General features: G+C 41.8%; 2 protein-coding genes across 2 annotated transcripts; both read right to left on the bottom strand.

Annotated features, from left to right (window-relative positions):
* Nucleotides 1-21348: 21348 nt before the first annotated feature.
* On the bottom strand, nucleotides 21349-26400 carry LOC122019979 (beta-fructofuranosidase, insoluble isoenzyme 3-like). Its single transcript, XM_042577649.1, has 5 exons — nucleotides 23457-26400; nucleotides 23323-23331; nucleotides 22336-23216; nucleotides 21857-22257; nucleotides 21349-21765 (listed from the first exon to the last, which is right to left on the bottom strand). The coding sequence occupies exons 1-5, from the start codon at nucleotides 23641-23643 to the stop codon at nucleotides 21480-21482; spliced, it is 1764 nt and encodes a 587-aa protein (XP_042433583.1). The 5' UTR covers nucleotides 23644-26400; the 3' UTR covers nucleotides 21349-21479.
* A 668-nt stretch (nucleotides 26401-27068) lies between these two features.
* LOC122020268 (zinc finger transcription factor YY1-like) lies at nucleotides 27069-31010 on the bottom strand. Its single transcript, XM_042578129.1, has 6 exons — nucleotides 30731-31010; nucleotides 30502-30560; nucleotides 28981-29180; nucleotides 28609-28698; nucleotides 28258-28401; nucleotides 27069-27807 (listed from the first exon to the last, which is right to left on the bottom strand). The coding sequence occupies exons 1-6, from the start codon at nucleotides 30817-30819 to the stop codon at nucleotides 27274-27276; spliced, it is 1116 nt and encodes a 371-aa protein (XP_042434063.1). The 5' UTR covers nucleotides 30820-31010; the 3' UTR covers nucleotides 27069-27273.
* Between the last annotated feature and the right edge of the window lie 41079 nt (nucleotides 31011-72089).

Here is a 72089-nt window from a genome sequence, read left to right on the forward strand (position 1 = left end):
TAAACCTTAAGATATAAGATGACGAGATAACTTTCCAGCAACCATCTTTTTGCTGTAAAATCGAGAGCTATATATCAACCTCTAAACAATTTGATTTAACACAATTAGAGATTTAGAACCATCTAATGAGGAAAAGTCTTAGGGAATTTGAGATTTTAGAAGAAAGATTTTGACCTAGTGCCATGAACCCTGCCTCATCGCTGCTAAGAAATTATTGTAATCTTAAGATTTAGATCTATAATAGCTATGAAAATTAACGGTCAAAAATGATCGCTTAAAAAAACTAAGGTGTTTTTTTTTTTAAAATAACAACTCCTTTCTTAATGTCTTGCCTGATCCATTCCCTGCGCTACCTCATTGACAGTGCCTCATGTATCATCATTGTTGGCAACTAAGGTCGCAAGCCCTGCTGACATCTGGCAATAATAAAAATACATCTATATCCAAGTGTTTGATATATATGTAATAATGGTGGAAAAATTTTCATTCAAGATTTATTTATATCATTGTTTAAGGTTTACCCAAAAAAAAATATATGAACAGAATTGAGAGCATTTTTAATTAATAAAGATGAAATAATATGATCAAGATCGTATCCGAAAGCGAAGAAATAATTGATTAGAGAGGGCCTCTCAGTACTTGATGACTCTAGTTCAGAAAAAAGTCATTCTAAGTATTTCTATGTATTAAAAAGGGTGTTAGCAATTAAGTTAAGAAAAATATCCCGATATTTCACTCAGCTAATTTGTCTGGCCAAAGAGATCGGTTAGACTGGGCCTCCAATTTGTCTGATCGAATAGTAATCCCGATTGGCTAGGTTGCCTAATCAAAACCATTAAACCATGTTATCTTTGAATGGCAAAGATGTCCTGACTCTGGTAAATATTGATTTGTTTTTAATTATTAATCAGTATTTAGTAGATTGGTGTTCGACTAGCCCATCAATCAGATCAGACGAACTCTTGACCGTAACAATCAACTGTGCTACCTCTGAGGATTAGTTTCCGTTGACCTTTAATTGCCACGTCAATCGACCTTCTTTAACTTTAACCTAACTATGAGGCTCTACATCATCTACTGTATCTGATGTGGATATACGTTGAGGGTATAGAAGAAGTTAGGGGAAAGAATGAGGGCATTTTGGTCTTTTCACTTGGGTGGAGTTTTGGGGTTTATGGGTGGCACTGTAGCATGAGAAGAGGGGGAGAGGGGTTTCGTGGTTGGAGGGAGAGCGCCGCCAGGGAGAATCTGCTCCCCTCTCATGCTGCTCGCCGGAGACGACGCCAACGCCGGCCATCACCCCTTTTCCTCTCCATCTTCTCCTTGACGCCAGCCATAGCTTTCCTTTCTTCTCCCGCTGGACACCGCGCCGCCAACAAGAAATAGGCATCTTATTCCTCCTTCTCCTGCTCCTCGCCGGCGCCGACGCCGACGTCGACCTTCGTCTCGGCTTCTCTCCCTTCTCCTCGCAGCGCCAACCATAGCATCTTCTTCTCCTTCTTCCTCTCCTTGCTTCTGCCATCGCCGATCAGACCGACGCTAAAGCCAGCGAGCTGTGAGAGACGCCGCCGCCGCCTCCCTCATTCGGCGCTGCCTTGCCGGAGAGTTTCGCTGCCACCATGTCCTTCCCGACTTGCCGCCACTCCTCTTCTCCTCTTCCTCTCGCCGGAGTCATGTCGGAGCCACCTTTACCCTTCCCCATTGCCGCCTACAGCACTTAACAGCGCGAGGCGCCCTCTCCTGCTGAGACGGATGGCGTCTCCTCTGTTCAGCGCTATCTCCGGTGTCCACTACCTACTGTCGCGTGCGGTCGACCCTCATCGAGGAGGTCAGCTTCCCATTCATCCCGTGATGCGCATCCTGAGTCAATCCGACATTCGATATACGCCATCGTACCAGTTCAATCTCGGTCGGATATCTAATTGGTTACTTTCACATGATTCCGATGTGGATCGGGCCTTCGAGCTCGCGTCGTTATTATAGTTTGCCATGATATGTATGATATTCTTCATGTCCCGGCCTGCGTGCTGGTCTCGTTTCCCGGCCTGCGTGCCGGTCTCGTGTCCCTGCCTGCGTGCCGGTCTCGTTTCCCGGCCTGCGTACCGGTCTCGTTTCCCGACCTGCGTGCCGGTCTCGTTTCCCGGCCTGCAGCTCGTCTTCCAAGCCCGTGCCACGTTCAGCTCCTCGTCGTCAGATCCAGCTATACAGCCTGATCGAAGTCATCCACTCTTCCGGGTCGCGATAACTCGAGCCGCGTCCCATCTGAGGGTGCCCCTCTGGGCCAGGGTACGTTCCTCGTTCATATTTCATATGCATTTTATTATTTCACGGCTTAGTCTTGTACTCATATATTCGTTGGATCTGCCTCGAGCATCGGGGTACAGGGGGCCGGGTCAACCCGGTCGCTGGCTGCAGGTAGCGTTGACCAGAGGACTTTGAAGACTTGGTCAACATGGGAGCCATCTCAGCACACCCCCCCCCCTCCGAGAAGTCGCGACTCAGTCAACATTCTCGCCACCTCACCCGACGGTCCGTCCGACTCAGCTTCCGGACGGGATCAAATTTGGCGCCGTATGTGGGAAACACAACAGCCTGATCCGAAGCGTGAAGATGGAGGACTCTGGTCGAAGCTCTAGCAGGAGGATCAACGTGACCATGACCGCGGGGGAGTACGAGCTCTTCAAGGAGGTCAGAAAGCAGGCCGCCTCTGAAAAGCAAGGAACAGTCTCACGACCTCGCCTGGCGCCCGAAGCGTCTAAAGAACCAGCTCCTGCCTCTGACAGGGGCTCAAAGAGGAAGCAGCAGGAAGAACTCCCTCGTACCTCTTTCCGAGAGCCTCGCCGCAACTATCATCGAGCCGGACCTCGTGAGCATAGTCCGAAGAAAGAGGAGTCACCGGCGTCGGTGGCGGAAAGCTCTCTACATCCACCTCGGGATTCAGGAAAGGGAAAAGCTATAATCCCTGCCAGAGATCTGCCTGAAGACCCGGATGACAAGGTACCCTTCTCGGCTCAGATCCTGAGGGAAAGCCTGCCCAAGGGGTATCGAGCCCCGAACATTGGAGAATACGATGGGAGCAAGGACCCGGAAGAGCACCTGAGGAAGTTCAAGAACGCGGCTATCTTGTATCAATACAATGATGCTGTCAAATGCCGAGTGTTTCTACACACCCTGTCCGGGTCGGCGCAGAAGTGGTTCGATGGATTGCCCCCATAGTCCATCAATCACTTCATGGATTTCAAAACGGCCTTCCTGCGCCGTTTCGCCAGTAGTCGTAAGTATCAAAAAACCGACCACTGTCTTTTTGCTCTCAAGCAGGATCCGATCGAGCCCTTGCGAAGCTACATCAACCGGTTCAGTCAGGTGGCCAATGACGTCCGCCACCTCAGAAATATTGATGAGCGCCTTCTCCCACGGATTGCGAGAAGGGGAATTCTTCAGGGACCTCATCAAAAACCCTGCCCGAAGCTTTGACGATATGGTGGAGAAAGCTTCTTGCTACATCAAGGTGGAAGAAGCGCAGGCCGCTAGGCGGAAGGCCGAAAGGACGGTGACTCCTGGCAACCGACCTGAAAGGAGAGCACCCCAACCAGCTCAGCCCTTCCAGCGCGGTCAACCCAGGCCTGCCCCTCAGCCCGCTCAGGGAGTCAGACCAGCTCCGCGAGTTGCCACATCATCGGTCCAGACGGTGAAGTAATGGTTCACACCTCCGATGGTAAGGTAGAGTCGTCAAGGTGCCCCACCCGGAGTTAGCGCCCCAAATACAGAGGTTGGAGGAGGAACGGGCCGCAGCAGGACGTGCTCGTCAGACCCGGCCCCGACCTAGCCGGCCCATCTAACCAAGCTGGCCTCGGGGAAGACCGAAGAGATGCCGGAGAACTGGAGAACCGGGGCAACGCTGTTGTGCGAGAGATCGGCATGATTTCAGGAGGGCCCACTGACGGGGACCCAGGCCGAGCCCGTAAGTCACACGTTCGACGGTTGTATGTGGGAGCCGTGGGATGCAGCCACGAGCAGGCCTCCGACCCTGTCATTAGCTTTGGGCCACAAGATTTGGAGGGTCTGGAATTGCCCCACGACGACGCCCTCATAATCAAGGCTGTTATCGCTAACAGCCGAGTGGCTGGGGTCTTTGTGGATACCGGGAGCTCGGTCAACATTTTATTCAGAGCTGCGTTCGAGGAGATGCAGATTGACGCCGCTGAGCTCCAACCCGTAACCACTTCTTTGTACGGGTTCACAGGCAATGAAGTCAAGCCCATGGGTCAGATCAAGCTGGCCATCTCCATGGGCACTGAGCCACTGGTGCGCACCCGGAGGAGTACCTTTATAGTGGTGGATTCGCCTTCCTCCTACAATGTCATCCTGGGAAGGTCAGCTCTGCATGAGTTCCGGGCTGCCGTCTCCACTTTTCGCCAAAAGATCAAGTTTCCGGTCGGCAAGCAGGTCGGGGAAGTCAAGGGAGAGCAGAAGGTGTCCCGCAGCTGCTACATTGATATGGTCTGGGTGGAGGCGCGCAAGAGCCGGAGGACCCAAGATGGGGGAGTGCACGCTATCCAAGAGGAGCCTCTGCCTATTGTCGAGGAGCCTATCCCTTGGGAAGAAATTCGGCTGCATGCTGATAGAGCAGAGAGCATCACTCGCATTGCCAGTGACTTACCACAGGAGCTTAAGTCGGAGCTGATACGGTGCCTGATCCGCAATAGGGACGTTTTTGCTTGGTCACCGGAAGAGTTGCCCGGGGTTAAGCCAGAGGTGGCTGAGCATAAGCTGCATATTATACCCGAGGTCAAGCCAGTCAAGCAGAAGAAGAGAAACTTCTCTGCCGACCAGAATAAGATTATCCGAGCTGAAGTGGATCAGCTCAGGAAGGCAGGACATGTTCGAGAGGTACAGTTCCCGTCCTGGCTCTCCAACGTTGTATTGGTGAAAAAGCCTAATAACAAGTGGAGGGTGTGCATAGACTTTCGCGACCTCAACAAAGCCACCCCCAAAGACTGTTATCCTCTCCCGCGGATCGATCAGGTGGTGGATTCAACTGCTGGTTGTGAAAGGATATGCATGATGGACGCTTATCAAGGATATCATCAAATACCCTTGGCTATGGAGGATCAGGAGAAAGTCAGCTTCATAACGACCGACGGTACTTTTTGCTATACGGTCATGCCATTTGGACTCAGAAATGTTGGGGCTACCTACCAAAGGATGATGGACAAAGTCTTTCGGAGTCAGATCGGGCGGAACGTAGAGGTCTATATTGATGACATCCTGATCAAGTCCCCCCTGGCGTCCAGTCTAATAAAAGATGTAGAAGAAACCTGTGGGACTCTGAGGCAATATGGGGTAAGGCTGAATCCCCTGAAATGCTTGTTCGGGGCCAAAGGAGGGAAGTTTTTGGGATATCTGGTGACTGAACGAGAGATAGAAGCCAACCCTGAGAAGGTTCAAGCACTTCGGAACATGCAGATCCCTCAGAATCTGAAGGAAACGCAGAAGCTGGTCGACAGGATAACAGCACTGTCCCGATTCATCTCCAGATCTGCAGATCGAGCGGCGCCCTTCTTCAAAGTGCTCAGGAAGGCGGCCAAGTTTTAGTGGACGGAAGAATGCACACAGGCCTTTGAGGAGTTAAAGCAATACCTGGAGTCCTTGCCATCGCTGTTCAAGCCTATTGTGGGAGAGCCCCTTTGGGTCTACTTGTCAGCCACCCCCGAGGCCGTGGGGGCCGTGCTGGTTAAAGAGCAGGACAATGTACAACGACCAGTGTATTTTTTCAGCCATCTATTGAAGGGGGCTGAGTCTCGGTATTCGGCTCTGGAAAAGTTGGTTTACGGACTTGTTCTCATGGCTCGGCGCCTCCGACCGTATTTTTTGGTGCATCCCATCACCGTCCTGACAAATAGTACAATGGGTCGAGCTCTCACCAAGGTGGAGGTAGCAGGTCGGCTTATCAAATGGGCAACCGATCTAGGGGAATATGATATACAGTATCAGCCCCGAACCGCGATCAAAGCACAGGCTCTGGCGGATTTCTTGACAGAAGTTTATCAAACAGACTCGGAGGAGGTCTGGAAAATTTATGTAGACGGATCAGCCACCCACCGGGGAAGTGGTGTAAGTGCACTTCTAATATCTCCGTAGGGAGACATCATGCAGCTGGCTGTACGGCTAAATTTCAGAGCTACCAACAATGAGGCAGAGTATGAAGCTTTATTAGCAGGTTTGCAAGCAGCTCGGCATGTGGGGGCGAGCCGAATTGTAATATACTCGGATTCGCAGTTAGTAACTCAGCAGGTGACCGGACATTTTGAAGCGAACAGCGAAAAGATGCAAGTTTACAAGGAAGCCTATGAGAAGATGAGGAAAGATTTTAAAAAGGTTACAGTCACTAAGATTCTCAGGGCTGAAAATGAAAGAGCGGATGAGTTAGCTAAAATGGCCAGCTCCCTGACTACTTGGGTACTTGACAGATCTATAGCGCAGACCTTCCTTATAGCCCAGATAGACCTACAAAATAACCTGGAAGGAGCAATTGATTGGAGGGCGCCCATAGTAAGTTTCCTCCAGCAAGGAATTGTACCTACCAACTTAGAAGAGGCACGCATGCTCAGGAGACAGGCCCATTCTTATGTTATGATTGGAGATCAGCTGTACAAAAAGTCTTTCTCCAGACCTTTGCTCAAGTGCTTGAATGTGGAAGAAGCGGATCAGGCCTTGCGGGAAATACATTTGGGATGCTGTGGCAACCACGCAGGTGGAAGAACGCTGGCCTGGAAAGTGCTATTGGCCGGGTATTTCTGGCCTACCCTGCAGAAGGACGCACAGAAGCTGGTGAATACTTGTCTGTCATGTCAAAGGTATCAGAACCTGACGCACCGACCTACAGAGCTGCTGAGAACTTCTATAGTGTCTTGCCCGTTTGACCAGTGGGGCATGGATATCGTAGGACCTTTCCCAATGGCTACGGGGCAGAGATGTTTCTTGCTGGTAGCAGTAGATTACTTCTCCAAGTGGGTGGAAGCGGAAGCTCTGGCCAAAATCACTGAAGATGCAGTGATCCAATTCTTATGGAAGAATATCTTTTGCAGATTCGGCCTACCTCACAAATTGGTGTCGGACAATGGCAGACAATTTCAAGGACGTAAAATACAAAATTGGTGCAAGGGGTTCGGCATAACGCAGGCGCATCCTCAGAGCAACGGTCAGACAGAGGTGGTCAATCGGGAAATAGTGCGAGGGCTCAAGGTCAAGCTAGATCATACGGGGGCAGTTGGGTGGACGAACTACCGAGCATTTTGTGGGCTTATCGTACGACACCCCGAGAGAGCACAGGTCTGACACCTTTTCACTTGGTATATGGCAATGAAGCAGTGGTGCCTCTGGAGGTCGGGATACCATCCGTCAGGAGAATGATGTACGACGAGGGGAACACGGAACGACGGCTGGCCGAACTAGATTTCATCAGTGAAATTCGCAAGCAAACAGCTGCCAGGCTAGAAACCTATAGACAGAGGATGAGACAGAACTATAATAGAAGGGTGATCCCTCGTTTCTTCGGAGAAGGTGACCTGGTCTAGAAGCAGGTGAAGCCCTTGGTGGAAGTGACAAAGTTGGCGCCTCAATGGGACGGACCTTACAAAGTTGTCAAGAAGTTGGCGTCGGGGGCCTATTATTTGCAAGACGCTCAAGGAAGGAATCTAGACCGACCTTGGAGTGCTAACTACCTACAGCCCTATCAGGTGTGAGGGATGCCAACCCTGTTGCTGTAAGCCAGGTCGGCCGAGGGTTCCGGAGACGGTAGGATAGTCAAGCAAGAACTCAAAGATACGTATGTATATGTAAAAATTTCATCAGTTTTAAGCAATTTGAACAAATCATTTGAAAGGAGCAAAGATCTCATCCGGAAAGCCTTGAATGATCTGGCCCTGATCTAAGAAGTTTGCGGGAGGGATGGAGCTCAAGAAGTCCTGTGCATGCAATTGTCTGATAACTCCAGCTCCGTGTATGGTACAGTCGCAGCAAAGCGTGCCCCGGCCTGGGATAAAAATTCAGGAGAGCTCAAATAGGACCTTCGACTTCGCAGGCAACGATCATCCTCTCCGTCTTGATAGATCGCCAAGGCCGCGGATACTCCTGTCAAAGCCGCCCGAGACTGGGATAGTTCCGCCCTCAAGGCTTCCAGCTCAGCCCCTTGAGTCTCCAACTGTGCCGCCTGAACCTCCAGTTTATTGTTCTTCTCCTGCAGAAGAATATTCTTGGACTGTATTTCTTGAGCCTGATGAGCTAGCTGTTGCTGATACCCTGCCTCAGATGCAGCTCTCTCCTCCCTCATAGCTCGGAGCTCATCTTTCACCTGTATCAGGGACCGCTTCTGACGGTCGCTCTGATTGGTTAGGGCTTGAATCTCCGCTCGCAAAGCATAGCTGGCTTGGGCAGGGTCGTTCAGTTGCAGCTCTAATTCGGAGACTCTCTCCCGGAGTTCTTTGCTTTCATGATGGAGGGTGTGGAATGATTGGTTCAGCACCAAAGATTCTACATGAGTCTAGATGGAAGAAACAACCTTCAGCTGAGGTAAATTAATGGCAAGTGCGAGGTGAGAAGTACTTACTTTACCCCAGGACTTTGAGAACCTATCCATCTGGGCTAATGGCGACAAACTACCCATTTGACTCATGCTCTCCGCCCACAAGCTGCCAAGAGAACCTTTCATCATCAGAAGGCTCGTGGGAGCGTCATGTCGCCGAGCAAGAGCCGCTTCGGAGGGGATAGTGGTCCTGTAATGATGGAGGGTGGAGGAGGAAGGTTGAGAAGGGCCGGCGTCAGCACCAGGAGGAGCGGGAGGTGGCTCGGGAATGGGTTCAGTTGGCACGGGGTCGTAACGATTGCCTGGGCTATCTTCCTCGGCAAGAGTGGGGGCAGAGCGGAATGCAGCTGGTCTTCCCCTGTAAGGGTTGGGGGAGGCTGCCAGATAGACAAAGCAAGAATGACAAGGGGAATGGTGTCGGAGCTAGCCACGGTGGCAGCGGGGGATAATTGGGTAGTAGAAGAAATAGAATCAAGCGTTTATGAAGTTAGACCTGGTCTTCGGCGACGCCTGTGAAGCAGAGGCTGGTTATCGGAGTCAGAATCCTCAGAGCGAGGCTGACCCTGTGAAGAGGCTGCAACACCCCTGTCTATGGCGCCCCGACCGAATGAGCTTCGACCTGCGCGATGAAGGGTTGCGCGACCACGCCTGGAGGCCCGAGGGGCTCCTCGAAAGACGCGTATGGCCAGACGGCCGGCTAGAGCACTACCCCGATCTCGGCTCGGGGCAGCAGGTGAAGGAGAAGCGTCGTGTGAGGCGGGGTTGGAAGTAGACTGAGGCGCTGCCCCAGACGAGGTGGATCCAAAATGAGGGAGTAGCCTCCTCTCCAAGATCACCCGACCGCGCCGCATTATTTCCAGATCACTGAGGGGCAAAGGCAGAACCTCTGATGCGCGACGCAAAACCTCAGCTGTAGGCGCCAACGCGAATAATCAATCTAGTAAAAAATGAGCGAAAGGGGGAGCTCAGCACAAACTTACCTAAGGAGTGCGGTGTTTCAGGAGAAGGAGGGCTCAGCCTGAAATAAGAAAGTAGGTCGCCAGATAGCAGTCTTGTCAAATTCAGGCGCCAATCCTCCATCTTGCAGCCATATTAAAGTGGAGATCCATATGGAACTCTTCCAATGCCGGAGGTAGAGGCAGAGCAGATTGCCAGCGCATGGGCCAGTCTGTTTCCTCTGGAAACCTGAGAAAAAAGAACTTTTTCCTCCAGTTAGCACTGGGAGGAGGGAGAGGAGAGAAGAAAGCAGTGTGGTTGCGAGCTTGGAAATAAAAAAGACCGTTGGCGTGCCGAGCAAGAGCAAAGAAACAGTGAAAAAGGGGAGCCGACCAGGAAACCTCACAAACTTCGCAAAGTATTACGAAGCCACATAAAACCTTTATGGAATTGGGAGTTAGCTGACCTAGGGGGATCTTGAAGTAGCGGCACACTCCAGACAAAAAAGGATGTGGGGGTAAACGGAGGCCCGATACAAATTGTTCAGTAAAGAAAGTATAATAACCAGGCGGAGGATCGAAGTACAGGTTCACACCAGTAGGGATGATGGGGTGGAAGCTAGTAGGAATTTCATAAGTGTACCGTAGGTCATCCCAATCCAACTTAGCGAAAGTCGAAGCGTCGGGGAAGTGCTCCGCCAACAAGGAGATCCAAGAAGGAGAAGTCATTGCGAAAGAGATTATCTCAGGTGATAGAAAGAACAAACGAAAAGAAGAGGCTTGGAGAAGAAGAAGGATCGCGGCACAGTCTCGGAGGAAGTCAGTCGGCAGCAGCGACGCTTGGGTGCTCCGTGGTGGCGGCGAATCATAAGGGAATGCAAGAAGCAAGAAGATACTTATAGGTATGGCGGATGAAGGACATTTTCGTAAAGTTGACAACGGACGGTTGATGCAGCATCTGAGATAAACAGGAAACGCCCTGTGATGATCCTCGGGAATATACCCAGGGGGCATTATAGGAAAAGCAGGGGTCCGAGATACGAAGCGCCCCCTAAGGAGATTGCCCCAAGCAGATCAAGAATGTACGGAGAGGCCGTTAGAAAGGTGTGCAGATCAGATCAGCGGACTTCATGGGCACGCATCAGGAATAGAGAGCATGAGTCTAGCCCTTGCCGGGCTCGGTATAAAAGCAATTATTGAAGGAAGAGCGATCTAGTAGGGTAAAACGAGCAAGGGCGGGCGGACTGGCAGAGCTCAACCAAAGTCACGGATGGCCTACTAAGAAAAGAAACAAGCTAAGGATACGCGAAGGGAAAGCGATGCGATTATCCGGGTGTAAGAGAAGATAAGTACAGTCATCCAGAGTTCAATACGACCATACGAACAAATACAATCAGGGAAGGTTCAACATCAACACATAAAAGGTAAACACTACAACATGGTCCCGACTACACAACATCTGTAGAAGAGGGGGCAGGGTCACGGGAAGCCAACGGACGGAGCCCGGGGTCGGCTGGCACTATGTCGGAAGACGCAGGATCAGCGGACGCTTCAAAAGCAGCAACAGGAGGGGCCTGGGCAGAAATATCCCCGGGAGCTGGATCGGCCGCAGGATGAGGAGCCTCCAGGAGGAAAAGCCCGTCATCAGCTTCGAAGGAAGGGAAGGTTTCTTGCGGCAATTCCCTGAATAGGCGAGCTGTGTCCAGAAAGGTGGCAGGAGGTGCCAAGCGTAGGAAACGCTCTTGTCGTCGCCGTCGTTGTGTACTTTACCCATTGACCGTCAGCTTTACATCTTTGGAGGAAGAAGGAAGAGCCACAAAAAAACTCACTTCATAGGCCGATCACAATTAAGATTTAACGCTTAAAAATTCTTTGTTTTAAATATAAGATTTTGCTTCTTAATACTGGCGGGCATGCGCCCTCTTCTATTTCCCCACGCGGGCCGAATGTCTTCTAAGGGCCCTGCCTCGTCCCGTACTCCAGCGTGCTCGGGTGTATCGATGACTTCCTTATATAGAGGAAGTTATGCTGAGTCGGCAGGCTTATTTCCACCTCACCGTCCGAGAATTGGAAGACTCACTTGTCTTCAAAGCCGCCTCCAGCTGTTGAAGTTTATCGAAGGCGGCATGGGAAATGGCTCGAGCAGAGGCCGCATATTCCCCGGCGGCACGCAAATAAGCGTCCAGGCTTCCAAAGGAGGGTTCAGGAGGAGCTGAGGAAGCCGCAGGGTGCTCTAGTTCCTGAAAACGTGCCTTGAGCGCCACGTTCTCTCGCTGAAGCTCGGCCGCTCGTTGCACGGCGCTCAGACTCGCGGAGCAGGTCTGCAAGTGGCCGGAAGAAGAGAAAGGGGGTTACAGAAACACACAGATACCAGGAAGAAGAAGAGAAAGAGCTTACCGCTACCAAGGAGCGAGCAATTTGATCAAACTCCTCCAAAGGGGAATTGCTCTCCCAGAACTGCCGATTGGCTGATTGCCAGGAGATGGCCAAGTCCCCACAGAAGTCGACCCTACCAAAGATAGGCGATAGGTCAGCAGCGGGCACGTAGGCCGGGTCGGTCTCTGAAGGGAGCCTCCAGGAAGCTTCAAAGGTCAGGTCTGCAGAAGCCAGGTTCAGAGGCAGCAGGGCCGAGCTCGGAGGCCCAAGAAGAGGAGAGGCGGAGGGAGCCAGCGAGTTCGGGGGATGATCGCCAGAGGACGAAGGCGGGGCAGGCAATACACTCTGGATGAGCATTGGAGAGGTCAGGTCCAATAGCGGGTCTGCCACCTCCAGATCAGAGGCCTTCTCCAGGGCCAAGCTTGTCTCCTGGGTCGAGCTCGTGTCCGAGGACCTGGTGGGGGAAGAGATGCTCACTACGCGTTGACGGCGAGGAGGTGGAGGAGAAGTTGCGGTGACTGGAGCCGTTCTCTTGCCCTTACGCGTAAGGCGCAGCTTCATAGTGTTGGGGTTGTAAGGTTGCAAACATAGTCCCATATTGGAAACACATGGAAAAGATCATAGGTTTATAAGAGAAAAGATATCTCCATTGGCATGAGGCCTTTTGGGGAGAGCCCAAGAGTAAAACCATGAGGGCTTAGGCCCAAAGTGGACAATATCATGCTATTGTGGAGATATCTAAATTCTTTTCGATCCAACAATTGGTATCAGAGCCCGGGCTGCCAGAAGGTTTAACCGCCGACTGTGCACAAGAGCTATGATCTGATTGAGTCATGTGGATACAATATTGACCTCGAACAAAGAAAGTAGGGGTTCCTATGTTCAGATCAAGGGCACCAGACACCAGGCAGAAAGTCCTAGTTGTGGCTAGGCAAGGAAGTCCTAGTAGGTCGGGTGGACCGAGGGGCAGGAAGACCTGGTGGGTCGATGATCGGACGTGGGAAGCCTATGGTCCTTTGTTTGAGGGGGGGATTGTTGGGGTTGTAAGGTTGCAAACATAGTCCCATATTGGAAACACATGGAAAAGATCATAGGTTTATAAGAGAAAAGATATCTCCATTGGCATGAGGCCTTTTGGGGAGAGCCCAAGAGTAAAACCATGAGGGCTTAGGCCCAAAGTGGACAATATCATGCTATTGTGGAGATATCTAAATTCTTTTCGATCCAACACATAGTAGGAGGGAGCGGAGGCACTTGCCCTGCTGGCGACGGCTCCAGTGCGGGTTGATCAGAGCGGCGGGGTATGGCTGAGTCTGCAGGGCTGGGGGCTGGTGGCTCAATAAGCGCCGAGACAGCTACCGTCTCGGAGGTTTGGTGTCCCGAGGGCTGTGGACCGGCGGAAACAGCGGGGTCAGAGGATAGTCCTTGTGTTAGCTCCTCATTCAGAGCTTGCATAACGGCCACCGAGGGTGTCTCCTGACTGGCAAAAGCGCGGAGGAGGGCAGCCACTACAAATATAAGAGGGAAAAGTACCTCAGTTAGCGAAGAGCAGTATACAATAAATAACAACTTACCAAAAGGAGCTCCGATTTCCGTGGAAACAGGGCTAAGACCAAAAGCGTGCAGAATGCCTTCTAGCATCAGCACAGACAGGCGAACAACAACACCTTTCAGCTTGTCCGCAGCTGTGAAGCAGGCAGGCTCATGGGCATGCAAAGGGAAGTCTGAGGCAAGGATGGGATGCCATTGGGAAGGCACGACTAAGGGGACGGGGGGTTTGAGGAAGAAAAAATGAGATCTCCATCCTTTATTGGAAGAAGGCAGGTCATCAAAAAACTTATGGCCCGGCTTGGCCTGAACGTTGAATACCCCCGCCTCGGCTCGCCGGAAGGAATAGAAGTGATGGAATAGTCTAGCAGTCAAGGGAATTTGATAAATGCGGCACAAGATGATGGTTCCGTAGACCACTCGGAATACATTGGGGGCAAACTGAGAGATACCAATACCGCAATACTGGCTCAACTCGGAGAAAAAAGGATGCAAAGGAAAGCGAAGACCGCCTAAGATTTGATCCCTAAAAATAGTGATAAACCCTTCGGGAGGAGAAGAAGGATGTTCATCTGGTGAGGGAAGACGAAACTCATATGCGGCGCCTAGCCTCAAGTTGGATTGCAGTGCAGACAGGTCGTGATGGTCTAAATCAGAGATGTAACGTGAATACCAGAAGAGTTCCTTACCATCCATGACTATGAGGAGCAAGCAGGCAAGGGGGAGGATGACAAGAGAGGTCACAGGTCGGGCGCAAGCAGGAGAACGAAGAGTTGCACTGCCAGAAACGGTCGCGAACGAAAGGAGGAGGATAGCGAAGCGTCGAAGTAAGGAAAGCGGATTGCCTTTAGGGTTTATAAAGCCCATTCAATCCTAGGAAACATCGAGAGTCGAGCCGAGTATCTTTTGGGGTAACACGCCCCAGCGCCGTCTGATGGGAAATAAGCGCCGAAGGGTGCAAAAAAGGGTCAGAGGCTGGCGTCAGGAAGCGTGCGCAGTAAAGGCGTCGGACAGGTGTCATCGCGAGCAGAAACGCATTAAAGATCGACAAGACAAGGTAATCATGAAAGGGCGTGACCTAAAAAAAGAAGCATTCTTCGTGAAAGGCTCAAGGCTAGACGGGAAGTTTCATAAAGCTACAGACGCTAGGCAATTCAAAAGGGTCGTGAATGAGACAAAGCAAGTCAGCAGAAGTGAATGTCAGATCAGAGGAGTATCAAGCGGGCCTGTGGGGTGTTGCTTGCTCGGACCATCCAGGCAAGTAGCCCTGCCTAGACAGCCCCTGATCTGAGCAGCCAACCAGGCGCATCGCAAGAACTGCGGGATCATCATAAGCTGCAAGGGCACTGTGGCCCAAGGGTTGAGTAAGGTTTTTACACTCCCTCCTCTATCCTTAATTCTATATCGCGCATAATGCAATTGCAGGGAGAAACGCGACGCAAATGAGTAAGCCCAAAGCTAGCGATAACGACCAGATCAACCACAGCAATGAGGTTGGTATAAGCGAGATGGATGAAGGCGAAGAAGAGCAATGCGTCTATGCCTTCGCCGGTTGAAGTGTTATTACTGGTCTCGGACCAGCGCCATAACCTCCGGCCTCGGACCGGAATATCATTACTGGTCTCGGACCAGCGCCATTGCCACCGGTCTCGGACCGGAGTATCCAAGACTCTCGCCCCAGTGCGAGTTATAAGTGAGCTCTGTTCTCACGCCCAACGACCTTTCAGGTCGACTCCCATGCGAGAATTAAAAGTGAGCCTTGTGCTCACGCCCAACGACCTTTTAGGTCGGTAGTCCTACACTCTCGCCCCAGTGCGAGTTATAAGTGAGCTCTGTTCTCATGCCCAACGACCTTTCATGTCGGCTCCCATGCGAGAATTAAAAGTGAGCCTTGTGCTCACGCCCAACGACCTTTTAGGTCGGTAGTCCCAGACTCTCGCCCCAGTGCGAGTTATAAGTGAGCCTGCTCACGCCCAACGACCTTCGTGTCGGCTCCCATGCGAGAATTAAAAGTGAGTCTTGTGCTCACGCCCAACGACCTTTAGGTCGGTAGTCCTGACTCTCGCCCCAAGGCGAGTTATAAGTGAGCTCTGCTCACGCCCAACGACATTTCAGGTCGGCCCCATGCGAGAATTAAAAGTGAGCCTGCTCACGCCCAACCACCTTTAGGTCGGTAGTCCCGCTCTCGCCCCAAGGCGAGTTATAAGTGAGCCTGCTCACGCCCAACAACCTTCCGGGTCGGCCCCATGCGAGAATTAAAAGTGAGTCATGTGCTCACGCCCAACCACCTTTTAGGTCGGTAGTCCCACACTCGCCCAGTGCAAGTTATAAGTGAGCTCTATTCTCACGCCCAACGACCTCGTCGGCTCCCATGCGAGAATTAAAAGTGAGCCTTGTGCTCACGCCCAACCACCTTTAGGTCGGTAGTCCCTGACTCTCGCCAAAGGCGAGTTATAAGTGAGGTCTGTCTCACGCCCAATGACCTTCATGTCGGCTCCCATGCGAGAATTAAAAGTGAGCCCAGTGCTCACGCCCAACGACCTTTAGGTGAAGTCCCGACACTCGCCCCAATGCGAGTTATAAGTGAGCTCGTGCTCACGCCCAACGACCTTCGTGTCGGCTCCCATGCGAGAATTAAAAGTGAGCCTTGTGCTCACGCCCAACCACCTTTAGGTCGGTAGTCCGCACTGCCCCAGGCGAAGTTATAAGTGAGCTCTGCTCATGCCCAACGACCTTTCGTGCCGGCTCCCATGCGAGAATTAAAAGTGAGCCTTGCTCACGCCCAACCACCTTTAGGTCGGTAGTCCTGCACTCTCGCCCAGGCGATTATAAGTAAGCCTCGCTCACGCCCAACGACCTTCGTGCCGGCTCCCATGCGAGAATTAAAGTGAGCCTGTGCTCACGCCCAATGACCTTTAGGTCGGTAGTCCCGACTCTCGCCCCAAGGCGAGTTATAAGTGAGCCTGCTCACGCCCAACCACCTTTCAGGTCGGCCCCCATGCGAGAATTAAAAGTGAGCCTGCTCACGCCCAACCACCTTTAGGTCGGTAGTCCCACACTCGCCCCTAGTGCGAGTTATAAGTGAGCCTGCTCACGCCCAATGACCTTCCGTGGCTCCCATGCGAGAATTAAAAGTGAGCCTTGTGCTCACGTCCAACGACCTTTTAGGTCGGTAGTCCCGGACTCTCGCCCCAGTGTGAGTTATAAGTGAGCTCTGTTTTCACGCCCAACGACCTTTCAGGTCGGCTCTCATGCGAGAATTAAAAGTGAGCCTTGTGCTCACGCCCAACGACCTTTTAGGTCGGTAGTCCCGGACTCTCGCCCCAGTGCGAGTTATAAGTGAGCTCACGCCCAACGACCTTTCAGGTCGGCTCCCATGCGAGAATTAAAAGTGAGCCTTGTGCTCACGCCCAACGACCTTTTAGGTCGGTAGTCCCAGACTCTCGCCCCAGTGCGAGTTATAAGTGAGCTCTGTTCTCACGCCCAACGACCTTTCAGGTCGGCTCCCATGCGAGAATTAAAAGTGAGCCTTGAGCACAGTGCGAGTTATAAGTGAGCTCTGTTCTCACGCCCAACAACCTTTCAGGTCGGCTCCCATGCGAGAATTAAAAGTGAGCCTTGTGCTCACGCCCAACGACCTTTTAGGTCGGTAGTCCCGGACTCTCGCCCCAGTGCGAGTTATAAGTGAGCTCTGTTCTCACGCCCAATGACCTTTCAGGTCGGCTCCCATGCGAGAATTAAAAGTGAGCCTTATGCTCAAGCCCAACGACCTTTTAGGTCGGTAGTCCCGGACTCTCGCCCCAATGCGAGTTATAAGTGAGCTCTGTGCTCACGCCCAACGACCTTCGTGTCGGCCCCATGCGAGAATTAAAAGTGAGCCTTGTGCTCACGCCCAACCACCTTTAGGTCGGTAGTCCTGCACTCGCCAAGGCGAGTTATAAGTGAGCCTGCTCACGCCTTCAGGTCGGCTCTCATGCGAGAATTAAAAGTGAGCCTTGTGCTCACGCCCATCGACCTTTAGGTCGGTAGTCCCACTCGCCCCAGTGCAGTTATAAGTGAGCCTGCGCTCACGCCCAACGACCTTTCAGGTCGGCTCCCATGCGAGAATTAAAAGTGAGCCTTGTGCTCAAGCCCAACGACCTTTTAGGTCGGTAGTCCCGGACTCTCGCCCCAATGCGAGTTATAAGTGAGCTCTGTGCTCACGCCCAACGACCTTTCAGGTCGGCTCCCATGCGAGAATTAAAAGTGAGCCTTGTGCTCACGCCCAACGACCTTTTAGGTCGGTAGTCCCAGACTCTCGCCCCAGTGCGAGTTATAAGTGAGCTCTGTTCTCACGCCCAATGACCTTTCAGGTCGGCTCCCATGCGAGAATTAAAAGTGAGCCTTGTGCTCACATCCAACGACCTTTTAGGTCGGTAGTCTCCAGACTCTCGTGCCCCAGTGCGAGTTATAAGTGAGCTCTGTTCTCACGCCCAACGACCTTTCAGGTTGGCTCCCAGTGCAAGTTAGAAGTGAGCTCTGTCCTCACGTCCAACGACCTTTCAGGTCAGCCCCCATGCGGGAATCAAAAATCAACCCCCCTGCGAAAATCATAAGCGAACTCGACGCCCACGCCTAACTACCTCTCAGAGGGATATGCGTCACATTGTGCGGAGCGTTTCCAAATAATCAGGTCTGCTACATCTAGCTTCATTTTAGCTCCTTTATACAAATTGCAAATATGCAGCAAACAAGCAAGGCACGAAGTACGGGAGGCCATCCACCCTACCCCTAAAGCATCGATGTTAACTGCGGCATCAGGTTTTTCACGTTTATTGTAGTTTTAATTTTCAAGCACTATGTTGGTTTTATTATCCAAAATTCATACATAAAGAGGAGTCATGATACAACTCTTAGCTCTTACATACGAGCCAGTTTCTAAAAATGCTTGCTAGATGAAAATTGAGCAGGAAAGACTAGGTCGGAAAAGGATAGATATACAAGTACAGTAGCACAGTTCAATTAGCAGGCGATACAGCTAAGGCCACAGGAGGGAACGCTTGGCGGCAAAGGAGCCACTGAGACAACTATGGCCTGAACTAATTTTAACTCGGGGAAAGGATTGGTCATGGAGAATGAGCACTGCCGAGTGAAGAAATGTCTGGGGACTCAGGAGCCCCTGGGGCGTTCAAAGCTCGAGCCAGCTGCGCATGTAGGGAGTTGATGACTGTTTGTTGCCGGGCGATCTTGTCTTGCTTGTCGTCGAGATACGTACGGAGGAGAGATAGCTCCGTTTCATGCTCTTGTTTCAAGCGTTCCTGAAGGCTGAGTTGGCGCTGCAGGCTAGCCTGGCATTCCTCTTTCCTCGCCTTCTCAGAAAGCACGCAAGACTTCGCGACACGATACTGGGCTTCCATGGAGCGCAGGGCAGCTAGCTGATGAGCTCGATCCTGGGACACGCGTTCCAGTTCACGTTCTTTCTCGGCAAGTTGTAAGGTGAGCTGATCTATTCGCGTTTGGGAAGGTGGTTGATCAACTTCCTCAGAAAAAGGAGAATGCATCGCGGGGAAGAAGGTGGTGTAACGCGGGTTAGCAAAAGAAAGTGGGAAGGCGTGGCAGGAGAAGATAGAATAAAAAAATGATCGTAAGGCTCTTTATAAAGAGGATGGATGGCCAAATCAAAGCAACTGTGTGGACACGGTACCCCAAGCGACTGGCAAAGCAATTAAGGAGGCATGGTATTCCAGGCGACGCGACACAAAGGTAGATGCGTAAGGCAAGAAGCAGAGCGCACAGAGATAAGCTGAGGTCACAGAGATATGCTGGGGTAGAGACATAGAGATAGGCTGAGGTCACAGAGATATGCTGAGATCTCAGAGATATGCTGAGGTCTAGTCAGTCAGACTTTCGTCTTCCTTCGACTAGACTTGTGAGGGAGGCTTGTGATACGGTTGGCCCAAGAGGAAAGGGGAGAAAGGTCACGCCATTTAGCAACAAAGTCAAGAGAACGCGGCGTCAGTCAAGTCGACCAGGCAACAGCTAGCCTATAGAACAGAGGTCAGCGCATCGTTAGCCCAGCAGCGAGGTCGGGAAAACAAAGTCGGCGAGGCAGATCGCAGCCCACGGTCGAGACAGACAAAGGTGGCAGGTAGAGACCGGCAGTTCGCGACAGGCCGTGCAAGCCACAATCAGCGGGGCAGAGACGGCAGGCTGCGAAAGATCCCACAGCACAGGTCACCGATCAGCCGAGGGTCAACACAGGCATCGCGATCGACAGCTCAGGTCAGCCCGACCAACAGGCGAGATCCGGTGAGGCACCACGACAGACGAGCCGCAGAGGATCCGCCGCGGTAATCATTGCATACCGAGGCGAGGCCTGCGAGGACGCTCATAACCAATGGCACCGACAGATGTCCTTCACGACAAAACCCTCAGGCGGTTCCCAAACAAGAAGATGCTTCACGACCAATAGCAGGTTCTGGAAGCAAGGCGGGTGCATAACAAGGAGGAGATTCCTCGACGCGCACGCACTTCTCGCCACTTTTCCACAACTTTCGCTTAGTCTCTCCGCTTTTCTAGGAAAAGGACCAACCGGAGCGCCTGAGGCCGATCCGGATTCTTTTTCTGATCGAGATCGCAACGCCGCCCACGGAGCCGATCACCACGATTTCCGTCAATCACCAGCCTCCGACCGTTCCTCGGGCCACATGATCGCAACCGATCCTGAGCCAGAGGTCGCGGTGGCCCGGTTGTTGACCGAAAGTCGTGGGCGATTCACCCCACGGTGGTCGACGTTGCCGCAGACCGCACACACTCGCACGATCTCCTCCCTCACGCAGAGACCGTAACCTGTGAAAGTCCCTGATCAGCCCTCCGACGCCAAGTCAGTCCTTTTTCCCTACAAAAGCGTAGAGACTAAAACGAAAAGTTGGAAAAGTAACGAGAGAGCGCTGCACCGCACGGGAATCTCCTCCTTTACGCACCCGCCTGCTTAACCGCCAACCCGCCGTAAAACGCGACCGGACTTTGTCGTATATCCCCGACACCTGTCGTGCTGCTATTGGTCGTGAAGGCATCTTTTTGTTTAGGAACCTTCGCCTTTACACAGGGGTTTTGTCTCGTAGTGAAGGACATCTGTCAGACCGCCATTGGTTATGAGAGCATCCTCTCGCTTAGGAACCTCCGCCTCCGCACATCTCCCTGGTATGCAATGATTACCCTTGACGAACAGTTGTGATCCTCCGACTCCTGCACAGCTTAGCTCATCCTATTTATCGTGGTCTGCATCTACCTCACACCCCTCGACCAGATCTCGCCTCTATGCGTTACTTGTTAGTCGGGCTAACCCTGAACAGCCCTGTCGATCACGGTCTATATTCTGTACCCTGTATTTGCCGACCCTCGACTGTAAGCCCGTAGATCGGGCTGTCTTCACACAGCCCTGTCGCTTCCGACCTGTGACTGGTGACTTGCACTTCCGGATCTTCGAGTCGCAGACCTGCATACCGAACCGTCTCTACACAACCCTGCCGCTTCCGACCTTTGATTTGTGGCTTGCACTTCCGGGCCTTCAAGTCGCAGACCTGCGGACCGAGCCGTCTCTGCACAGCCCTGCCGCTTCCGACCTTTGATTTGTGTCCTGTCCCTCGACCATAGGCCTGCATCTTGCGCTGCCTCTGCCCAGCTTTGCCGATCCCAACCTGTACCCCAGGTTCCGCTCGCCGACTTCCTTTGTTTTCCCACGGCCTCGCCTGCTTGAACAACCAGTCTGTCTGACCTCTGCCTGTTCTATAGGCTAGCCTTTTGACTGCCTAGTCAGCTTGACTATTGACCGCCACGTCCTCTTGACTTTTGACCGCTAAATGATCGTGACCTTTCTCCCCCTTTCCTCTTGGGCCCCTCCATTGCTAACCGTATCAGTATCAATAAAAAAAATTAAAAACTTTTTATCATTATATAACAATACAGCTATATCCAAAAGTATATCTGTAATAATAATAATAATAATAATAATAATAATAATAATAATAATAATAATAATACAAGATTTATTTATATCAAATTTCTTTATTCATGAAAGGCGTCCTAATCTCCCATGCATTCAGCTCCGAAACCTTAATATCCACTGCTCCATTGTTGAACACGAACAGATGGGCATCTCTTCCGATCGCCAAGCTGGGATAAACTCTGGACGTGATGCATGTTTTTCCTCCTGCGCCAAAGCTCTCCACCACCGAGTGATCGATCAAGCTTCTAAGAGAGATCGTCTTAGACGAATCGATGTCAACGTCGACAAAGCCAGCAAAAGTCGGCTTATATATGTTTTTCTCCCTTTTAGTTGACCTGATCATTCAGACAAAAAAAACAAGGTCAATCAAACGGTTGACTTAGGACACGGGGTGTTAAAAGAGCAAGCTAAGCTTAGCTCGCTCACCGGGTGGGATCATGGCAGAAGAGAACAACGTGCTTCCTCTTGTGCTTGAAGATCTTGAAGAACACTGCAGTTCTTTCTTCGAGAGCGGAATCGGCGAGAACGTAAAGCCCGAACGGGCCGACTCCTCCCTTCACATCGGCGGCGTGCCTGGCGCAGTAAGCTTGGGCATCTCCGACGTACGAAGGGTCGAAATCCTCTGCTTTTTCCAAACTGCTGATCTCGAATGTAACCTCCACATCCGCCTGAACCGCGTCGATGTTGTTTACTCGGAAGAAGCCACCGGGATTCACGGCCTGATTCGCCAAAGAAACGTGCTGGCTTCTCAGCCGACCGAACTCCTCCACCGGCCACTGCAACAGCTGCCGGCCGTTCTCGTCCAGCCAAAGTTCTCTTGGAATCAACTGAATAAATACAGAACGATGGAGCTTCAGGAGACGTTGAAACAATGAATAAAAAAGGGGGGTAAAGCGAAAACTCACATGAACTCCAGCCCAGCCTTTGATGATGTCATTGCTCGCGTCGTCGTGAGTTACATCCGACTCGTTGGCCCAGCCGCACAAAACCCTCCTCTTCTTCGCCGGATCGAAGAAGGTCTTCGAGGCGTAGAAGTTGCCGTAATCGTACCTCAGCCCTTCGCTGCCGTCCACCGACGCCTGGTCTGGCAGGTACCGATCCAGAGCAGGGTAGTAAGTTCCCAGAGTGTAGTGCTCGAACCTCATCCGGTCGAGGCTCACCTTCAGCACGTGCTTCACTCCGCGGCCGGTCGCCGACGTGTCCCTTCCTTCCCTCCCGCCGACCGCCACCGGGAAGAAGTCCGGGCACTCCCACATGCCCGTCCCCTTGATCGAGTGCAGCGGATGCTTCGCCTTCGTCCAGTTCTTGAAATTCCTACTCCGGTACAAGATCGCCACCCCTCTCTGCCCCTCTTTCCTCGCGCTCCCGATCGCGACGTTCCAGTGCTTGTTGTCCGGGTGGAGCCACGCTGTGGTCGGATCGCGGAACTGAGTGGCGTTGATCGACGGATCGGAGGAGATCACGGGGTTGTAGTCGGGCTTGACCCACTCGCGGAGAAGGGGGTCGGATAAATTGGCCGGGAAGGCGATATTTTGGACCTGGGTTTTGAAGTCGTCGACGATCCCGGTGTAAAGGATCACCGGCTTGCTGCCGGGGAGGACGGTGGCGGAGCCGGACCAGCATCCGTAGATGTCGAAGGGCTTCGACGGGTAGATCGCTGGGTCGACCGCGTGCCAGTTGATTAGGTCTGTTGACACCGAGTGGCCCCACACGATGTTACCCCACACGGAACCATAAGGGTTGTACTGGTAGAAAAGGTGGTAGATACCCTTGTAGTAGAATGGCCCTGGGATATTTTTTTTTTAGAAATAAAAGATCAAAATACCCATACAAAGTTTAGATATGTAATATTTCCTAAAACAAAATCGAAAATACAAACTTAGACCACGCACCATTTGGATCTGCTTGCAAAAGTTGTTGATAATTTGTAGAGGATATTTATGAGCATAAACAAAGAACAAGAAAATCAGCAAAAACATATAGTAAAATATATTTATTTTAGAGAAAAAAATAAATTAAAAATTACCATTGATCCAATTTCTCAAGGGACGAAAGTGGTAGCGAGGTAAGAGAGTACTGTCGATCGAGGAAGGAGAAAGATTCACGAGTGTTTCATGCCCTAGATGGGAGCAACCAACTTTTTGTAAGGAAATAAAGAAAAATATAGCAAATAAATTTAAACATAGCTTTGGGAGATTTGATGATATTGCCATTTTATGAATGGAGAAAGACAAAGAAGAAGAGCAAGAACGAGTGGCTCAAGGATGGGGAGAAGAGTACATAAATATATAGACGAATGAAACCATGCACTCATTTTTATTTTGCAAATAAATAAATATTTATTAATTATGTGGATAGCAAATAAATAAATTACCATTTTCAAGGGGAATTTTCAATGAGAAAAAGGGGGACAAGGTTGATCTTTGAGTAGCATTTTGACTCAAAATTGTGGATAGATTTTGGAGTCCTGATTTTCAATTTGTTTGTATTGTAAGTTGGGTTAAAGACAGATAAGGTACTCATATTTTGAATTCTACTTGGAAAAATATCTATTTTAAAACCACAATGAATGTTTATTCGTGTTGAATAAATATATGGCTATTTTTCATATTTACAAATACACAATCATTAGGCATGATTACATACAAAATTTTGATTGAATTCCATAGATATTTAATATTGTGCTTGAATATTAGTTAATCATATTGTAATGGTTGTGGAAGATATGTATTTAATGATTGTTTATAGTGGATTAGGCATTATCGTTGTTTTGTGAATTAGTTGGGAGAAGAAAGTGTATTATCATTAATTAGGGTCGATGCTGATGGAGCATATCATTGTCGATGAAGTTTGACTGTGGACACCTCCATCAAGGTTTTTTGTTGACTTCTATTATAGAATTTTCTACCACTTATGAGATTGTGTGATACTGCTGGTAGAGCCCCGATATGCTGCCTGACTCCATGGGTGTGTCTCCGTACACAACACGCGTAGAATTTTGAGCAATCGAGAGTTTAGATAATGATAAGTATAAGTAGTGTTGTGTGTGACCCTAAACATAAAGTGGGATTGATAGTCAAGATGATGGTAACAATCAAGATGTATGTATCTAAACGGATCACTTTCAACGGGACTCAAGTTCTTACTTTTTATGGACAAGACTCTCAGTATAAATTCAGGCGGCCCTAGAGCTAACTGAATCTATAGGACTTACCTCCCTATCCCTTATAGGCATAACTTCCAATATAAATCCGGCAGGACACAAAGCTGGCTGGATCTATGAGACCTAGTTCATCACTTCTTATGAATATGGCTCCCAGTATAAATCCGAGCGATCATAGCGTAGGTCAAACCTACGGGACTCGACTTCTCACTCTTCATAAACAGGGCCTCAATATAAACCCACGTGACCACATAGTCGGCTGGATCTACGGGACCCAGCTCCTCACTCCTCATGAATAGGGCTTCTAGTATAAACCTAACCAGTCGCAAAGTCGACCGGATCTACGAGACTCAGTTCCTCACTCCTTATGAGTAGGTCTCTGAGCCTAAACCCGAGTGGCCATAACAGAGCCAGTCGAGCCTACGGGACTCGGCTTCTCACTCCTTGTGAACAAGACTTCTAGCATAAACCCGTGTCTCCACAAATCCGATCAGACTTACGAGGCTCAGCTCCCCACTCTATAGACGGGCATGATCCTCAGCTTAAACTCAATCGGCTCTAGGTCGATCAGACTCCATCTAAGAGACAACATTGTTAAATAATCGCAATAAGAGAATATTCCATTACTGACATATACACACAATGGAGCATTCCTCTGCCTAAAAGAACAGTTCAAATCTCCTGTCCCCAAATTTCTCTGTCCCCGTGTCCCCTGCCGATCGGACGGACTAGATTACATCTCAAGGCATCATGACATCCTTAAGATGTGTGCAGTATCATCGTGATGTGCAAAGCATCCTTGAGATATAATCTGATCCGTTTGATCGGCAAGGGGACACGAGGACAGAGGATTTGAACTCCTAAAAGAAGGCTGTCATACATCCTCCACTATCCGACATATTCTGATATCTGACATTTTTTGACATCTCATTATTGCTGAGATTATAAGAGACCGTATAAAAAAAAGTTCTATCCGTTGGCCATATACGCGTATGTGCGCACATGCATCCACACTACTGTTTATCATCTTCTCCATTTTCGCTCGGCTACTGCTTTGACTTGAATGTCGGAGTGTCTGTGCCAGAGACCCTTCCCCGGTTCTCACGTTAATGTTCTCGTTGGCTATGTGCACATCTACTATGCTTCCGAAAGAGATCAGATAGTATGTTTAAATAAACTAATTAGTATTTGATAGAGGTGAAATAAGCATGGAACTAATACAAACAGACTCAGTGAGTTCTGGGGGAAAAAAATATTTCCAATTCTCCATCTAAATGTTTAGATTAAGATAATGTTGTGGAGAATCGTTTCCCAATCCACTTTATTCCACCCGATCAAGCTACCAAACGCAACCTTATCAAAAAATAAGCGACGGAATCGAACTGTGAGTTACAGATCAGGGGAAATCAGGGGTTTTGCATGAAAAGAATCGAACTCTTTCACATGGAAAATCAGGGGAAAAGATCGGCATACGAACTGTGAGTTACAGATCTTACAAATTTTTACAGGGAGGAAGGGATCCCGACGCCCGAAAAGCTAATCCATCATGCGAATCAGAGAACGAACTAGGTCCATCGAAAGCTTCAAGAAATGAAAAAGGGTCTGACCTTTGGCTGGGGCGGATCGGGATCACCAGTCCCCGGTGGGAGCGTAGAAGCAGCAGAAGCAGCGGCAGCAACGGCGGAAACAACGGCAGTAGCAGTAGCGGAGTGAAGAGGAAGGCGAAGTAGGGCGCGGCGGAGCCTCCATGGAACCGTCGTCGGGACGCAACGCACGGAGCGAAGGGACTAGAAGGAAGCGAATGGGAAAGTAGAGACGGCAACTCCAAGTTTTATATATAAACTTCATTTTTAAAATTATAATACCTATAATTTTTAAATACAATATACTAAAAAATTTTATACAATATAAGAAAAAAATTCAAAATTTGTGAATAAAATTTTTATATTGCACATAAATTGGCATGGGGGTAAAATTATTATCGTATACCCTAAAAATCATTCAAAGAAGCATTTAAAATTAAATAGCTCGATCTTCTTGAAAAAGAGAAATCCATTAAAATGAGATTGTTATAAAACGACTTTCAAATTAGGCACAGACAGAGTAGACCATCGCTAGATAGAGGCACTTTTACCAACTTTCCGAAAGGAGAAGGTACGAGTGATAACTATAAATAAGGAGAAAAATAATATGTTCAAGGAAAAAATTTAAAAAAAAAATTAAACATAGACACATAAAATGATGGGGTCTACAAAAAATGAAATGGTGGACGTTGATTAGAGGTTCATGCACCAAACTGCACTTTACATAAATTGACACTCGAAAATATGGAACCGCCACATTAATGGTCCTCCTAGAATCGGTCCCACGGATACGAAGGAAGGTCATAAATTGACACTCGAGATCAGATAGAAAGTAGCTCAACCACATCTAAGCAAGCTTCCAAGAACACAGAACAGTAAATTCTCACAAAAATTTTCAGGAACGACTTAAATAGATTAAGAAGGGTATGGAGATACAGATTTCCTTCATTCATTAGAAAGAAACTTAGTCCGTTTGGAGAAAAACAAAACCAAAAAAAAAAAGTGTTGAATGATGCTTCTATGTTTAAAAAACAATATAGAACAATAGCAAGGATGTGAATTTGCTGGATTTCAGCTGGCATCTGCTTGGATTGGTTTCAGTCTTCATCTTCTGTCTCCTCATCATCCCCATTCACCTCCTGGTATCTCCATCCGTCTCCTTCGACGTTGTCTCTGTCCTCTTCGGTTTCTTCACTATCTTCCTCCTCGTACACATCTTTGCTCGGCCATTGTTGCTTCTTGATGGGAGGTAAAGTTGGAGGAACCACATTTGAAGCTTTCCTTTTGACTTTTGCAGGTGGCAACTGTGAAGTCGGATTGGGCTTGGTCCGTTTTGCGTTCTTGCCCCGAGCACCTCTAGTGACGTAGGCTTCTGGATCGCTGCCTTCCTCCATGCCTTGCTCGGCAATAGCTGCAGCTTTATTGTTTTCTTCAGAATTATGGCCCGGATGCTCCCTTTTGAAATGCAAGTTCAGTTTGTACTCATGGATGTAAGCTTTCTCACAACCTTCATAGGGACACGCATATGGTCGCTGCACGGAGGCCAAACTATATCCAGTTGCAGTTGCCTTGGGAGTGGTATGTGGTTTCTCAATCGCTGGGGTGTGCTTCACCGTATCAATCATGTTGTTCTATAAAGATCAGGGGAAACAGTAAACAAGTTTTAACTGTAAAATGATCAGAAAATTACTTCACAGTAAGCATCATTATCAAAATCAATTTAAAGAGTGTTCAACAGAATCATCAGTGATAAAAGAATGAATGTAAGACAGGTTTCACAGCTAAATCACTACCTAAACAGACTTCTCCCAATCCACAATCTATCCTTTATAACAAAGAGTGCATGACACAAGAGATACCATCATGAAGGTGAAAAAAAAACAATTATGACAGCTTTCTTGAATTAGCTAAGATAAAGGATTGCGATAATCAGTATAAGAGAGAAAAATGCTTGTCCAGAGAGTCAAACTTGTTTTACAAAAGTATGATAGGTCAAAAGGTAACGCTTCACACATTGAGAAGATTAAGCAAGGAAAAAGGAAATTAAGCATCTGGATGAAATTCAAATATGTGTGGGCTACCTTATCATGGTGTGTCTTCAAGTGGGTTCTTAGCTTGCTCTCATTTATGTATCTCTTTCCACATTCCAGGTAAGGGCAAACATGATAGTTTTCCACCGAGTGTGTTTTCATATGTGCCCTTAAGTTAAAATCCAACGAGAAGGCCTGTAAGTCAAATCTTGGAACATGTTAGAACTGTGAAAAATTAGCGGAGTATCAGAAAGGAAATGTTCTGCATTGATAAGCTGAAGTTAGGAAGATAACACAAAACCAAAAATAAGAACCAGCAAAGTTGTTTCTGAGGTTTAGAGGTCAAATTTCACATACTCAAACTGATTAGATAAGCTATAGATACGAAGGTATCATAATCACCTTACCACAGCCTTCATGAGGGCAAATGAAATCCCTTTCCCCTGTATGAATTAGATAATGTCTCTTTAACTTTGAACTATCTAAAAATTTCTGCAACAGCAATGATTATGTTAGAAAGGTAAAACGCAAGAGACGCATCTAACATCAAAAACCCTAATGCATAAAGAGGTCTGGTCACTGAATCAAGCATGCTATACGCAAATATGGGACATGTAACCAAATTGAAGGAAAAGGGAACAAGTTCAACTATAAGACTAAGGAATAAGTGTGCATTAAACATAATGAATTTAAGAGGCACTGATACTAGTAGGCTTCCGTGACCATAAACCCTTTTAACACTGACAAAACAATCGTATACAAAATGAAAAACACCTTTCCACAGCCTTCGAACTGGCAAATATGTTGCTTCTCTCCATGGATGTGAGCATGCTTCTTTAAAGCACCAGCATCTATGAAAGTTTTCCCACAACCTTCGTAGCTACACAGGAATAGAACCTCAGTAGCTGGTTCAGGTTTGTGTTCTTCTTCTTCTGTTTCTTTGGACTTTTCTTTGATAGCCTTCAACATGTCCTCTAATAAAGAATCGTCAAAATGCAAAATTTAGACTGGCCAAAATACACAGTTACGAACATCATGCAAGGCTGACTTTTATTGCATCTACAAATTGCATACTTTTTCACAGTCAAGAAAATTGAAAATATGCAAAAATAACAAAGGTGTGCCACTTTTTCATTAATATTAAAGAGTCACTCCTCTCTGGAAACTATAAAAGTGGGTTCTCATTTTTCATAATTTGTCAATTTTACCCTAGAGAACCAGTTTGAATGGATTACTTGTTTAGAAAGTCCCAAATTGATCATCTTCTTCTCTGCTAAAGGTCATCCTTTCCATCACTGAATCTCCTCCTCACTGTAATCTCCTCTACAACCAGCAAAGCCCTCTCTTTAGACACTTCCCTGTCACCAAAACATATTGAAGCACCATCTTTCTATAGGCCCTCCTTGCCACCAAACTTTTCATTCTCACAACTATTCCCTCTGTCATCATATATCTAGTCTCTCCTTCTCATGGTCCTTCCGCTGCCACCAAGCCGCATTGAAGGCATCTCTTCCACATGACCTCCCCACTGCCAAGTCTCCTTCGAGTGTTTTACCGTAGATTTTTAATCAAAATGAAAAATTTTCATGAAAAAATTTAGTTTTGATTATATAACATCTTCATAGTGAAAACACAATGCAAGATGATCTTTAAGAGAGAAGAAGATGATCAATTATTCATGCATTCAATAGATGAAATGAATAGTTTCATACCAAATTGTTCACTTTTCAACTATTTGTAATTGTCAAAGGTAAATTCCATATTTTGTTGGTGTTGTTATATTTTGAATTTATTTTTTTAACATAATTTTAGTTTATTATGAAGGATTGGTGGTTTCTTCCTCAATAGGGGAAAATAAAACAGTTTGGTCATTTCAAAGGTCAAAAACTTTCAAAAAAGGAGTGTCTTTATGATTTTTCCCTAGAAAATTTAATATTAGAGCCATATAATAGGTAGCATATTCTCCAAATTGAAAAGCAATTAAATACTTATCTGTGGACATTTTATATGCTGAAGAAAGTGAATTTTCAAAAGAACAAAAGCCTCACTCCACATGTTATTCTTCAGAAGAATATAACTTGTTTGTAATGAAGTAAAAAATCAGACTGTTCTAGCAATGAAAGTAGAAGTACAGCACTGAAAGTCTGAATCAGAAAAAAATGTGGCAAAAGATTGTGCACGACAGAACAATCCATGCAGGGGAGACTAAAAACAACACGATTGCTTCAGAAAGCAAGCAAAAGGTTAGGCCTTGGAACACTTCTCAACTAAAACAAAAGAGAACGGAGACATTACCCGTAACCCACTTCAAAAGGAAGCACTTTCCTCCCGTCGCAACAACATCCTGGGGAACCCTAAATCAAAGACCAAAAAAAAAACAAATTTTTAGCACGATCATCCGTGACAGCGCACAATTGCATCACACCGAGCCAATTGGAAAACCCCAGCCCCAGCCGCAACCCGAAACGCAAGAAATCCATGACAACTCATAATCAAACAGCAAAGAAAAACGAAGGCGGCGCACCATTCCTTGAACCACCGGACGGTCGTCGGACGGTAATCCTTGTCAGCAGGTCTCCGCTCCGGCGCCAGATGATTGAGAGCAAGATCCATAGCTTCGCGTCTCTAACGGCGGCAGACGTGAGCGAGCGGCCAGGCCAAGTAAAAGGTAGGGTTGGGGAAAGGAGGGCGTAGGAGGGGAGAGGACACGAGGCGAAGAACCGAGCCCCTTCCGTTATGAGAAGGGATGAGGCGCTGGAGGACACAAATTTCTCCATTGGACCTTCCATTAAAGGTCTACGAAGGCCCCCGTAAATATGAATACTTGATAACAAATTTAACTTAATAATAATATAAATAATAAGTTTTACAATATTCACAAATAAAATAACAGTAAATTAAAGAAAAATCTCCAATCACAATATTAACTTTGCATACAATCCCCATGTCCAAAAAATTTTATTTCCACTCCCTGTATATAAAGTATTACTTGTTTCAACTCCCTCATGCAAATATTGATATCTAAATTGTCTCTCAAATTTTTTAGGTACAAAAATTCCAAAATTGAGTACAAAAAGTCCAAAAATGAGTATAATTCTTCTTAAAATCAGTACTTTATATTAAAAATCGAGTATATTTTCTATCAAAATTGTCTCTCTTATTTTTTAGGTATAAAAAGTCTAAAAATAAATATAATTCATGTTAAATTCAGCACTTTACACTATAATCTAGTACTCTATACTAGGATCGAGTATATTTTCTATCGAAATTAACACTCATATTTTTCGGTACAAATAGTCTAAAAATGAATATAATTCTTATTAAATTCAACACATTAAACTAAAATCGAGTATATTTTGAGGTGAAAAAAAAATCGTACTCAATTTGATAGAAAATATACTAGATTCTAAGTTAATATACTCAATTTAAGAGGATTTATATTGATTTTTAGATTTTTTTGTACCTAAAAATATCATGGGCAATTAGGTAAAGATGTTTGACTGGGGAGTGAAAATAAAGATTTTCATGGATGGGGACTGCATGCAAAGATTTATTTACCAATAGGAACTGCATGCAAAATTACCCATAAAATAAAGGCTACAAATTCAATAAAAAGTTTTGGATTTGTTTGTGGAACCAAAAAGTTAGGGAAAAAAAGCATGAGATTTGAGATTTTTAGTTTGAAAATAGTAGTAAAAATTTAAATATATTTTTTTCTCTCAAAATTAATCATATGAGTAGAGTCGGTATACGGTAATTAGGGTACATTTTCAATGGAAGGTTTTAAAGTGGTTTATAAAATAAAAAAATGAAAGAAAAAAATTCTAACTATTAGATGTGAGATTTGAGTGTGTAGTTTAACAACGGTAGTGAAATTTAAAATCTGTCCTTTTATCTTAAAATTAATAATATGATGAAATTAATAATTAATTATGTATAAAACAATTGATAATGTAGGTCAAAAAAAAAAAAAGTTAGAGACATTTTTTTTTAATCCGGAGAGAATTTTGAATTTTATGTTTTTATATGACATTGAGGTGGTATATTATTGGGGGCTAAAAAAAATTCATATATATAAATTTAGTTAGTTTCATTGATTATCTCTAGAATAATTGATTCGGCCTCATAAAATTTTTTTAATTAACTGTCAAAATAAATCGGGAAGCATGTGAAACGGGCACCCTAAGAGTCCAATATTCTTTAGTTGTACACCCCATTTAGAAGAAAAATTCTTACAATACGTAATAGCTGGGATTAAATCATGGGTATCTAGATGACAATCTGAATATCCTACCGTGATACTATAACCTGGGAAAAAAAAACTTAATTCATTTATTTTTCTAAACTTGTTTGCATTTATTTATTAAAAATCTTGTTTAACTCAAATTTTCAACTAAGTTGTTCATATTACCAATCATTTTATATCTAAAGAAGAAAAACTCTTAATTAAGATCAATACATCCACATCAAATGGTATGTGACATGACGTATAATGGAGGCCTAGTAATATAGGGTGGTTAATAGTCAAGGTGGTATGGTGGTCAAAAGTTAAGGAGAGGTGACAGTCAAGGTTGGAAAATTTCTTTGGGACTTAGCTCTCCCACCTCATAAGCACGACTTTTGATATACTCCCAGTCAACTGCTTGGTGTTAGTGAAATTTTCCCAGGTCAATATTGACTAGGTTGACTAAGCTTGACTTGGCTCAAGCTTGAGTCATAATGTGCGAGTTTCGATGTTTGATAATATATGAAAATTGTTTTGACAATGTATAGAGATTGCAGGAGCAACCATCCGTTTGGGAAGATTGGTCAAGCTTGACCAGTTTAATGTAAAGAAGAGTCAGGTAGGTCAAGGTTGACCGGGTACCTGACTAGGAAATCCTAATTGGAGGTTAGGGAAGGGAAGTCCAACGAGAAGGTTAGCAGAAGATGAAAATCTAAGTGGGTCAGTATTGGATCGAAAATTTGGTGGGAAAGTCCTGGTAAGTGAAGCTAGGCAGAAGGAAAGTCCTAGTGAGTGAAGCTAGGTAGAAGAAAAATCCTGATGAGTGAAACCAGCTGAAAGACCTAATAAGTGAAGCTAGGCAGATGAAAAATCCCGATGAGTGAAGCCAGGTGAAATATCCAGTGAGCGAAGCTAGGCAGATGGAAAAGCTAGGTGAAAGATCTAGTGAGTGAAGGTAGGCAAATGGAAAATCCTGGTGAGTGAAGTCAGGTGAAAGGTCTAGTGAGTAAAGCTAGGCAAATGGAAAATCCTAGTGAGTGAAGCCAGGTGAAAGACCTAGTGAGTGAAGCTTGGCAGATGGGAAATCCTGGTGAGTGAAGCTAGGTGAAAGGTCTAGTGAGTGAAGCTAGGCAGATAAAAAAGTCTGGTGAGTGAAGCCAGGTGAAAGCCCTAGTGAGTAAAGCTAGGCAGATAGAAATCCTGGTGAGTGAAGCCAGGTGAAAGCCCTAGTGAGTGAAGCTAGGCAGTAAGGAAGTCCTGGTGAGTGAAGCCAGGCACGTGGAAATCCAAGTGGGTCCAAGAGGACCGGACACTTGGCACGAAGAGAAAAATTCAAGTGGATCAAAGGATTGACCGGACACTTTGTGACGAAATTCCAACGGGTCAAAGTTGACTGGATGTTGGATTTGAGAACCCTAGACTTAAGTTAGATAAGTTAGGGATGGTCAAGTTGATCAAGAGATCAATTGAACCAGAGCCCAATCGACCAGCCGATCAATTGGGAGAGTGTTGCGATAAAAAGGGGCTCAATCAACTGGTTGATCGATTGGGAGTCATTCTCGCAAGCACAAAGAGGTTCCCAATCGATCAGCCGATCGATTGGGCACCGTCAATTTATCAGTCGATCGATTGGGGTTGGATTTCTCTCAAGGTTGCGAGGAAGCCTGAATCGATCGGTCAATCGATTCCAGGTATTTCCAGCGAAGAGCACAGAGGCGCTCTGAATTGATCCGTCGATCGATTCAAGACTCCCTAATCGATCAGTCGATCAATTGGGATATGACTATTACGCAGGTAGCGAGTTTTGAATGGTTGGGATTGCGCTGATCTGACATGGCAATCGATTGGGAGCCCTAAGAGTGCAGAGGATAAAGCCGTTGGCGAGCTTTCTTCTCCATAGACTTCTCCCGATATTCTCCACCGAGCTCACGATTCTTTCGCCAGTTCTTGAAGCATCTTGGGAACAAGTGATGCTGCATTTCCAAGAGTCAAGAGGCTAAATTTCCATAAGTGTTTGCCCATCATATACCATGATATCATATTTTATATCCACATTTATTATGAAAAATAACAAAAAACCATGACATGTCATACATACATCATGTAGCTAAAAGAGTTTTTCTTTTGAAAAATATTCATTTTGATGTATACCATAAATTTTCATACATTATTCTAAATTTTTTGTAATTAAGGATAATGACATTTACCAACAAGTGTGGTAAGGGAACTTATCAACAAGTGATATCCTAGGTGAATGATCATAATCTTTAAAATGCCTAGATAGATATGCATAATCCCTTAGTTTAGGGCAAAACCAAAGTTTACATCTCACAAAGACTATAAGATGACTTATATGTGTTTTAGTGCACATTAGATACAAGTGAGATGTTAGGATAATGAACTAGACTCAAGATGTTGATTTCGTGCATCCATTTGAGTTTTAGATTCATCAAAACACATAGTTAGGGGTGTAAATGAACCAAGCCGCTCGTGAGTCATTCGAAGCTCGATTTGATAAAAGCTCGTTTGAGCTCTTTTAATGAGGCTCGTTAAGATAAACAAACTAAGTTCAAGCTTCACAATACTTGGCTCGTTAGCTCGTGAACATGTTTATTAAGCTCATGAATCAACTTTTAAATAAAAAATAATAGTTTTGATATTGAATTTATAGATTTTACACTCTACTTATAAAAAAAATAGACAAATATGTTAAATTTATTTATTATAATAAAATTATAAATTTTAATAAGAATATTATAATTTTTTTCTAAATATATAATTTAGTTTTTAATGAATATTTAAATTTATAATTTATATTTATTAAGCTCGTTTAGGCTCGATAAAAGCTTAAACAAGCTCGTGAGTCATGAATATATTCGTTAAATAAAGCTCGAGCTCAGCTCGATTATAAATGAGTCAAGTTTAAACATTCAAAAGTTCGGCTCGACTCGACTCGACTCGACTCGATTATACCCCTACACATAGTTATGTGTTATCCAATCATTGGGAAAGCTAATGTATAAGTCATGTGCATTTAGCACAAAGAATATGGTTGGAAATTAGTTTTGAAAATCATTTCAAAATATTTTTGGAAAACCTTGGTGTAGACTATCTTTTAATAATAATCATCATTGAAAAGTTTGACACAAACTAGAGAAAATCATTGAAGTTTTTAAGAGTTTTCAATTTTGTGTCAATCTTTGAAAATAAAATTATTTTCTTAGAAAACTATTTTTTCTTGATAGTATATATCTTAAATAATGTCTACAAGAATTTTCATAATTTTTATAATTTTGTAGAATTATTGGGGTATTTCTGAATTTTGGCTAAAATTTGATTTCAGGAAATTAGAAATCCAATCGATTAGGCGATCGATTGGGAGAGTTCAATCGATCAGCCGATCGATTAAACTGGGTTTTCTCATGAGCAGAAGCTCACAGAATATCGATCAGTCAATCGATTCACCTTGCCTGGATCGATTAGGTGATCGATTCAAGGGCATTTCTCATGAATAGAAACTTGCGGAATCGATCAGTGGATCGATAGACTGACTTCAATCTATTAAGTCCCAACTTCAATCAACTGGAAAGGCTGATTTTGACTGTAAATGTCTGATTTCAGTCCATTAAGCCATTTTTAGTCACATTAACCATTTCTAACCCTATAAATTCATTTTTGAATAATTCAGGGTAGTTTTCTTGATGAAAACAAGAGTGGATTGGTTAAGGAAGATTATGTTGAAGTTTAGGATAAGGTTTAGTTTCATTATTGGATTTTCGACCTTAAAACTTTAAATTTTGGGTTTTCTAAAGTTTTAGGAACCCCAAATTATTGTTGGTGTAATGACAGAAGTTTGGAGCATGTTTTGAAGGGGAGTTACTCTTTAAAGACATGAAAATAATTTTTGAAGCCATGGAAGGTTGTAAAATCTTTGTTATAGTAAATGTTCAAGGTTGAGCATTGAAAAAAAATGGAAGAGTGGATTTCTTCGTTGTTTGAGTGTTAATGTTCAAGGATGAGCATTGGAGGCAATGAACTGTATATGACCTTCATTGTGGTGTTGTGAGCAACGAATGAGGTTGTGCACAATGTGGAGATAACTTTTCAAGGGGAGAGTTTTTGATGTGTGTCAAATGAGGAGAATGTAAGATTTAAGTTAGACCTTTATTACCCAAAGGAGGGGTTTGACCTCTAGGAAAGGGAGAGAATGAAGGAAGACCCTCATTCATGCTTTGACATGAAGAAGAAGTTGAGGTTATGGATTAGCCTAACTTAAATGTATTATCAAACATCAAAAAGAGAGAGATTATTGGTACAATTTTCCTAGGTCAAGGTTGACCGGGTTGACTAAGCTTGAATTAGCTAAAGATTAAGACATAATGTGCAATTTTTTATGTTTGACAATATATGAAGATTGTTTTAACAATGTATGGAGATTGCAGGAGCAATTGTCCATTTGGGGAGATTGGTCAAAGTTGACTAGCTTAATGTGAAGAATGGTCAAGTAGGTCAAAGTTGATTGGATACTTGATTAGGAAGTCTTAATTGAATGTTAGGCAAGGGAATTCTAACGAGAAGGTTGGCAGAAGATGAAAATCTAAGTGGATCAGTATTTGACCGAAAACTTGGTGGGAAAGCCTTGGTGAGTGAAGCCAAGCAAAAGGAAAGTCCTAGTGAGTGAAGCTAGGCAGAAGGAAAATCTTGGTGAGTGAAGCCAGATGAAAAACCTAGTGACTGAACCTAGGCAGATATAAAACCTTGGTGAATGAAGCCAGGTGAAAGGCCAAATGAGTGAAGCTAGGCAGATGAAAAATCTTGGTGAGTGATAACCATGATTTGGCTACGTTATTTTGAATCATAATGCATATTTTTATTGGTCTTTTCATAGTCTTATCTCACATTTTACATTGTATTTCATGATTGCATTTGATTTTGGACTTAATTGTAAATTAGCTTATTATCATGGTATTTGGTGCTAAAATTTAATTCTTATTTTATAGGCATCAAAAGGGTCATGGACCCGATCAAATCAGACCACATTTGGGCTTAAATCAAGGGCTTAATGAGGCGATTACACCTTGGAGCTATTTGGACCGTTCATCTACAATCAAGCAGATCTGAGCCATCTGTCAAGCATCTGGTCTATCCGACCTAATGAGGAGCAGATCCAGTCCATTGATGAAGATCCGGAAGTTTTGATTCAGATCTGAGATGATCCAACCGTTGATCGAGCCCAAATCAATCTCAACCGTCCGATCAGATGAGGAGAGGTTTAAAAAGTTTGAGAAGCTACAGTGCTTCCCTGGGCTCGGCTTTGCAATTTCCACTACAGTGTCTTCGTCTTCTTCACAGCGTCGGCCGAGTTCCCATTCCATTCTCCAGATCTGAGGGTAAAAATTCTTCATCAGCGGCGATACTAAACGACCAGCGTTCATCTTCCGAGGGCAGAGAGTGATCGAGGGAGGTTTCTCGATTGCGCCTTGACTTTGTTCCACCGCCGCGATCCTGTGCAAGGGAGATTTCTTGTTTAGCGATTTTCACAGTCAACAGAGCTTGAGGGGAGGTTTTCGATAGCTACTGATCCTTTTCCGACTTCCATTCCACAGCAACACTGAGTCGATTTGGCCATTTGATCCAGGTTGTGATTTCACAGAGTCAAACTCTATTTTCTTCGGTTGGTGTGATTATCAGGTACATGTGAGCTTAAGGGGAGGTTTTCAAGAGCCGTGAGCACCTTCTGATGATAGTTGTAAGCTTGGAGATCGTTGTTGGATGCTTGAGGGGAGGTTTCCGATGGCATCACTGTTCAACAGCAGTTTTGAGGAGTTTTGAGCTTGGATCTGAATTGTGGAATGCTAGGTTGTAAGCTTGGAGATTGTTGTTGGATGCTTGAGGGGAGGTTTCCGATGGCATCACTGTTCAACAGCAGTTTTGAGGAGTTTTGAGCTTGGATCTGAATTGTGGAATGCTAGGGTTTGGTTTTCTTTATTTCTTTCTTTGTTTTGTCTCTGAAACTAGCTCAGATCATCAGATCTGATTCATTTCCCTTATCATTGCTTCTTGTTTCAGTTTATTGCAGTCCTTATTTCTGATTTACTGCTTTGCAAACCCCATTTCTGATTTCTAATTGTAATTCTGCTTACCTTTGTACTTTTGCAATTCTAACCAGAATTTAACTGATAACTTAGTTTAAAACCTAATTCTAGTTTTAATTCAATGTTTCAGTTCACAAGTTAGAGATAATTTCAATTCAAAAATTTAGAGAACATTTGTTCAATGCTTGGAATTGTTGAGAATGTGAATTGAATTTAGATGTCGAATGTATCACATGATGTTTTTCATTGTTTATCTATGTATCACTTTGTTGAGTGAGAGTGAGAGCTGAAGATTTGTTTGAGTTTGATTGGTGAGGTTGATTGTTATTGAGAATAGGATGCTAGTTCGGTTTCTAGAAGTGAAATGAGCTTTTGAGTTTCAAAATTACTGTGATTGTGAATTTAAGAGATAATAATGGATCTATTTGATTTAATGATGCTTTGGGAGCTAAACTTAATGGATGCTAATCTGATGAAATGGAAAAGAATCAAGTTAGATGAGAACAACATTTTTTTGATGCTATTCTTGACTTAGTTGAAGTTAGATTTTGATTGGAACCAATTCTAGAATTCACACATTTTGCTAGTAACCCTTGGAAAAAAATACGACTTGGGACTCGTTGCTACAACGCTTGTATTAATTTTAATGAGTTTCAATTTTAATTAATTTGATGTGCCACGTGACATGAAAATGGCTAACACCAAATTTTAGCGCCGTTGCCGGGGACCTAACTAGCAATGTGTGTTTATTTTAGATTGATCATTGAGTGACTCTATTTGTTTGCATCTTGATTGATTTGATTGCTTATTTCTTTTTGTATTTTCATGTTGGTTTATTCTTGAATTTTTAAGTGCTTTTACTGTTCATACTTTCATGTGTTTGAAACTTTATGCTTTAGAGTCTTCTAATCTTGATTTTTAGTGTTGTAGTGAAGAACAGGAGTTTTTTTTAGCATGTATCCATATTTTCAGAATTTTGGAGGTGGAATGGAGAGTTATCATTTTCAACTTGAGTATCAATATTACCCATACATGGATCAACAAAATAGGTATGAATCATTTCAAAATGATTTTAATGCTAATTGGGTGGATAATTCATGTTTCAGGTATGAAAGTACACAAGGACCATTTATTGAGTCATATCCAACCTATTAGAGTTCATATGGGTTCCAAGAAATTTCAACAAATTTTATGCAACAACTTTTTCAACAAAATGACCCTTAGATGAATGAGTCAACATTGAAACTCAAGGAGATTATGCAACAAATGAGTGAGCATCAAGAGCAACAATTTTCAAGGATTCAGAACATACAGAGTCAGATAGATCAAATTGCATCAACCATCAATCAGCTGCAAGCACAAAACTCCAGTGGAGAGATAGGAAGTAGTGATTCTGTTAGGCCTGACCCTACTCCCATTACTTCATATGATTTTTCTAATATTTTTTGTGATGATTATGTGATTATGCAAATTTCAGATCCTGCTGATATTGTTGTTGAAGATGTTCTTAGTGATTCAGGTTCTGAACATATTTTTGAAGATGATTTAAGTGTAGGGGAATGTTCATTGGAAGCATTACCTCAAGAATCACAAAGTATTGAAGATGTAAGTGTAGGGACTTGTGCAATGAAGCCAAGCACCCAAGAATCACTACATGAGGATGAATATTCACCAGAACAAGAACTTGAGCATTCATTTGATGAAAAGGAGGTAACAATCACCATTCCAAGTATTTTTTAACAAGACAAGGTGAGTAATTTTTGTGATTTATCAGAAAATTCAATAGAGGTACCAATTGTTGACTTTATTAGATGTGATTCATTTCTTGATACATATTTTACCCACACTAATATTCTCCTATATTCTTTTTACCCCACATGTGTGTGGGAGACGTTTTCTTTAATTGATGTTGTAGGAGAACATAAGCTTCCGGAGTGGATGCTTAAACTGAACCGCCTTCGACCTCCAGAAAGAATGGTGAAAGGAAAAAGGATGAATAAAAAGAATTTGAGTGGAACCATGATTACTCCACTTCCGGGGTAGCTACTACTTCTAAACCTTCTTCAACCACCGGGATTTAAAGGGGAGTTAGTTCCAATTTTGCTTACTCTTGCATTTAAATTCATGCTTTGTGTTTAGTTTTTCTTTAATAAATTCTTTATGCATTTCTTTAGTTTTATACTTTGCATTTTATTTCCATACATTGCATTTTGGTTTAGTATACATAGCATTTCATTTGAATAAAAGTCACCATGGGAATTTTCTAAGTAATATTTGTAAGATGGTAAAAGTTTCTTAAATTTGATCATTAAATTTAGGTCATTTAACATGATTGGATGTCTTTCTTACATGATATTGGTTAAAATGTTAGGGAATTCCAATTTGATTGATTGAGCTTGTTTGCATGAATATTACCTAGTGAGGTCCACTTTAAGCCTATACCTCATTATTTTCTTTGTGAGACATGCACTCATAGCTATTGAGACTCTAGAATTTGCTTAGTTTCTTTTCAAAGCCATAATAGCATATGTATGCATGGATATAAAGGATATTTGTCATTCTTGTTCTCTCACAATTTCAAATTCCTTTCTCCACAATTTTCTTAAAATATTCTTGTCTAGCATTCAATCCCTTGATTATTCTTGCTTGTCATTATTTCATTGAGGGTTTTGGTTGATTATCTTGATGAGTTAGATTGTTTATGATGGACAAAGTTTTAAGTGTGGGGGAGAGATGATAAATATTTTGGCAAAATTACTTGATGATGGAGTTGCTCAGTGCAATTGTGGAGCTGAAATTTTTATGCAATTAAATTATCCTTGTTCTTGTTGAAGTAAAGAAATGATTAGAAATGCTTTTTGATTAATGGACAGCAGTTGAGCATGCCATTTTGAGAATTGTTTGTGCCAAATCTTTATAGTAACGAAGCAATTGAAGAAAAGTATAAATTACTCTGAAAAGTTGAGGGAGAGGGCAACATTTGGAACTTAAAACAGTGAGGTGAAAGGGGAGGTATTGTGCTTCCATTTTCTATTATTTGTTGCATCTATGGAGTGGGATGAGAGTGCTGCAACACTGAACCAGTTGTGATTCAGATCAAGTTAAGGAGGTTTTGGAAAAGCAAGTGTCATGATTCAATCTAAACAATGATAATGCAAGCTTCAAAAATCAGATTCAGCATTCCAACTCAAAAGAAGTATAGTGCTCAAGAGACTTTCAGCTTAATTTATCAAGAATTCAACATCCTTTGAGTTAGATTTTTTTTTCAAGATGATAAAGGCTAAGTGTGGGGAAGGGCTGAAAAGTTTGTATCAGTTTTGTATCAAAAAGTATAATGCAATTTCCAAATGAGTGGAAGCTTAGTTGGAATTAGGGAAGATGCTGAAATAAATGGTATGCTATCTTGTATGACATTTGCAAGATAAGAAAAGGATGAATTCAGGGATTTATCTGAACACAAAATAATGAAGAAACAGGGAGCTTTAAGTAGCCACTGAAATGTGATTTAAATGGATTAAAATTCGAAATTCAATGAGTGGTTATTATTTCATCAACTAAGCATTCGAATGGAATGTCAATTACTCTGAAAAGTTGAGGGAGAGGGCAGCATTTGGAACTTAAAACAGTGAGGTTAAAAACTGAAAATAGAATTTTGCACTGAGCAGAAATCAGCCTATTGGCTGTTTAGCTTTTGGAGCAATGTGCTAATTTGAATTTCAATGTGTTTGAGCTTGAAGAACTGAATGAAAAATGCTGTATTGTTCTGAGTTCTTACTGGTTTAGAGATTGTAGAAGTGCTGACATTTTCAAGAATTGCAGAAACATTCAATGAGTTACATTTGAAATCATGCACTTGGAATACAAGTAGAAGTTGCAACTTGTTGTGTCTACTTCGGAGATGAGTTACACCAAGTTAGAGTTGTTCAAACATGGAAAATATCCTACTGAAATCATCTTTCTGAGGTTGAAACTAAGTTCACAGTTTCTGAAATTTTTAGAAACTGAGTATCAATTCTCAAGTGAAGTGAGAGGACATATTATTCCATATTTCTTTTCAAACTAATTCTCTAGCAAATGGAAAAGAGCAAGGAAAGTTTAGACTAAAGGATTATGAAATGTTAACAAATTGAAGAAGTGCTGTAATTTTCAGAACTTACCAAATCTGTGAAAAATGTTTGTTGATGTGTTTTGTGCCAAGCTTATCTACGAATTTACAGAACTTGAGGTCATTTATAAGCAGGGATCCTTGAGTTAAGATCTGAAATGGCACAAGGAAGAGAAGAAGTGGCTGATTTGAACTTGAGTTGAGCATAAGAATTTTTACAACAGAATCAAAATCCTGAAATTCCGAAAACTACAATTGAATTGAAATGATGGAATTGCTCTCAGCAAAATTATCCAACAAACTGAAACAGAACACAGAAAAGAAGAAGCCAGACAAGAAACTAGAAGCAAAAAGAATTTGTGCCATGCAGTACCATATTATTAAGTCCATATCTCCTTAGATGAAACCTTTGTTCAGCTGAATTCCCCACACTTAAACAAGTTCAGGAATATGAGTCTGAATCTGAATCTCTGAATATTCTTTATAAGAAGTGAAGAACTTAGAATTTTGTATCAATTGAGTATCAAGCTTCTTATTCAGCTACTATATCAGTAAAAGACTTAAGCAAAGTCTTTATTATGCCATTGATGAGTAGCATTCCTCTTTATTCAAGCTATCCACAGAAACCCTTAAATCTGAATGCAATAAATCAGATTCTGATTTTAAGTTGTAAAGGCAGAAATGAAGGCAGAAGTGATGGATTTTAGTTTATGAGGTGATACTTCATTCAAAGATTATAATCTAAGCTTTGGAAGGAAATAAATGAAGACAAAAGGGGATGTTTGCTGCAAGGACAGAAATGAGTAGAGAGCAGGAATTCAGAGGGCAGATTCTGCAGGATGAAGTTAACAATTCTGTGCCAATTTGGGAAGAGGATTGAGATGAGTTGGAGCTGCCGAAACCTGTAAAACTTTCAAGTATGCATTGATAGGGGTCTTAAGAAACAAGATGAAGAAGTGTTGAGAGTTGTGATGGTTAAATAGGGGAAACAATTCAGCTAGTGTTGTGACAGGGGAGTATAAAAAACTAGAGGCTGTATCAAGAAAAGGAGTAAGGGTTTGAATCTTAGTGCCAAGCTTTAGTGTAAAGTTTCTGAAATAATTGAAATGTTCAAGAACAGAAAAGGGGCATAGATTCTGCTTGTGTTTAAATCACATGAAGTAAGTGTGCTCTGAGTTCAGTTCTGAAATTTTCAGAAACTGAGCTTCATTTTTATGCATCTTGATAGGATTTTGATGTTTTGGTTCTGATTTGTTGAATTTTGTTATATCTGATTACAATTCAATTGCGACAAAGATTATTTCTGGATTTGATGTATTAATTTGACTATTGAGTGTAAAACTTTGAGACTGCAGTTTCTCTAGAAAATATTCATGGTTTCACTCTGAAACAGAATCTGCAACAGCTGTAGAAAACAGAGAAGAGTAACTAATCTCTTGTACCAAACTTTTTGAAGTGGCTCTTAATTCATTGAGGAACTCAATTAGAACTTTGTTACCTTCAGAAACAAATGGTGTTTCAATCAAGGAAGTGCTGAAAAATCAGAAAGTTAGTGAGGCAGTTTTGTGCCAAATTTGGAAGAGATGCTGGAATTTGAAATGCAGAACAAATGGAATTGATTTCAGAAAATGAAAAGCAAAATCCACGTGTTGTTAGAAAAAAAAGCAAGGAATGGTGATTGCTTTATCCAAACAGGAAAACAAAGCACAAAATTGGAACACTGATTTGTGCCAAATGATGATGCTATCTTTATCAGCATCAATCCGTGTCAAATTTTTTTGGAATGTCTTAATAAAGGTTGATGTAGATGATCAATGAGGTTGTTCTTGAATACAAAGCAAGAGAAGTTTATTGCAGAATATGTTCAGATTGTCACAGAAATAGAGGAAGGAAAGAAAATAAGACCTGTAGAATGAAAAGAAGAAGAGTGGCAAGATGAGTATCAAGTCATTGGATTCATGATGTTCTTCATTGTCCGAGACGGCCAAATTTTAAGTGTGGGGGAGGGGATTCTTCTTGGCAAGTTGACAGGAGATTGTTTTTAGTTTCCAAGTGATAGAATTGAAGTGAAAAACAGTGAAAAAAAAATAACAACAATATTTTGGCAAATCAAGAGAGTATCAAAGGTGAAGATAGAGTATTAAAATTCTAAGTTTGCCATCAAATTGAATGGGAGGTTAGCTTGGTCTTTTAAATTGATAAAAACAAATTGTATTCATTTTTTTTCACATCAAAATGGTCAACTCATCAAGTATATTCCTCCAATACTCTTATCTCTTATTTTCTTCATTAAATACTTTTCTTTTGCCTATTTCATGCATTTCATTGTTCTTTTTGCTTCCATTTTAATTCTTGATGATAAATCCTTTTGATTCATGTATACTATGTTTATGGTGGTGGAGAATTAGAAAATAAGCAAGCTTATGGTAGTGAAATGTTGTGAGTTGCATTGAGTGAGCTCCACTAAAATGCATTTTTGAGTGTGAGGGCTAGAATAGGTGAATACCTTGTGAGTTTGCAACTTGCTTAATTTTTCAATTGGATTGAAACTACCATACCTACTGATTATTGTTTGGATTGTATTCATGATTGTTTGTGATCTTTAAGATGATCTTAGTTAATTATCTTTTACTATCTTCTAGGTATTGCTAGGGGAATTTTTATGGAGATGATTTTAAGTTTTCTTGACTTGAACGGGACATCCAAGATTAAGTGTAGGGGATTTGATAACCATGATTTGGCTATGTTATTTTGAATTATAATGCATATTTTTATTGGTCTTTTCATAGTCTTATCTCACATTTTACATTGTATTTCATGATTGCATTTGATTTTAGACTTAATTGTAAATTAGCTTATTATCATGGTATTTGGTGTTAAAATTTGATTCTTATTTTATAGGCATCAAAAGGGTCATGGACCCGATCAAATCAGACCACATTTGGGCTTAAATCAAGGGCTTAATGAGGTGATTACACATTGTAGCTATTTGGACCGTTCATCTACAATCAAGCAGATCTGAGCCATCCGTCAAGCATCTGGTCTATCCGACCTAATGAGGAGCAGATCCAGTCCATTGATGAAGATCCGGAAGTTTTGATTCAGATCCGAGATGATCCAACCGTTGATCGAGCCCAAATCAATCTCAACCGTTCGATCAGATGAGGAGAGGTTTAAAACGTTTGAGAAGCTACAGTGCTTCCCTGGGCTTGGCTTTGCGATTTCCACTACAGTGTCTTCGTCTTCTTCACAGCGTCGGCCGAGTTCCCATTCCATTCTCCAGATCTGAGGGCAAAAATTCTTCATCAGCGACGATACTAAACGACCGGCGTTCATCTTCCGAGGGCAGATAGTGATCGAGGGAGGTTTCTCGATTGCGCCTTGACTTTGTTCCACCGCCACGATCCTGTGCAAGGGAGGTTTCTTGTTCAGCGATTTTCACAGTCAACAGAGCTTGAGGGGAGGTTTCCGATAGCTACTGATCCTTTTCCGACTTCCATTCCACAGCAACACTGAGTCGATTTGGCCATTTGATCCAGGTTGCGATTTCACAGAGTCAAACTCTGTTTTCTTCGGTTGGTGTGATTATCAGGTAGATGTGAGCTTAAGGGGAGGTTTTCAAGAGCCGTGAGCACCTTCTGATGATAGTTGTAAGCTTGGAGATCGTTGTTGGATGCTTGAGGGGAGGTTTCCGATGGCATCACTGTTCAACAGCAGTTTTGAGGAGTTTTGAGCTTGGATCTGAATTGTGGAATGCTAGGTTGTAAGCTTGGAGATTGTTGTTGGATGCTTGAGGGGAGGTTTCCGATGGCATCACTGTTCAACAGCAGTTTTGAGGAGTTTTGAGCTTGGATCTGAATTGTGAAATGCTAGGGTTTGGTTTTCTTTATTTCTTTCTTTGTTTTGTCTCTGAAACTAGCTCAGATCATCAGATCTGATTCATTTCCCTTATCATTGCTTCTTGTTTCAGTTTATTGCAGTCCCTATTTCTGATTTACTGCTTTGCAAACCCCATTTCTGATTTCTAATTGTAATTCTGCTTACCTTTGCACTTCTGCAATTCTAACCAGAATTTAACTGATAACTTAGTTTAAAACCTAATTCTAGTTTTAATTCAATGTTTCAGTTCACAAATTAGAGATAATTTCAATTAAAAAATTTAGAGAGCATTTGTTCAATGTTTGGAATTGTTGAGAATGTGAATTGAATTTAGATGTCGAATGTATCACGTGATGTTTTTTATTGTTTATCTATGTACCACTTTGTTGAGTGAGAGTGAGAGCTGAAGATTTGTTTGAGTTTGATTGGTGAGGTTGATTGTTATTGAGAATAGGATGCTAGTTTGGTTTCTAGAAGTGAAATGAGCTTTTGAGTTTCAAAATTACTGTGATTGTGAATTTAAGAGATAATAATGGATCTATTTGATTTAATGATGCTTTGGGAGCTAAACTTAATGGATGCTAATCTGATGAAATGGAAAAGAATCAAGTTAGATGAGAACAACATTTCTTTGATGCTATTCTTGACTTAGTTGAAGTTAGATTTTGATTGGAACCAATTCTAGAATTCACACATTTTGCTAGTAACCCTTGGAAAAAAATACGACTTGGGACTCGTTGCTACAATGCTTGTATTAATTTTAATGAGTTTCAATTTTAATTAATTTGATGTGCCACGTGACATGAAAATGGCTAACACCAGTGAGCGAAGCCAGGTGAAAGCTTTAGTGAGTGAAGCTAGGCAGATTGAAATCCTAGTGAGTGAAGCCAGGTGAAAATTATAGTGAGTGAAGCTAGGCAGTAAAGAAGTCCTGGTGAGTGAAGCTAGGTACGTTGAAATCCAGGTGGGTCCAGGAGTATCAGACACTTGGCATGGAGAGAAAAGTCCAAGTGAGTCAAAGGATTGACCGAACACTTGGTGACGAAGTCCCAACATGTCAAGGTTGACTGGATGTTGGGTTTAAGAACCCTAGACTTGAGTTAGGCAAGTTAGGATTGGTCAAGTTGATCAGAAGATCAATTGAACCAGAGTCCAATCGATCAGCCGATTGATTGGGAGACTGCTGCTAGAAAAAGGGGCCCAATCAATCGGTCGATTGATTGGGAGACATTCTCACGAGCACAAAGAGGTTCCCAATCGATTAGCCTATCAATTGGGCATCGTCAATCGATCAGTTGATCGATTGGGGTTGGATTTCTCGCGAGGTTACGAGGAAGCCTGAATCGATCGGTCAATCGATTCTGGATTTTTCCAACGAAGAGCATAAAGACACTCTGAATCGATCGATCGATTGATTCAAGCCTCTCCAATCAATCAGCCAATCGATTGGGATATGACCGTTATGCAGGTAGCGGGCTTTGGATGGCTGGGATTGCGCTGATCTAACGTGACAATTGATTGGGAGCCCTAGGAGCACAAAGTATAAAGCTGTTGGCGAGCTTTCTTCTTCGTAGACTTCTCCTAATATTCTCCACCGAGCTCACGATTCTTCCGCCAATTCTTGAAGCATCTTGGTGATAGGTGCTGCTACATTTCCAAGAGTCAAGAGACATCTATAAGCTATACAAGATCGAACAATAAAGGCTATTCATTGTATTGTTTACATTTATTCCTTATTTCGAGTTGTATGCTTGTTTGAATTTGTACAAGGTTTCTCTACCTCCAGATTATTCCGAGAATGAGTGTTTTTCTTAGTAGAGAGTGTTTGTGTGTGTGGATCATTGAATTAGTCACCTTTTCTTGAGGTGGATACCAAGTAAATCTACATGTTAGTATTAGAGAGCTTGACTTTGATTCTATCCACTATAAACCAATTATCTACGAATTAAGCAAGTGAACGAACGAGATGAGCTATTCACCCCCCCTACCTTTAAAAGTGACCCAACACTTAGTTGGTATGGCCTCAGGGCTTAGTCCCCTCGTTTCTCCTAAGTACCATCCCAGTCTACTCCCGACCGGTTTCTTAGCTAGTCGGATTCCCAGGACTCAGTCCTCTCATTTTTCCTGGGCACCGCCCCAAGCTACTCCAGTCAGCTTCTTAGCTGGTCTTCCCCCAGGGTTTAATCCCCTCATTTCTTCTGGGCACCGCCACAGGCTACTCCTGGTCGACTTCTTAGCTGATTGGGTCCTAGGGCTTAGTTCTCTCTTTTCTCTTAGGCACCGCCCCATGCTACTCTTGGTCAGCTTATTAGTTGGTCGGACCATTATGGCTCAGTCTCCTCATTTCTCCTGTGCACCGTCCTAATCTATTCTCAGACGACGTCGGTCGGACTATTATCAGGAAACAACAGTATCAGGGAATCTCAATAATTTGTCAGAGAATAACGGTTATTCGTCAGGAAATATTCTAATACTCTATCACATGCATAACGCGGAACCTACCTCTATCCAATAGGAATTCACTGTACTTCATCCATCATCCGACATACCCTAACGTCTGACATTCTCTTATGCATCATCATTGCTCGCTTTATGCTGCTCTTGACTTGAGTGTTAGAGGCAGACCCGACTTAAGGCATAGATCATTAAGACTTATACCTAGGGCTCCAAAATTGAGGCTATTGACCTTCGATTATTAAATAGATTTAATAACTAAAATTTACCTCTTGACAATGGTTGACCTTCGATTTTATACATGAAGCTTAGATTTCCACTCCAGGCCCACCTCATTTACTCATTCCAAAGATAACTCCAATTAATTCCATATTAATTATAATTATTATAATCTCCTACCATTCTATCTAAAGTTACCACCTAATTTCAATTATTTTTTTCACATTTTGTAATTAACCGAACATGTTATTTTTTTTCATTTTTTTTCTTTTTTGGCGCAAGTAAATTATAAGTGCACTTACTTGTCAAATGTAGTTCATTATATATACTACTTAAATTAATATTCAAAATAAATTTAATATTTTTTATTTTCTTATTATGTTTGTGTAAGTAATAGTTGAACTTTGAAATATCATCAAATTAAAATTAGATGATTTAAATCATGTTTTATTATTCTTTTAATTCTAAGTAATTTTAGTTTGATAAAATAGTAGAGAGTTATAATTTCTATTTTTATTATTATTTTAATATAAATATATCTTAAAAAAAATGATTCTCTATATATAAAATATATAATGTAGAAAAAATAGAAGAATAAAATAAAAATATTTTTTAAAATTAATATTTTTTTGAAAAAATTAATCCATGTCGGTCTCAAATCCAAATGAAAAAGGATGAAAGAAAATTTTAATTTTTTTAAAAAATACTAAAGACCTAAAATTTTTTGGCCTAGGGCCTCATGGACCCTTGACCCTTGAGACGACCCTGGTCGGAGGATCTGTGTCAAGGACTTCTTCCCAGATTCTCGCTCTAATGCTCTCCTATGATCTGTCTGTGTGTGCGTAGGTACCATTCAGGGACTTCTTCGATCGTTCTCACTCTAACGTTCCCATATGATCTGTCTGTGCGCGTGCAGACTCGTAGGTACCATTTGCGGCCCCCCTTCATCAGAAGGTCTAAAACCTGCAACACTCTCGCAGGCTCTGGATCCGAGTCATCTTTTTGTCAATATTTTTATCTTCATCGTTAGCTCCTCCCATCGGATTCAGCTTCCGGACGGGATCAGCACGTGATATTGGGAATGACTTAGAAGAATTCCAGGTTGCTCTGCAATATTAAATAACAACAATTCATAAATTGGAAAATAAATAAATAAAAACATAATTTAAAACCATTGGAACATTAGATTTTGTTACTTAGCTTAGAAGCCTCAATAGGAGTGACTTTTGCAGCAAAACCAGGGAACGCAGAGCCGTAGACGTATACCAAATCCTTTTTAGCAGCTACCTCACTGCTCGTAAACAAATTCAAGATTAAATTGTAAAAAAAAATCTAATTATCACTAAATCAAAACAACAATTTTATAAAAAATCACTGTTTTAGTCTTGAGGATGAATTTGAGATGTCTCAGTACCTGCCAAGAATAGAGGTCAGAGTTCTAATGGCAAAGTGCTTTTTATCCAGACCCTTGTGTCATTTCACAGTCACAATGTAGACTCTAGCTCCGCCGGTCGGGGCTGCAGCCAATCCTCAACGGAGTCGGTATCGCCGGAGAAATAAGCTGAGCAAGAGAAAGTAGAGGATGAGAGGAAGAGGATGAAGAACACAAGAAGATTTCTCCCCATTTTTTTTATCTGTTTCTTGGTTTTCCTTGTTGATCGGTTGCTCAAAATTTATAGTGATCTTGAGTTTAGAATTGGAGGCGTTGAAGCAAATAAGTTGCATTTTTTGTAACTTAAATGGGAATTTAATTGGGCATCTGTTTTTTTGGATTGATCAGAGTGTAGAGGGCATTTCCAATATCTAATTCCATTTAAGTTCCACACAAACATCAAATTCATTTATTCCATTTATTAAATTCATGAATGAGTCGAGCATGTAAGAATAATAGATTTTTACTTCTCATGGCTAACTTATTCTTTTAGTCTATCAATAATCCCAAGTGAATAAAATATAGCTCTTTCTCGGACCGAGTGAGCAAAATATGGATAAAGCCAAATTAATCGATAAAAATCGAAAGTTCGATTCAAATAATTTGAATTTTTTTATTTTAGGTATAGATTAATTCGATTAGTTCGATCCGATTTATAATTCATGATTTAAGATATCTATTTAATTGATTATCAATCAATTGATGATCTCGAATTCTGATTTCAGACTCGACTATTCATCATCTATTGATGTAAAACATGAGTCAACTAATGGTGAAAAAATAGATTATTTTAAATTTCGATCGAATTAGTCAATTTTTTATTGGTTATTTATTCGATTTTAATAAGAAAGTTGGACTGATTTAGTTAGTTTAAAAAAAATTAATTTATTCAATTTATATTTAATCAGATCCGTTATTAACCAATTGCCGACTTCTAACCATGGCTAGAGTGCAATGGTAAAGTATTCAAATGATGACATGAGATTAAGATTTGATTATGAATTTATTAGAATATAATTTATTTTTTAGTTAAGGTTATGTATTCAATTTATAACGATTAATCTTTGGGGCGAACGATCTGATTTTATAAAACTTTCTACATGCCACCAAGATAAATCGAAAAATATTTGCAAGAGACATTCCATTTCCCATCAATTAAATTTTCTTATATCGATCGTTTATTAAAAAAATTTATTAATAAATTTATCAAAATTAACACTCAATTCTTATATATTTGGAAAATTAAGAAGGTTTTCTACTTACACCGGGAGAGCTATTAGAATATAATCATTATTTCATTGACCGATAAATTTGCATAGAGATTTATTATTTATTTATTTTTCTCATTTAAATTCTGTTTTAAGGAAGTTGAGGATGGGTAATATTTGTGATTATCCAAAAGTTTTTAATATTATTGCCTCTTGTATAGTATCTCAATAATTAGCATGTAATAGGTAATTACTGATTATATTCTAAATTTATATTCTGTTTTAAGAAGTTGAGATCCCCTGCCCGAAGGCCTTAATTGAACTAGATTATATCTAAACTTATTCATTTATATTTCTAAACTGGTTCGCGTTATTTACTAAGATTCTTGTTTAACTCAATTGTTCAACTAGATTTATTTATCCTATATTTATTTGTTTATATTTTTTAAGGTCATTTAGTTTTTTCCCCTTTTCTATTTAGGATTTAGGGTTTCTTAAATTAATTAAATTAACTATATAGACTTTATACTTTATCTTTCTAACATTTTTTAGATTTAATAATATGATTAATATTTTTTGTTTGCCTCTTTTTAATTTCTACATGGTATCATAACCAAGTTTTCACTTAATTTTTCTACCGCCCTGGTTACGGCTTTCTGTTGCTGCTGTCGTCTCCTACTGTTGTTGTTAATTTTGACGTCAACATCTTTTTTTGTTGATTTTGGCGCCGATATCCTTTTCTGCCAATTTTAGCATCGATGCTCTTTTATGTCGATTTTGTTGGTGCGGTTAGTACTAACGATTTAACCCAGGTTTTGATGAATGACAAATCAGGTTAAGTTAGTCTGTTGTTGTCTAACACTCTGATCGAGTGTGCAGGAGAAGTCCAGACAGGTCGACGGGCTGACCGGATGTCTGGCACGAAGCCCAGCTAGGTCGACGAGCTGACCGGATAGCTGGCGAGAAGTCCAAGCGGGTCGAAGGGCTGACCGAACGCTTGGCGAGAAGTCCAGCTAGGTCGACGGGCTGACCGGATAGCTGGCGAGAAGTCCAGACGGGTCGAAGGGCTGACCGGACGTCTGGCAGGTAAGTAAGGTAAGTCACTGGAGGGGAGTGACTGCGAGGACGCATTCCCGGGAAGAGAACATTAGGCGTCGATCCGGCTTAGATCCATTTCGGATATCTAAGTCGAGATCGTGACTAGATTCTGGTCTCGGAAAGACGTAATCTAAGTCATACTCTTTTCTATTACTTTGTTGAACTTTAATTGTGCTAAACAATCTGTTTTACAGGATATATATTTGCCTCAGACTAACTCTGTTTTGCAGGAGAAGGAGTTCCTGGAAATAGGAGGTCTGGGTGCCCGGAAGGGATCCGGGCGCTCGGAGGTCCAGGCGCCCGGAGGTAAGTTTTATCCAAACTCGCGCGTCGCCATGTGGAGCTTGATGGTTGGACCTACCACGTCCCACCAGGGCGCCCGGAAGGGATCCGAGGCGCCCCGAGCCTCATATAAAAGGAGGGTCAGAGAGGAGCTTCAGAACAACAACGAAAAGAAAGTCTTCTACTGCTTGCTCTACTGCTCTGCGATCCTGCGACGCTAACAAAGCTCCGACAATACGCACCCTTCCTTTTTATTAAATTCTTGTCGGTATTTGCTTTATTTTCATTAGCATTCTTGTACTTTAATTTGTAATAATTTTCGAACTGCTAGTGATTGCCCACCGAAAGCACCCTTGTGTGCGGGCCTTGGAGTAGGAGTCGACACAAGCTCCGAACCAAGTAAAACCAGATTGTGTTAGCATTGTCCTTTTATTTCCGCTGTGTTTATACTCGAACAATTTTTTTTATCGATATTCACTCCCCCTCTATTGAATCTCACGGTCCAACAAGTGGTATCAGAGCAGGTACTGCTCTGATTTGGTGCAACCACCAATCAGACAGGCGGTGAAAATATTAACTTTTATTTTGTCTTTTTTTTTCAGTTTTACGCTTAGTTCTAATCTGATATTATTGTTAATTTAGAAATTTCTTCTTCGTTGCAATTAAATCTAAATTGGTACAACACCAATTTAGATACTTCTATTATTTAATTCCGCACTGCTAATCCAAGACCAAGTCTTGGGATATTGTTTTTTATTGTTTACTTGTGTGCAGAATGTCTCAACTAGAAGGCTTTAGCACAGTACGTCCTCCCCTATTCAATGGGGATGACTTCTCGTACTGGAAGAAAAGAATGGAGGTGTACCTAAAGACAGACTATGATCAATGGTTCAGCGTCATAAAGGCGTACCGAACTCCAGTTGACAACTCCGGAAATCCACTAGACCCGGAACAGTGGACTCCGGACATGAGGAAAAAGGCATCAACAGAAAACAAGGCAATCAACACACTACACTGCGGCCTAACACGAGAAGAGCTGAATCGGGTTAGACTGCATCAGAACGCTAAAGAATTATGGGACAAACTGATCGAGCTGCATGAAGGAACGAGCGACACAAAGGTAACAAAAAGAGACCTACTTTTAAATAAAATATTTAATATAAAAAATGCAAGAAGGGGAAACGGCAAGTCAACTGCACGCGAGGATTAAGGACGTCCTCAACGGACTCCACGCGATAGGCCACCAGATGGAAAACAGAGATTTAATAAGGTACGCACTAAATGCCTTTCCACGTAATAGCTTGTGGGCATCGATCGTAGATGCCTACAAAATTTCGAAAAATCTATCTAAGTTAAAATTAGACGAGCTTTTTTGTGAGTTAGAATTACATGAACAAACTAATGTTGGAGCCGAGAAAGGTATTGCTTTATTTGCAGGTTCATCTAAAGAAAAGAAGAGCAAGTCTGAATCTGAAGAAGATTCCGGTCAAGATTCCGAAGACGAAGAATACCTGGTGAACTTGGTAAGAAAAATGTTCACCAGGAGAAAAAGGAGCTTCAGCAAGAAGGACCTTCAAAAGATCAGTTCTCCCATGGAACAAAAGAATGTGACTTGCTTCAGATGCAACAAAAAGGGGCACTACAAGAACGAATGCCCAAGACTGAAATTCGACAAACCGAAGTCAACAAAAAAGAAGGTCCACAAAGCAACTTGGGATGACTCCTCCTCGGATGTATCGGAGGTAGAAGAGCAGAAGCACCAGAGCCACCTCGCGTTGATGGCCCGCGAAGCTGAAACGGAAGACGAATCGGAAGACGGGTCCGAACCCGAATCAAGCCACGAGTCCGTACTCGTTTCCGAAGGCCCGGATGAGGTATATTTTCATTTAAACAAAAAGTTTTTTAAAATTATTTCCTGCTTAAATAGTAAATTAGTTAAAATAGAAAATGAAAACAAGTCACTACTTGAGGAAAATCAAGACCTCAAGGAACAAATCAAAAATTCAAATCCAACTCAAGATCTAACACTTGAAGAGAATTCATCATTAAAATTAGAAATTAATAAGTTAAAAGAAATGCTAGAAAAATTCACAACAAGATCAAAAAATCTAGACTTAATCCTGAATAATCAAAAGGCGTGTTATAATAAAACCGGACTCGGATACAAGTCAAACTCAAATAAAACTTTTAAATCATTAATAACCCAATATAAATCAACTAATCAGGCTTGGGTTCGGAAAGCGTGTTTGACCACGCAAGTAGGACTTAATCAATATTATATGTTGGACCCCGTGGTAGTTTTGATGTGATCAACCAAGTTGGTTAGGTCCTGCTTTGTGTTTTGATCCCTGTGTCTGAGTGTGCAGGAGCTTAGGAGCACAGGAAGTCAAGCGGAAGACGCAGCTAGCGAGAAGGACGGCATGGGAAGGGAGCCGACGGGCTCGGTGCATCCGAAGGACGAGAGAGCTGCGGAAGAGTACTCCCGGTGGGTGTGAAGAGCGTGCGCGGCGTTCGAGGGACGTTAAGCCGGGACGGAAGGCTGCTTGAGGAGAAGGCCGGGAATTGGGTTCGGGTGAGCCCTATTCCGGTTGGCCGCAATCACCCAAAAGAACGGAGCTTCGGAAGCCAAAGCGAAGAAGAAAGGAAGTCAAAAGAGGCTGAAAATTACTATAGCAGGAAGTTACTGTAGCAGAAATTACTGTAGCAGGAACCTTGAAGGTGCCTTAAACACATTGAAGGCACCTTGAATGGATTATTTAAGGCGCCTTGAGCAGGCCAGTTTGACCGTTTGCACTGCGGATAAAGTTTTATCCGCAGATCAAGTTGGAGGCGCCTTGAACCTTGTTGGAGGCGCCTTGGACTCTCGGGATAAGATTTCCAGGGCCTATATAAAGGCCCCTTGTAAAGCCCGGGAAAAATTCCCAAATTTATTTTAGAATTTTTCTATGATTTTTGTGGAATTTTTAGATATTTTTCCGGAATTTTCCGAGTAACGGAAGTGGCAAAAATAATTGGAACCGTAAAATAGCTAAGGCGGGAATCGAACCCGAGACCTATGGTTTACAGATAAGTTTAGTAACCGGTGAACCCAGCAGGGCCGTGCTGAAAGAAAGGAGAACCAAATATATTTATATTAGAGTTGGGTTCATTAAACCACTTAATATAAATAATAAACTTAAGATGGAGTTGGGTTATTTTATTTTGGTTCGGCAACTTTCCCTCACCCTAACCTCACCGACGCCACCTCTCCCTCTCCTCCTTCTCTCGGCGCCACAACAAGGGAAAGCCTAGGGTTCTTTCTCTAGGGCCCCAAGGACACTTTCCGGCGACGACTCCAACACGAAAGAGGTTCGTCTCCGCGAGAGGAACGCGAAGACGTGAGCGGATCGTCGAGAAGGTCATCTCCACCGGAATTCTAGCGAATAGAATCGTAAGAAATTACGAACAAGAGGTAAGAAACCCCTCACCTGCAGTATAATTGCTCTCGCTTGTTAGTTTTGCCGTTAGTTCAGTAGTTCTACAGTTTTCAGTTTTAGGGTGTGCTTTTAGTGCACACCAAGCATTCGGTAGAATGCCCAGTTCAGAAGGATGCACCAGTAGGCGTCCTAACAGCATGTAAAATGTATTAGAAACATTTTATTCAGCTTATTACCAGTTATTACAGCTATATGGATCAGATATCCATTGGGTGGGCTCCCACAGTAGCCTCTAGGTTCAGATAACCTAGCTCTAGGTTCAGATAACCTAGAACAGCAAAGTAAAATAAAACAGTATTCAGTATTTTACTTTTATTCAGTTGGCACTGTACTTGGATCAGATATCCATGGGCTAGACTCCCACAGTCGTCCCTAGGTTCAGATAACCTAGTAACCCTGCTGGATTCGGAACTTGCAATCCCGGGTCTCGTAGGGATGCGCGCACAGTAAGTACAGTTGCCAGGGCCCAACATCATGTTTAGTATTTTCATCTATTATATGTATAGTTTTCAAATTTGAAACTAGTGATGAGAACACTAATTTAGCTTTTAGTTCAGTTCAGGTTCAGTTTACATGATTTGAGTTCATGTACAGATTTAGATATATGCATGACTAGTTCAGTTTCATACTCAATTTATAAGTGTGCCATGTTCAGTTTAAAGCATGTTCAATTTATATGCTATACATGTTTCAGTTCCAGTTTATGCTTTTATATGCCATGCCATGTTGTCATGCTCAGTTCAGTTTTCAAACAGCATGTTTTAAAAACATAATCGCATCGTTGCATGTTTTTGTGGGGTAGATGGTTTCTTACTAAGCTTAAAGCTTACAGATACTATTTTCCTTATACTGCAGATACAGGAAAAAGGAAAATGGATTAGCAATGGAGGCTGGAGGTCAATGCAGATGAGGATGTGTGTGGAAGGAACTGGAATAAAAGACCCTCTGGGATTTAGCATTTACCTTAGCACTTTTCAGTTATTTGGTTTAGTTTCATGTTTTAAGCAATTAGAACTTTTAGAAATTCATACCTTCATGCACTTTAAGTTGTTAGAATGCCGTGAACCAGTAAACCTTGCTTTAGCTTAAGTTTAGAATTGTTACTACATGTTGCTAGAATGTTTATTATGCATTAGATAGTAGTAGTGTGAGGTTTTGGCACGAATCAGTGCTGGAAATCAGGGATTCTGATTTCGTTTCAGATTATCAGAGCCTGGATCGGTCAGCAGACCGATCCAGTGCCATTCCTTCTCCTGGATCGGTCAGCCGACCAATCCAGATGGATACAGTAGCCTACTGTATCTCCCTGGATCGGTCAGCCGACCGTTCCATCCGCGAACAGAGAGTTCGGGATGAAATCAGCGGTCACTGATCGGTCAGCCGACCGATCAGTGAGCCAATGATCGGTCAGCCGACCGATCAGTGAGCAGCTGGATCAGTCGGCAGACCGATCCAGCCAGCGTTCCTGTGCGCGATCAGGGAGCCACTGATCGGTCCGCCGACCGATCAGTGAGCAGCTGGATCGGTCGGCAGACCGATCCAGCCAGTGTTCGCGTGGGTGTCAGTGGATCGTTCCACGGACCGATCCAAAGCTCCAGTTTCACCTCCTCAGTATAGCTATGAATATCTAGAAGGTAGTTGGATATGAAATCTCACTCTCACATAGTTAACAGAGGCAACTACAATAGTTTAGTAAAATTTTATTTTACCCAGTCTTCCGCACAGTACAGCACAGTAGTTTCAATAGTTAATGTAGCGATCCGGCTCACAGATTAGTACCCAGGAGTTGGGGTGTTACATAAATAAAATTGGAAGTTTAAGTAAAATTTCAAGAATTTTATATTTTGAAAAAGTTTTCTAACCAAAAATTTTTTTAAAAAATGTTTAGATAAGATTTCACAGGAAAATAAATTTGCTAAAGTAACTCTAACAAATATAATTTTTATTAAGTAAATTTTTAATGATAAAAAATTTTGAAGACAATTTAAAGTATTTTTATAACTACTAAATACTTAATAGTTAGTTAATTAAATACTTATTTCAATAATCGGCTTCCAGGCTGTGGCGAGGCACTAGACCTTCTTGCATATTGGAACAACAACCACTTTATAGACAAAGCCTTTTAAAAAAATTGGATATTTAATTTACTCTCTGAAAACCCTAAGTCCAAAAATAATTAACTTAAGCATGTTTTTGGCACCCAATATAGATTCTTTCTGTAGAACCATTGGGTCGGCTAGGAGGGGGTTGTTGGATAGTCCTGTAGAATAAAAAAAAAAACAACGTTCCTCGAACTCATTAAGCTAACACTTGCATAAATAGATTAAGCAGTAAATTAAAAAGTATAAAATAAGAGGCACTAGTGTTTACTTGGTTACAACCAATGTGGTTGTTAATCCAAGGAAGATTAAGTCCAATATTAATCTCCTTCAGGCGGAGAAGCCTCTTACAGCGTTGACGTACAAAAAGAAAGAAGCTCAACTAAAACTCTAAAGCGCACAAGGCTTGGATTTACAGTTCTGAGTTCATTAAAAAGCTTCTAGACCAAAGCTATATTTATAGCCTTGGTCGGGGCACCCCGAAGGGGTTCTGGGCGCCCTGGGAGGGATAAATTTTATCCCCCAACGATCAGATCGAGTCAAATCTCGATCCTGGTCAAAAGTCTGGTCCGGGCGCCCGGAAGGGTTCCGGGCACCCCGGACTGCTCTGGGCGCCCCGGAGCCCAAAGTCAACAGATGTTGACTTTTTCGTCCAGGACCTCTTCTCTGGTTCAGTCCTGCCTCGGTCCGGTTCTTCTCCTCCGGATCCGCTCGCTTGGGTGATCTCTGCCATCCGGAAAAGGGCTCACCTGAACCCAAGTTCCGGTCTTCTCGAGCAGCCTTCTGCTTCGGCTTCTCGTCCCTCGGAATCGCCGCGTGTTTCCTTCTCCTCCACCAGCGTACTCATCCGCAGTCTTCGTCCCTCGGTCGCACCCCGTGCCGACCTTCTCGCTAGCTGTGTCTCTTGCTCCCCGAGCAATTTTCAGCTCCGGCTTTCGTCCCTCGGAACCACCGCACGCTTCCTTCTCGTCCACCGGGGTACTCTTCCGCAGCACCTCATCCCTCGGACGCACTGCGTGCTGTCCTTCTCGCTAGCTGCATCTTTCGCTCGAATACCTGTGCTCCTAAGCTCTGCACACTTAGACACAAGGTTAGAAACATTAGGACCTAACTTAACTTGTTGATCACACCAAAACAACCTTAGGGTTCCAACAATCTCCCCCTTTTTGGTGTGATCAACCCAAGTTAAGCTAGGGTTAAAATAGGCATTAAATAAAATTAAGTAAATTACTTAATTTACAATTTAAGTGCAAAAAGATAGAAAAGATTAAATCTATCTACCTCCCCCTAGACTTATACTTTCCCTTCTCCCCCTTTGATAAAAAAAAAAATGGGGTTTCAAGAAAAACAATCTAAGGGTTAAAGACTTAGAAAAAAATATTTAAAAAATTGGGGTTGCAAGAAAAATCTAAGGGTTGATACTTAGAAATTTTATAAGAATCTGTTTCAATGTTTTCTGAAAAATATCTAAGTCAAGAAAATTTTCTAAGTCAAAAATAACTTTTCTAAGCATTCGTTATCAAGAAAAAAACTTTCTAAGCCGAAAACTTTATGCAAGAAAATTTTAAAATTTTTTAGAATATTTAGAAAAATTAAAAAAAAATTCTATGCATTTATTTAATTTTTAATTCTCATGATTTTATCAGAAAGTTTTAAATTTTCATTTTAATTTATCATAACTTCTTAAATCACAATTTTTTAGATTTAAGGCAACAAATATTAAACATGCTAAAAATTTTATTCGATCTTTTAACATGTCATTTTCTGTTATTTTTTTATTTTCTACTTCATAAAAATATTTCAATAAATTGATAAAATTTTTCGACAATATAATTTGTAAAAATTCTTTCGGCAATGTGCAAAATTAGTTTGGAGAAATATTTTGTAATTTGCAAGAATTTTTTAACAAAAATTCTAATTTGCAGGAATCTATCAATAACAGATTTCTTAATCCGAAAAACTTTTTCGATGACTCAATTTCTAATTCGCAAAACTTTTTTGAGAAAGTAATTTGTAATTCGAAAAAATATTCGAAGAAAGTTTTCGACAATATTTCTGATTTGCAAAATTCTTTTGACAAAATAATTTGTGATTCGTAAGAATATTTTGTCAAAGCATTTTGCGATTCGAAGAATTCTTTCGATGAGTTAATTACTTGTTCAAAAGGTGGAGACCGTACCTGACTTACCTTGTCAGCAGTTGATTCTCCCCCTATCGAGTTGCTTTCTTCTGAAATCTCTCCCCCTTTATCGATGCTCTCGATGTTTATTGAGGAAGAGTTGATTGCGTCTTCTGGTAGATGCTCGGTGGTGAGAGATGTTTCGGTAATTTCCTTGATCTCTGACTCTTCTGTCGGTGACTCGATGTCCATTGAGGAGTTGGATTCGATTGCAAGTGGTTCTTCGTAAAGCTTCAAGAACCTTTCCCAAAGTTCTTTTGCGCTTTTGTGTGTTCCGACTCCGTCGAGATCCTTAGCAGGTAACACGCTCAAAAGACTGGATTCAGCCTTACCGTTTGCCATGAATTTGTCGCGCTGCTCGTCAGTCCATTGATGCTCCTTTAGTTCTTCTCCTTCTTTGCTTTTGGGCATTACAAAACCATACTTCATTATTAATAACATATTGAAATCATTTTTAAAGTAAACCTCCATTCGTCGCTTCCAAAATGTGAACTCCCCCTTGAATGTTGGTGGATAGATGTTAGCTCCGGCCATCTCGTTGCTTCGATTGGCGGTTAGTCCTCCTGAAGCACCTCGGCTCTAATACCACTTGTAGGACCGTTGGGCCGGCTAGGAGGGGGTTGTTGGATAGTCCTGTAGAATAAAAACAAAAACAACCTTCCTCGAACTCTTTAAGCTAACACTTGCATAAATAGATTAAGTAGTAAAATAAAAAGCATAAAAAAAGAGGCACGAGTGTTTACTTGGTTACAACCGATGTGGTTGTTAATCCAAGGAAGATTAAGCCCAATATCAATCTCCTTCAGGCGGAGAAGCCTCTTACAGCGTTGACGTACAAAAAGAAAGAATCTCAACTAAAACTCTAAAGCGCACAAGCGTTGAATTTATAGTTCTGAGTTCATTAAAAAGCTTCTGGACCAAGGTTATATTATAGCCTTGGTCGGGGCGCCCCGAAGGGGTTCCGGGCGCCCTGAGGGGGATAAACTTTATCCCCCAACGATCAGATCGAGTCAAATCTCGATCCTGGTCAAAATTCTGGTCCGAGCGCCTGGAAGGGTTCCGGGAGCCCCGGACTGCTCCGGGCGCCCCAGAGCCCAAGGTCAATAGATGTTGACTTTTTCATCCAGGACCTCTTCTCTGGTTCAGTCCCGCCTCGGTCCGGTTCTTCTCCTCCGGATCCGCTCGCTTGGGTGATCTCTGCCATCCGGAAAAGGGCTCACCCGAACCTAAGTTCCGGTCTTCTCGAGCAGCCTTCCGCTCCGGCTTCTCGTCCCTCGGAATCGCCGCGTGTTTCCTTCTCATCCACCAGCGTACTCATCCGCAATCTTCGTCCCTCGGTCGCACCCCATGCCGACCTTCTTGCTAGCTGCGTCTCTTGCTCCCCGAGCAATCTTCCGCTCCAGCTTTCGTCCCTCGAAACCACCGCATGCTTCCTTCTCATCCACCAGGGTATTCTTCCACAGCACCTCATCCCTCGGACGCACCGCGTGCCGTCCTTCTCGCTAGCTGCGTCTTTCGCTCGAGTACCTGTGCTCCTAAGCTCCTGCACACTTAGACAGAAGGTTAGAAACACCAGGACCTAACTTAACTTGTTAATCACACCAAAATAACCTTGGGGTGTTGGTTGCTACTCGGAAAACCTAGAGGTTCCACTGTACAAAAATTTTGTACAAAGGTCTGAACCTTTTCCTAGCTACCATGTATTCTTTTAAATTACATTTTGGATCGCCTGCGGAACATAACACGTTTGATCCAAAACTTAATCTATTCGTTCTTTTAGGTTTTGACTTGGGTCTCCTGCGGAACTTAACACGTTCGACCCAAATCACCTTAAGTTATTAATTCCATTAAATATTAATTTCTATAATCAGTTCCCAGTACTGACGTGGCGAGGCACATGGCCTTCTTGGATATGGGAGCAACCACCACCGACTAGACAAAACCTTTTATAGAAAGCTAATATTTAATTTCCTAAAATAACTTTAGGTTAACCGAAAAGAACAATCAAATCACAAGGAAAAGAAAAAACAAAAGAACACAACATCGAAAAACATATTCGAAATTCTAGAATCGTAAGCCTCTTGTATTTGGTATTATTTCCAAAAATAACTAGTATGATGCGGAAACAAAAATTACTAGTTATACCTTTTAGAAAGACCTCTTGATCTTCTACCGTATTCCTCTTCTAACCTCGGACGTTGTATGGGCAACGATCTTCCGAGATGAGAACCACCAAGCACCTTCTTCTTCCTTACAAGTTTCGGCCATCAAAACTTCTCCTAGGATGAAGAGGTTCGGCCACCACCACCATGCTCCAAGGGATGCTAGAAAAGAGGCTTCTTTTCTCTCCTTCTTCTCCTTCTTAGATCCGCCACCAAAGCTATCTCCACCATGAGAAGGTTTCGCCACACAAAGGAGAGGAGAGGAAAGAAAGGGCCGGCCACACCCAAGGAGAAAATAGGGGAAAAATATAATAGAGTTGTTAGCCTTGAAGCCTCCTCTACCCCTCTTTTATAATCCTTGGTCTTGGCAAATAAGGAAAATTTAATAAAACTTCCTTAATTCTTTTGCCATTGAAAAGGAAAATTTATTTAATTAAAATAATTTTCTCTTTTCAAATTATAATGGCTGGCCACTCTTTCCCCAAAACAAGGAGAGTTTTAATTAAAACAAAATTAAAACTTCCTAATTTGTTTCTAGAAATTTATAAAATTTCTCCAATAATTTTAATCCCTTCATGATTGGTTAATAAAAAGAAATTTTATAAATTAAAATCTTTCTTTTAAACATGTGGATAATTTCCAAAAAGGAAAGTTATCTCTAAAAATTAAAATCTCCTTTCAATCTACAAATAAAGAAAGATATTAAATCTTTTCTTAATCTTTTGTAGAAACTAATAAAAGAGAATTTTTAATTTTTAAACTTTCTTTTAAATCATGAATATAATTAAAAGGAAAGTTTTTACCAAAATTAAAATCAACCTTTTAATCTACAAATAAGGAAAGAGATTTTAACTCTTCTCTTAATCTTTTGTAGAATCTTATAAAAGGAAGGATTTAAATTTTTAAACTCTCTTTTAAATTATATTATCCACATAAGAAAAATTTAAAATTAAAATTCCTTTTTATTTTAATAGGGACGGCCACATGAATTCACCCATGAACATACCCATGGCCGGCCCTAGCTTGGTCTCCAAGCTAGCTTGGTCGGCCCCTATAGGATGGGTAAGAATGTGGGTATAGGTGGGTATAGTATTCTATAATTAAGAGGCTACGATAGGGACCGAGAGGAGGAATTGGTTTTGATCTCCCGATAAAATTAAGCATCTCGTGCTCGCCCCGAACACACAACTTAATTTTATCAATAATAATTCATTCCACTAGAGAACTATTATTGAACTACCGCACCAATCCCAAATTACATTTTGGGATCCTTCTTATTATGAGTGTGTTAGTCTCCCTGTATTTAAGATAACAAATGTCCACTAATTAAGTAAGTTACTGACAACTAACTTAATTAATATCTAGCTCCAAGAGTAGTACCACTCAACTTCATCGTCATGTCGGACTAAGTCCACCTGCAGGGTTTAACATGACAATTCTTATGAGCTCCTCTTGGGGACATTCTCAACCTAGATTACTAGGACACAGTTTCCTTCTATAATCAACAACACACACTATAAGTGATATCATTTCCCAACTTATCGAGCTTATTGATTCATCGAACTAAATCTCACCCATTGATAAATTAAAGAAATAAATATCAAATATATGTGCTTGTTATTATATTAGGATTAAGAGCACACACTTCCATAATAACCGAGGTCTTTGTTTCTTTATAAAGTCAGTATAAAAGAAACGACCTCAAATGGTCCTACTCAATACACTCTAAGTGTACTAGTGTAATTATAAAGTTAAGATAAACTAACACCTAATTACACTACGACCTTCCAATGGTTTGTTCCTTTCCATCATGGTCGTGAGCCACTGTTTATAATTTATAAGGAACCGATAACATGATCTTCTGTGTGTGACACCACACACCATGTTATCTACAATATAAATTAATTGAGCAACTACATTTATCATAAATGTAGACATTTGACCAATGTGATTCTTATTTCTAGATAAATGTTCATACCAAAAGCTAGGCTTTTAGTATACACTCTAACATGGGGTTCCAACACTTTTATACTGGGTTAATTAAACATTTTTAAAGAATATACTTTCTAAATAATTTTCTAATTTGGCCCTTATGATTTTTGAAATACTATTTAAGTCCTAAATAATTTTTAATATTAGAAGGAATAAACTTTGAGCATGTATGACTTTTCAAATTTTCTATTTTTTTTCAATTTTTTATTTTCTAATTTTACTTTGTCAAAATTTTCTAATCGACAAGAACCAACTAAGGTTGATTTTAAATCCTTATTTCCTTTCTCTAATTTATAGTAATTTTTCGATAATAGCTTTATAAATTTAAACATTTTATTCAGAGGTAGAGATCATACCTGACTTACTTTGTGGATTTTGTAATATGAAGCTCCCCCTGAAGTACTGCTTTCTTCTTATGTCGCTCCCCCTTCATTGATGTTCTCGATGCTCATTTTAGACGAGCTTGCTTCGTCTTCATCTTCTTGGTGACTTGCTACTAGCGAAAGTCCGACGAGAGCTTCTATCTCTGATTTGGATGACATGTCATCCCACGTCGCCTTTAGATTATATTTGGGTCGGACTAGTTTCTTGTTCTTTTCCTTGTCCTTATCCTTGCTCTTCAACTTTGGGTAGTTATCTTTGACATGCTCTTCTTCATTGCAGTGGTAGCATCTTACTTTCCTTTTTCTTTTTGTACCCTGCACTTGATTAAATTTATTAAATTTAAATAATTTTTAAAATTTTCTTATCATAAGCGTTGTTATCGTCATCGAGAGACGATTCAGAATCTCATTCATCCATCTTTACCTTCAAGGCAATGTTGTGCTTTGGCTCCTTCTTCAGATCTGCACATCTTGTTTCATGGACTTCAAATGTTGAAAATAATTCTTCTAAAGTAGTTAATTCTAGATCCTTAGATATATAGTAAGCATCTACTAATGATGTCCATTCAGTATTTCTAGGAAATGTGTTAAGCGCATACCTTAGCAAATCTTGGTTACTTACATTTTTCCAAGATTCGTGAGTCCGGTGATGAACTCCTTGATCATTGAGTAAAGGTGTGCAACGGTTTCACCTTCTTCTAGTTTGATGTTGTTGATTTGGTTTTTGATCAAATCTCGTCTCGTGAGTTTCACCTCCAAGGTGTAGGACCGTGATCGTTCGATAGAGGGGGGGTGAATATCGATTCGAAAAGTTGAGTTAAAATACGCAGCGGAAAAGTAAATAAACATAGTTGTTTTTACTTCGTTCGGAGCCTGTGACGACTCCTACTCGAAGGCCCGTGGTCCTTGACCACTTTCGTTGGGCAATCACTATCAATTCGAATATAGTTACAAGATAAGTACAGGAAATGCTAGAAAAAAAATACCGACAAGGAAATTAACTAAAACCCGAAGGAGCACTTTATCGGAGCTTGTTGGCGTCGCAAGAACGTAGAGCAGCAGGACCAGCAGTAGCGGAGTTCTCAGATATAAAGATGATTCTGAAGCTCCTGCCTAGGGCTTCTTTTATATGTTGCTCCGGGCGCCTGGATTCCTTCCGGGCGCCTGGAATGTGACGTAGCTGCTCAAACCGAGATGCTCCACGTGGCGACGACTTGGCCTGGATATAATTTGCTTTCCGGCGCCCAGACCTCCGAGCGCCCGGACCACCTTGTTCCAGAAAACTCCTTTTTCCTGCAAAACAAAGTTAGTCCGAGGCAATATATATCCTGCAAAATAGATTGTTAGCGCATTTTATAATAGTATGAATTAGCATAAATAGTATGACTTAGATTCCGTCTTTCCAAGACCGGAATCTAGTCACGATCTCGACTTAGACATCCGAAATGGATCTAAGCCGGATCGACGCCTAATGTTCCCTTCCCGGGAACGCATCTTCGCAGTCACTCCCCTCCAGTGACTTACCTCACTTACCTGCCAGACGTCCGGTCAGCCCTTCGACCTAGCTGGACTTCTTGCCAAGCGTCTGGGCAGCCCGTCGACCCGCTTGGACTTCTCGCCAACTATCCGGTCAGCCCGTCGACCTAGCTGGACTTCGTGCCATACATCCGGTCAGCCCGTCGACCTGTCTGGACTTCTCCTGCACACTTGATCAAAGTATCAGACAACAACAAAACTAACTTAACCTATTTGTCATTTATCAAAACCTAGGTTAGACCGTTAGTGCTACCCGCACCAACAATCTCCCCCTTTTTGATGGAATGACAACCTGGTTAAGTTAGTGAAAGAGCGCAAAAAAGAAAGAGCGCAAAAAAATAGGTGCATCGGTTTTAAAGTTAGTTTTAGTGTTTTCAAGTTGGTTTATCTAACTTAACCACCTAACCCTCCCCCTTTGGCATTCATCAAAAAAATAAGAAAGGGTAAACAATCATAGTGTAGAGTTACTTTAAAAAAGTAAATACAGTTAATCTTGAAAAAAATCTGAGTTTGGTTCAAAATTCAAAGATAAAAGTACAATTTTTAAATCCAAGGAAAAAATCAAGTTGACTTGGGGGAGACAAGTTGAATTTTGAAACGTATAAAATTAAGTTTAATTAAGTTTAACTTTTCAAGCGTGTAAAAATTTTAAATCAGGACTTTCAAATTTTCTTTTCAAGTTTAAGTAATATTTACTTCTCAAAAAGGTAAAATTTTTATAACTTCAATTTTTCAAAACAAAGCAAAAATTAAACAAGTAAGATTAAATTTGCCAAAATAAATTTTTAAGGCTAATTTGATAAAAGCTAAATTTGGAAAGTTTAATTTTCAAGCATATGTTACAAAACTGAATAAGTTTAACTATTCAACTTTTTAAATCGGGTTTAAAAATTAGGTGAGATTCAACTTTCAAGTTTTTCAAACACTTAGTTTAGCTGGTGTTTTAAAAATAAGTCAGTTTTAAAATAGCTGTACAAAGGCATTTTTCAAACACACAAAATTTTAATTAATTTCTCCCCCTGAACTTGATACTTAAATTTAAACAACTGTCTAACCAATTAGGTACTAACTAATTATCAGAAGATAGTAGCTTTCACTTGGTTAGTCAGATTAAGTTGATTATAAGCAGTCAGTCTTTGACTTGACTGAAGACCTTAATCTGATTAATATCTGAGTTGTATTTAACGTCCAGACTTATTCTGATGCACCGAAATAAGCATCTTAAGTCCAGACAGTTGGCCTATGCATCTCACCCCTTTCTATGTTTGTCAAACACAAGCAAGGTAAACCTAAGGTGTTGGTGAGATGCTCAAAAACTAGTCCTATGGGTACATGCTTTCTAAGGATTCAAAACTAGTCTAAGGCCAAAACTGTTTTTGAAATCTAAAAATGGAAATTTTTGAAAACACACAATTTTAACTTATAATTTGAAAGAATTATTTTTGAAAACAATTTTGAAATTTAAAATTCCTAGTCTATTGAGCACATCCCTAATTTTCGACGTAAGTTGCTAAACTCACTTTCAGGGAGTGGTTTTGTGAAAATGTCAGCTAAATTTAATTTGGACTCAATGTATTTGAGTTCAATATCACCTTTAGTAACATGATCTCTAATAAAGTGGTGCCTAATTTCAATATGTTTGGTTCTTGAATGATGCACAGGGTTCTTGGTTAAGTTAATTGAACTTATATTGTCAATTAATACTTTTACATTTGTGATATTTAAGTTGAAATCTTTTAGAGTATGCATCATCCATAATAATTGTGCAACGCATTCGCCTATAGCTATGTATTCTGACTCAGTTGTAGATAGAGCAACACAATGTTGCTTTCTACTAAACCAGCTGACAAGTGATGAACCTAATAATTGGCATCCACCACTTGTACTTTTGTGGTCTAATTTACATCCAGCATAATCTGAGTCAGAATACCCTATTAGTTCAAAATTATTTGTCCTAGGATACCAAATTCCTACATTTGTTGTTCCCTTAAGGTATCTAAAAATTCTTTTGACTTGTGTCAGATGGGATTCCTTAGCACAAGTTTGGTATCTAGCACACATACTAACTGCAAATAAAATATCAGGTCGGCTTGCAGTTAAGTATAGTAGGCTACCTATTGCACTCCTATAATATTTTAAATCAACTGGTTTTCCATTTGGGTCATTATCTAAGATTGTGTTTACTGCCATAGGTGTTTTTATTTCTTTTGTATTTTCCATTCCGAATTTTTTTAAGTAATTCTTTAGTGTATTTGTGTTGATAAATATAATTTCCTTCATTTATTTGTTTGATTTGTAATCCTAAGAAATAAGTTAATTTTCCTACTAAGCTCATTTCAAATTCTTTTTCCATTAAATTAATAAATTCTTCTAAAAAATCTGAATTTGTTGAGCCAAATATTATATCATCTACATATATTTGTGTAATAAATATGTCTGCATTTAATGATTTAACAAACAAGGTTGGGTCAATTTGACCTTGGTTGAATCCTTTAGATGTTAAGTAGGATGTTAGCCTTTCATACCATGCCCTGGGTGCCTGTTTAAGTCCATATAATGCTTTCTTTAACTTAAAAACATAATCAGGGTGTTCTAGACTTTCAAACCCAAGAGGCTGACCTACATATACTTCTTCTTTAATTAGTCCATTAAGAAAGGCAGACTTAACATCCATTTGGTATAGTTTGAATCCCTTATGGGCTGCATAACTTAGTAACATTCTAATGGATTCTAGTCTGGCTACTGGGGCTTAGGTCTCATCATAGTCAAGTCCTTCAACCTAACTAAACCCTTTGGCTACTAGCCTAGCCTTATTTCTAGTAATTTCCCCAGTTTCGCTTAATTTGTTTCTGAATACCCATTTTGTTTCTATTATTTTCTTATTCTTAGGTGGTGGTACTAGGTCCCAAACTTCATTATGCTCAAATTGGGCTAGTTCTTCTTGCATAGCTATAATCCAGTCTGGTCTAGTAGGGATTCATCCACAGTTTTGGGTTCAATTTTTGAAATTAAAGAAATTTGACTTAGGTTTCTAAAGGATGATCTGGTTTGAACTCTCAAGTCTGGGTCACCAATTATTTGATCAGTTGGGTGATTTGGGTTAACCCTTATTGTTCTAGGGGGTTGACTCTCTTGATGTTGTTCCTCTTCTTCATGACTTAGAGTTTGGTTGGTTTCTGGAACAAATTCAGGTGGTTGTGTAAGTTCTAAGTCTTGTTTAGTTTCTTCAAATTTTACATTAGTAGTTTCTTCAATTTTTAAGGTAACCTTATTGTAAATTCTATAGCCTCTACTATTTAGGGAATATCCTACAAAAATTCCATTTTCAATTTTAGAGGAGAACTTTCCTAAGTGTTCTCTTGTATTTAAGATAAAAACTGGGCACCCAAATACTTTAAAATATTTTATATTTGGTTGTTTATTATAAAACATTTCGAAGAATGTTTTGTTATGGGTTTTATTTCAGGCTGTACTAACGGCTTCTGTCCAAAAGTATTTAGGTAGGTTATACTCATTTAACATTGTTCTAGAAGCTTCAAGTAAGGTTCTATTTTTTCTTTCTACAATCTCATTTTGTTGGGGGGTTTTAGGGCATGAGAACTCATGATGGTAACCGTTTTCAAGACAAAAACTGTTAAAGTTGTGATTTTTAAATTCTCCCCAGTTGTCACTTCTAATTCTTTTAATTTTAATATCTTTTTCGTTTTCAATTCGTTTGCAAAAATTTATAAAAATTTCAAAAGTTTCATCTTTATGTTTTAAGAATTTTACCCAAGTAAACCTAGAATAATCATCTATAATTACTAAACAATATACGTTTCCATTTATAGATTTGACTCCATGGGAGTCAAAAAGGTCTAAATGTAGAAGTTCTAATATTGAGTTAGTTTGTGGCTGATTTGTTTGTTTGTGAGTGGACTTAGTTTGTTTGCCTTGTTGACAAGCATTACATATGGTTGAATCTAAGTTAGGTAATTTTGGTAAGCCTCTCACAAGTCCATTTAGTTTACTTATATTTCTAAAGTTGGTGTGAGACATCCGCCTATGCCATAACTAAGTTTCTTCTTTTTGTGTTAAATAACACTTAATGGAAGAAATGGTTAAGTTGATGGCATAGATGTTGTCTTTTCTAAAACCTTTTAGGCTTATGGTAGGATTATCTAGATGTTTGATTAAACACTCTGTGGATAAAAATTTAACCTTATACCTAGTATCACACAATTGACTTATACTCAGAAGATTATATTTAAAATTTTCAACAAGTAAAACATTTGTAATTATAAAGTCTAATTTTAATTCAATGTTACCTATACCAATTACCTTGAGTTTGCCGTTGTTTCCAAAGGCAACTGTTCCTAAGCTTTTGTAAGTGAGTTGAGTGAACTTGGTGTGATCTCCAGTCATATGTTTGGAGCAACCACTGTCCAAAATCCACTTGGTTTCCTACAGTAAGTAGGATTTAAAGTTAGTCTTTTATTTTTGAGCAGGCATTATTTAAGTTAAGTCTTAAAATTAAAATTTTGAAATTAATTTTTAAGTTTAAAATTAAAATTTTAAAATTAATTTAATTTTTAAGTTTAAAATTTTGAACTTAATTTTTAATTAAGTAAATTTAAGCCTTATTCATCTCACCCGATCTATATTATCAATCAGGGAATCCTATGTTTTTGTGAGATGAAATTGGTTTGATTACAGAGTTTGGTTTAACTAGTATTAGATTCAGGTTTAGTTTTGGTCTCTACAAACAGGCATTCTTCGGATAAACTTCTAAGCTTGGTGAGTCACATGGACGTCATTAGAAGTAACCAACCTTTCGAGGTTTTCTGAATAGTCCTATCCACGGAGCTTAGTACTGAATCTTGGTCTAACTGGTTAGGATTCGTTTAAAGGTAGCTTCGGTCAGTTCCACTTGGCCAAATGCACCAGATCGAAGTCATATCTTTCTAGACATGTCATGCCCAAGTTTCCCTAACGTACTATCATCCAAAAACTTCACCGGTACCATGATTCAAGTTAAACTTGGTCTCTAATCCTAATTACCCTGCCGGGTTAATTTGTT

This window comes from Zingiber officinale, chromosome 9A, assembly GCF_018446385.1.
Source record: "Zingiber officinale cultivar Zhangliang chromosome 9A, Zo_v1.1, whole genome shotgun sequence".
Taxonomy (NCBI): domain Eukaryota; kingdom Viridiplantae; phylum Streptophyta; class Magnoliopsida; order Zingiberales; family Zingiberaceae; genus Zingiber; species Zingiber officinale.

Coding starts and splice junctions, on each gene's coding strand:
- LOC122019979 (XM_042577649.1), bottom strand. CDS start 23,643: ATGGCAATATCATCAAATCTCCCAAAGCTATGTTTAAATTTATTTGCT. Junction 22,258..22,335: donor AAGGCTGGGCTGGAGTTCAT/GTGAGTTTTCGC, acceptor GTATTTATTCAG/TTGATTCCAAGAGAACTTTG. Junction 21,766..21,856: donor TTCTGCCATGATCCCACCCG/GTGAGCGAGCTA, acceptor CTGAATGATCAG/GTCAACTAAAAGGGAGAAAA.
- LOC122020268 (XM_042578129.1), bottom strand. CDS start 30,819: ATGGATCTTGCTCTCAATCATCTGGCGCCGGAGCGGAGACCTGCTGAC. Junction 28,699..28,980: donor AGTTCGAAGGCTGTGGAAAG/GTGTTTTTCATT, acceptor TTGCTGTTGCAG/AAATTTTTAGATAGTTCAAA. Junction 28,402..28,608: donor CTCATGAAGGCTGTGGTAAG/GTGATTATGATA, acceptor TTTGACTTACAG/GCCTTCTCGTTGGATTTTAA.